This window comes from Dendropsophus ebraccatus, unplaced genomic scaffold (genome assembly GCF_027789765.1).
Source record: "Dendropsophus ebraccatus isolate aDenEbr1 unplaced genomic scaffold, aDenEbr1.pat pat_scaffold_934_ctg1, whole genome shotgun sequence".
In the NCBI taxonomy this organism is placed as follows: Eukaryota; Metazoa; Chordata; class Amphibia; order Anura; family Hylidae; genus Dendropsophus; species Dendropsophus ebraccatus.
Window position 1 is genome coordinate 1 of NW_027210534.1, and position 65,908 is coordinate 65,908.

Consider the following 65,908-nt stretch of genomic DNA (forward strand, 5'->3'; position numbering starts at 1 on the left):
TAATTCCATTACTTTCCTATAGTCCTATCCAGCCATCTAGTACTGGTAGATGTGTGAGATAGGAGGGCTGGGCAGCTGTACAGCAGCAGTGGTTCCTGGTACATAGGTGTGTATGAGAAGTCTCGTTCCACCCATTATGACTGCAGGAGCTGCTGTTGTGTAGTCAGATGGTATTCATTGCCATTATGACTATGTACATTGCTGTAAATGTCAGGACGTGTATACAGAGCTGACGTATCTTACCACGTCAGAGGAGTTGGTCATTGTGTCTGGCTGTTGGGAAGGTGAATTGTACCTACAGGGTGTGACACTGTACAAGGGTAGAATGTTACTCTTTTGTGTCAGATCTCAGCCCAGTTAGATACAAGAATTGTATGTCTATTGCTGTTGCACTATACAAGAGGCAGGCTCACTCTACTATTAGTGCACATTGTGCACTGTGCCACTTGGCTGGCAGAGCATAGCGACAAGCACAGCCGAGTCAGCTTTTTATACTGTACTTTAGACTTTTGGTGTAACATCTCCCCAGTGTTTTTCTGCAACATGCTGTTTTTCAGAGAAGCCTTTATTCTGCTGCTTCCCCCACCCATCACGGACATTTACATGTAGAGATGTGGGCAGTGGTCACAGGGATGCCTCTCTAGATGGTTTGTATAAGACTGATATTTCTTTGGGCTTTCAATGCTGGCTCTTACTGCTAAAGTAATACAAAAAAACCAGTACACTAAGAAGTACAAACTTAGTAGAACTCTATATACATAAGGTATATATAATGTTAACAATTTAGGTTACACTTTACTGGGGTGCTCCAGAGGAAAAAAAAAAGGTTTTTAAATAAACTGGATTTGGAACATTTATACAGATTTGTAAATGATTTCTACGTAAAAAAATAAATCTTCACATACGTATCAGCTTCTGTATGCCCTGCAGGAAGTGGTATATTCTTTCCAGTCTCTGCTCAAAGAATGAACTTGTTTGTTCTTTGAGCGGAGCGCAGACGCTCAAGAGAAATTCCATTGAAGTTATGGGGCAGGCAGAATGACAAGCGGAATCCGCTGACTGCAACAATGCAGTGTGAACCCAGCCTAACTGTTTCTGGACCAGCTCAGCGGGCAATCAATCAACAGGGTCGCAACGTTGCAGCTGGAGGAGCATGACATACCCAGATGACAGCTGGTGGCTGTCAGTAAAACGGGGGCACAGGGACAGGTAAGTATACTTTGTTTATTATGTTCCTACAACCCCTGCCCTGCCCTTTTTTTTTTTTTAAGTTTCACAGGACTCCTATTTTAATGCTGCCAATATCTTGGAACCCAGGGCTCACTATACAAATGTGCCCCTTATTTATCCCCTCTGTACCCTCTTACATCCCCATCCTTTGTTTGACAGCCACTAGATAAAGATTACATAGGCTGGATATGCACCTGGGCTCTTGCCACTACAGGGAACACCTGGGCTTTTGAGCCTCATTAACATATGAATAAAAGGCTTATACCTCGGCTTTTCAGGACTTAAGAAGATAAGAAATAACTGTATTCCCACTATCGGGTCTATCTTTCTTATTTACTCCCCTGTTTTCGCAAAAGTATTTATACACACAGTATATAGTATGTATACACATACAAGTATCTTACAGTCTTTATTGCACTGGTTTGTCCCCTATACCCCAGGGACTAAAATGTCTGTAATATGGCCACATTTAACATCCACATTATGACAACAAATTCTGGCCCTAGTGTGCCTCTTATGACCTAAATTAACAACATCATTGGGGCCCATGGTGCTGTTAGTTCAGGTCCTTATACTTGCACTGTAGCTAGGACATAAGGTGCCTGTACACCTTCAATAACTGTGGGCCAAATAATCACGATCTCTCCTGTCGTGCCTATACATATGAATGGTCTGCATGGTCAAATATTAATGCGGTAGAGGTAAGAGGTCCATCTGGTCTGGCACAGGCCTTTACATTTGTCAAACAACAGTTGTCGCCCTAGGTCTTCATGACTGGTGCTACTTCAAAAACAATGAGATTCCAATAGTCTATGAAGACTAAGCAATACAGTGATTACAAAAATTGATTAAAACTAGGCACCTTCAGTCATTTAGTAGACATACCTTACACACTCAACCAAAGTCAGGTCCTATGTAGAGCGCTGCGGGTGCTGGCTATACCCAGAGGGCTGTTACCAGTACTTAGCTGACTATTGACCCGTTCCTCTTTCAACTTGTAGTAAATCTTATTATATTGTAATTGTACACAATCACGTATGGTCCCTGCCCTAAAACTGACCACCACTATATTGTGGTTTTATCAAGGGGAAACAGCAAAGAGTGAGCATGCATGCTGTATCTTTATACACTTTGTTGATGACGTTTTGTAAAGACATCTCCGGCAGTGAACTGGGTTTCCAATCAGAATAGACTTATAAAAAAGTTTATTGACATATTGAGTACCCTGTCAGGGTATGAGAGGGAGAGGGGACATTTATGGTCCAATCATGTGTGCTGATTCATGTGTTACATCACAATATATAGCACATGTTTCAGTGATCCCGCGCAGATGCATTAACTGTATGGGTGGAGAAACCTGACGTGTGCATGATCCGGGGTGGACTTAGTTCTAGGATCTTTATGATCACATGCTTAGTCTCATATTAGGATACAACAGTGGCTACAATACGCATGTCTGTGGACTTAGTCTCTAGAGCATTTTCTCAAACTTTTTGGCCTTAACAACCCTCAAAACAGCCTTAATATGTCCTGTGCATACTACTGCTATTAATCTTTATTATTTTTTAAGAATTACATATATTATAATAATTTTTTTATTATTTTAATTACTCTTCTTGAAATTTTCTTCTATCTATTAATGGTTTTTTGTTTGAAAACCAGGGTTGATGCCTATGGATTTGAAAGACCAGAGGGATTTGATTATGTTTTTTATGAGGACTTTTATTCCCGCTACTTGACAATTCTTACAAGGAGAGCTATGAAATGGTCTAAAATGATGCAAAAGTCCACAGCAGTAGAGAAGAACATGAAAGGTAAAGATGTAAATTGCTGAGCACACCAAATAATGGATAACTTGTTTGTATGGAATAGTTACAATTAAAACCTATACAGTACTGAGGGAGCAGCTTTGCTGTAATAGTAAACTGTACTGTAACAATTCACTAGAGTACTGTTATTAAAAACACAGTGGTGGGTGATCAATTTCTCCAAAGCCTGTCTGCAGGTCGCACCATCAGAATCCAAGCAGTTTTCAGCATGTATTTAATATTCTTGTAAGAATGCAAAATTCAGAATACAGGCTTGATAAATAGTACCTAAACTGTGCTGACTATGCCTGCAATCTAATTTTAGAACTACTGTTATACACTTGTGCCCAGATTTATCAAATGGTGTTAAATAGACTGGCGTTAACTGCCCACAGCAACCAATCACAGCTCCGCTTTCAACTTTCTGGTAAAATGAAAGCTGAGCTGTGATTGGTTGTTGTGGGCAGTTTGAACCGGTCTAAATTTTACACCCTTTGATAAAGTCCCCCCCCCCCCCCTGGTGTTATGTTTACCATAGAGGATATTTTTGTTAAATTGGTTATTGTGCAAATGTTTATGTCGAAGGGATAAGAAAGTACACATGGAGGTATAAGAAGGAACTTTTTTTGCAATCAGGCTTTACAGCAAAAACATTTTTCCTGGTCAATTTATCGCCTTCTATACTGCAAACGTTTCAGTGGTCATACACTTTTATTAAAGGGAAAAAGTCAGCACGATTCTGCTGATATGGTTCCAGCTGCACAGTATAGGTTTTTTTATTTATTTATTTAGTGGACAGATGGAGGTGACACAGCAACATGCCTACCAGTCCTCCTAATTTAAACAGTAGCAAAATGTATTCAAATGAAAAGGCAAAAAAAGACGCGGCAACGTCAGCAAATCGAATCTCCTAGTACAAAACATGGGCGAATCAGGGGTTATGCCAAGCCCTCCCCCGCCATCCAGCAAGATTTTTTTTTTTTTTTAAGAATAAGAGCACCCATAACAAAAGATGGAGGAGAGAAAAAAAAAACACCCACACACGTATGAAGTGTGCACAGTATAGATCTACTGTGCAGCTCCCTGAGGCTACCAGCCGTGTCTAAAGCAGTAGCTTCACATCAGTGGGGGAAGGAGTATTTTTCTAGCGTGTGAGGCCGGGAAAGGGTGGCAACTAGTCATCTGGGTGGGGAGCTGCCCGTGACTAGTCACGCAGTGCAGGGATGATTGACAGGCAGAGGCGCCACTAATGGGTCTTACTGCCTGTCAATCATCCTTACATCTTCATTACTGTGCAGCTGGGATCTGTATCAGCTCAATTGTGCTGACTGGTTACCTTTAAAGTGACACTGTCACCCCCTATTTGCATTTTGACTGCTCTCCACAGGTGTAAAGGGTAAATGTTACAGCTTTCATTACTTATTTTATATCATACCTCATGGTGCTTGTTCTGGTAAAAAGTCGTTTTTAATCACCTGTGGATCGGTATATGTGGGCGGGGCCTCACAGCCTTTGTGCCACATCGCTCCGCCCCTATGTGTGACGTCATTGCTGTATATGCCCCGCCTCCTCGGCGCCCATTGGTGTGGGACAATCTAGGGGGTGGGGCCTAGAGCTTTAGACTGGCCCTTCCAATGGCTGTTGAGGGGCGGGGCCTATACAGTGATGTCGTCGTGGATGGGGGCAGGGCTAAGTGGTGCTAGGGGCGGAGCAAAGTGGCACAAAGGCCGCAAGCCCCGTCTACATATACCAATCCACAGGTGATAAAACAACTTTTTACCAGAACAAGCACCATGAGGTGTGATATAAAATAAGTAATGAAAGCTGTAACATTTACCTTTTTTACACCTGTGAAGAGCAGTCAAAATGCAAAAAGGGGTGACACTGAGCTTCTCACAGGATTGAATTGAGAAACTGGCTTCCTATGCTGTAAAATTCAGTTAGATGATCACATGGTAATGCCAGGGACCTGAACAGAGTTCGTAGCTCGGCCATAAAGGCCCAGTAAACTTTTTTTTTTTTTTTTTTAAACAGCACTTGTATTTATTAATGTTAATAATTGGCAAGAGAATTTAACTTTGGGAGTGCATTTTTAAAGTTTTTAACATTACCTGTCAGTAGTTGTGTAAAAAGTAAAAAGTTGTGTTACTTATATATTTGATACATATGGAGAAGTCCCTTATTGCTCTGTTATTGTTTTAGTGAAGAGATATATTAGGAAGGGCATTCCTAATGAACATCGCTCAACAGTGTGGATGATAGTGAGTGGAGCACAGGGCCAGATGGAGTTGAATCCTGGATATTATCACAGTGTATTATTGGAAGGAAAGAAAAATGCAAAGCTTGTGGATGCGGTTGTCACAGGTAATTCTCTGATATGCTATCAAAGGGAACCAATCAGCACGATTGCGCTGATATGCTTCCCAGCAGCAAAGTATAGCTCTACTGTGCAGCTCGCAGAGCATACCAGCCATGGCTTTACAAAGGGTATAAAGATGTTTTGTTATGTTGTGCAAGGCTGGGAGAGGGGAGGCAACTAGTCATCTGGGCAGGGAGCCGTCTCGCTAATGGTTCTCTTTGCCTGTCAATCAGCCCTGTGCTGACAGACAGAGAAATGTGACTAGTCATGGGCGGCTCCCCTTGTGTGGCATAATAAACTTCTTCTTTTTTACCTTTATAAAGCTACTGCTGCAGCTCCGCAAGCTGCTCATTAGAGCTATACTCTGCTGCTGGGAGCAATATCCACTCAGTCGCGCTGACTGGTTTCCTTTAAAACAACATGTAAATGTCATTGCAAAACTATTTTTTAAAAAGGGGGGGGCTAACTGGAGGACTTTTCACCTAAACCTGGTATCAATACATAGCCAGGTTCAAAGCCATTTGGCTGCTGATGCCTTTGTTTTGTAAGAAAAAAAAAAAAAAAAAAAATATATATATATATATTCCAAAGGATCGCCCACAGCACTTCAGTTTGTGTATCAAATAACGTGGTTTATTGTAACATAATTGTGCAGCACTGCATAACAAGTCAAGTGCGCACTTGTCACTTGACTTGTTATGCTGTGCTGCACAATTGTTACAATAAACACATGGAGTGCTGTGGGCGATCTTTAGAATATTGTGAGAGTCCTGGTCAAGACTACCTGTGGGCACCCTGTATTTCATTATTAACGGTAGTGCTGCTCAGAGATTATATATTATAATGTAATATATAATTATAATCTTCCTGTCTATCTCAATCACAATCATGCCCCCCTCTTGTCACTTCTTCCCCGTATACAGAAATCTGCTTGGTATCAATATTCATCAACTCAGACTCCCTTCAATCCTCACTATCCCCTATCTCATCCCTCACCTGCCCACAACACTCCCACAACACCCTGAAAATGACCCTAGACTCTGTAGCTCTCCCTTCTATCTGCACACCAGCCACAGATGCCAGCAGTCGTGGCATATGCCGAGAACTAACTTTCTTCAGCGATGCTCTAGGACTGCTGAATGTCTGTGGAGGAAATCTAGAACCTTAGCAGCAGCCAGACTCGTCTTCCTCTCCAGCCAATACACTAACACCACCCATGGATGCTTTTTTTTTTTTTTTACAAAAACAAAGACATTGCCAGCCAAACCTAGCAATGGGGCTTGCATTGAGCCTGGCTATGTAATGGTACCAGCGGTTTGGGGCGGGATGGGGTGGGGGGGTGTCATGGAAGGATACAGATTTGCTTTAACCATTTTCACATGCTGGGCGCACAGTATTTTAGACCTTATTTTGGTCCGGATTTTTCTTTTTTACTAGAAGTAAGTCTAAACCACAGGGAAAGGTTCAAATCCTCCCAGTTTTTCATTTGTGTCATGGTTTTGGCTAAAAGAGTGAACCGAAAAGCCTTAGTGAATTTAGTGGTGTTTTTTAATATAGAGACCCCTCAGTATGTAAAACAATTCTGAACTACAACTGTTTGGTTGTTTTTCAGATCTGAACAGAACCTTTCCAGATAATGTGAAGTTCCGTAAAAGTGCAAGTCCGTGTTTACAGCAGACTTTACACAATGTTTTAGTGGCGTATGGTCAACATAATAAAACTGTGGGCTATTGCCAGGTAGGTTCTGCCAGGTTGATATCTTTTGTTCCTGGGGTTCTTTTGCATGAAGTTTTATGGTCACTGCCCTTTTGAACAACTCTCCTCTATTTTAGAGCCTGTAGGATTCTTAACATTTTTGTAAATTTGTTATTTCACAAAAATTATTCATTGCCCCAAAAAAACACCTCTGAAGCCTCAGCTACTAAGTTTCTTCTGCCACTGCCATATACTTTCCACTGTCTGTTAGGGCTGATCCATCTCTTAGTAACAGCCTCTGCAAGATGGCTTATGGGAGGTAAGGATGACGCATACAATGTAGTCTGTGCAGGGGGTGGGAATTGGGGGCTGAGGAACACTTGGCTGTGCACCATAGAGGGGACTCTCAGGGGCTCAGTAACAGCAGACAAAGCCCTAAAATCACATTGTGACCACTCAGAAGACTTAATCTGATAAAATCATGCAGCTTCAAAAAAAAATATTTTTTTTTTGAAAATATGTATGTTTAAATTAAATAGCAGGAATATATGAAATTATTGCTGTATAAACTCCCTCTGCATCTGTTGTCACAAAACCTGATGTGACTACTATTAATAGACGAGAAAAGATTGGGCAGCTCTGTGGTTACTATTGTGGTCCGTTGTTTTAAAATCCTCTTCCTCATCCTGCCCAACTAAAAGTTATATAAATGTAATATACACCCTTCAGATGTATGCATTGCTGACACCCGTTTTTAGCAGCTGTACTCGCTACCAGAAGTAGTTAATTTGCCTCATTGTAAAATGTGCCACTCCTCCATTTTCTGACAGTGTCATCACAGTGGGGTGTGCTGTGTGTTCCGACTGCTCTGGATGCTGTCACGTCTGGCGTCAGGAAATTAGTGTTACATGCCTCCGTTCTGTGTACAGGGGCGTATCACAGTGATGCTAATTATATGGGGGGTATAAGGTAAAAACTGGACTGGCAAGGTGGGACGTCTTTTCTAGTACAGGGCGCCACTACTCACACATCTGGCGTGTAAAGAATGATGGGTAATGACGTTGGCATAAGCGGAAAAAGACCGTTTTGAGCAAGGAATGAAAGCAGTAACATAGGGAGAAAACAGGGTACAGGTGGCCAGAAAAAATAAGCTGCAATGGTATGTGACCATACAAACACGCATTTATTTATTGGTTTGAATTCAGGAATGCCGGATAACATCTTTAAATTTGATGAAGGGCAACATCTACATGGAGTTTTGATTTTCTCCCTTTCCTTAGATGGGTATCCATCCAAACTACACAAACATACTGGTAGGATAATTTGTTTGTAAGGATCGACATGTAGAACATGTTGGTGCTTTAGAAATAATGTATGGTAGTTGGAAAAAGGTTAACTGTGTTACAAATGGAGTCGTCTCAGCATAACTTGCCTGTTCAGCCAATCACTGGCCGCAGCCACGATTGGCTGAGTGGTCAGGTTCTGCTAACACGCTGTCATTGACCAGTGGGGTACTGTAAGATGCTGGAATGGGGGCTGTGGGGCACTGGGGTAGGTAAATCTTTCTTTTATTTATTTTTATACCAACCCCATCATAATCTAAAAATTATGAAATTATAAATACAGTAGTTTCTACAACCTTTTTGCTATCTGTTAAATAGTGTTTTTACTATGACTGTCCTTGAAACACTAATCATAAACTGAGAACGACGAATGAGGGGTGAACGACATTGAGGGGTTGAAAGGGGCCACAAGTTTTCTGTCTGGACCCCAAAACCACTCACTAATTTTACTTTTTGAACCTGCCAAGTAGGAAAAGCCTATTAAACTTCTTCCTTCTCATGTGGTGCCACCTTGTGCTCTCCCCTGGACTCGGGACTCTTTTCCACTTATCTTGCATCCTGAGGTAACACTACAGTGGTGAGCCATTTCTGGACCTCACCCAAACGCCTCCGTCAAAAGAACACCTGCCTGGATGCTTCCCCTTGGCGCTCTCTGTGCCATTCTGTTGTGGTCACCAATCAAGTGATTGACACCATCTTCAGTAACAACCATAACTACCAACATTGACAAGAGGTTTTGGCTCCCTTGTGTTGCATCTGGTTCTCAGTCAATTCATCAACACTGATTAAAGGGAACCAGCTCATTTGTGCTGCTTGGGCTTCCAGAAAGGCTTCACAGACATTGCAGCCTAGGATCCTATGGTGGTGTGAGCCCACTAGGGGGCTCTGGGCCTTCTTGCCTGTCAGTTACCCCACAAAGCGTGCTGACAGGACAGAGCCGTGACTAATCTCAGCTCAGATGACTAGTTCACAGCTGTCCCCCTGTGCGTGGGATTAAAAAGCATTTTACATGAAGCCTACATATCCCAGAACCCCTGACGCCATAGGAGACCCGGCTGCAAGGTCTTTGCAGCTGTTCTGAGAGCCCAGTCAGCACAAATGTGCTGATTGGTCCCCCTTAAAGTGTAGCTGTTGCTTCAAACAACTTTACAAAAATCAATGGTACACGTGTATAAGAAACCCTGCAATAGGTTTTATTAAGCAAAAAAGCACCCTTCTATACTCACAAGCATGTTTTCCCTCCTCCTCCTCCTCACCACTTACCTGTCTGTTATCATGGGAGAGCATTCTATAGCATAGGGAAGACAGGTTTGTACTGCCCATTATAGCCTATGGAGTCGGGAGGGCAAAGAGGGATGAGTCAGCAGGAAGAAGAAAGAAGCAGATTTTGTGGACACAGAAAGCGCTGGATTCACATGTTGGACTGCTCAGTTCTGGTCTGTGAACATTTGAAGGTTTGCTACAGTGAGGTAGGATTGCTGGATGTTTTGTGTGTATAGGAGCCAGCACAAAGGCTAGTCTGGATAAAGTTTGCCGGGAGGTAATAGGGGAAAATTCCATATATTTGTGATAATATTGGCAGATATAGTCCTGATCATCATATACATTCACAGGACAGCTTATCCTAAAAAGTCACCAGAAATAACAGTTACACTTAAAACTTACGAGAACTGAGGGCAGTATTGGAATCTCTTTGGGAGCAGAACATCTTAGGGAACATGCACATCGGAGTTTACTTTGACAACTTAATCTTTGCCATTAAGTACTAAACCGAACAATCTTCACATCTGCTGAAATATTCTCTTTGGAACAGACCCTTGTACTATTTCATCAGCAATTTATCTGTTGCCCCCCCCCTTCTTTGAGCAGACTGTGGAGACAGAAGGACCTACAGCAAATCCAAGGAAGTGGCGGTTGAGCAACAAGATGTTTAAAAAAAATTATAGAGAATTTGCACTATCCAGAAGTGGACCTGTTTGTAGCTCAAAACCATTCTAAAGTACCTCTGAATCCAAAGAACTCTTGCATAAGGCTAGATGTTGTAGTCCATAGTTGTCAGTTTAAAGTTGCTTATGTGTTTCTTCTGGGAACTCTTGAAAAGTAAGAGTCAAGGACACCAAAGTAATTTGAGTGGCCCCTCTGGCCAAAAAAGTGGTTCAAGCTACTGAAGAATTCAAAGCTGAGAGAACAGCACCTCCTGATTGTTTCAGTGACTCAGGACTTGCTGCATCATTGTCTCCTTGGTAACCTGGATCCCCCAAAACTGCATCTTACAGCCTGAATTTGGCATAGTCTTATAAACAGGAGAGACATGGTAACCAACTATTTCACTATTTAAATCAGGAATCAATATCATTTTTTTTAGAAAACATATGACATCACACCTATTCCCTCTCTATCTAGAAATGGAAATATCTAGTAAGAAGTAATTGTTTTCCATCTCTGGATAGATCAGTTTCATATTTTTTTTTTTTAATTGTTTACTTAAATAAAGGTAACCTGCTTTGTGATATGGATACAGCCTCACTGCCAAAAACAGCCGATATGTGCTCCCCATCATAGGTTACACAGTCTTGGGTGACAAACTGAAGCACCAATGTGGTGTTTTTTATAACTTTTATTTGTGTACCAGTGATGGGCAACGACCGCATTAGGGGCCTTTATGGAATCCAGGAGATGAATTGCGGTATAGACAAAAGGGAATAAACTTTCTCTAGGTGACTCATAAATACTAAATGTTATTACTTCTGATTTTATGATATCGCTCCATGGGGACTGTAGTTTGATGTAGCATTCCAGGAAGGGAAAAAATCTCTTGCCCAACTAGTTAAAACAGTCTGTAAGAACCCATTGCCAAGAAAAATGCCTGGCCAGACTAACAAACACTATTTTCTCTTACCACCCCAGCAGAAACATTATAGTATACTGGCAGGATGGGCGGTGAAAGTATCTCTTGATGAATATTCTGTTCTTTCTGTCTCCTGTTCAGCGGCATTCTGTTACTATGGATGCAGTTGCAAAGTTGGCAGGCATTGCTTGCTTGAATTCTTCCATGCTTTGGGAAGCAGACCGTGCAAAGTATCTCAATGAAGTCTTTTGGAAAACTACATGAGCCACTGAAAAAGTTAAACTTATTACTAAATGTAATTGTATTTCCATCCATTGTGAGCCCACACTGCAATTAATCAAGACTTGTTTGGATAGGGGACAACATAGTAGGAGTTCTTTATATTATTCATAAATAATATACAACCCTACTTCCAAAAAAGTTGGGAGACTGTAAAATGTTCATAAATGTAAATGAAAAAACAGAATTTATTGATTGTAATGATCAACATATTATTCACAATGGATCATAAAACACATCAGAAAGTGAGACATTTACCATATATGAAGAACTTTATCGCTATTTTATAACTTGATGGCAGCAAAGCATCGCTAAAATGTTGGGGTGAGGTGTCCTCCTAAGGCTGAAAAGTAAGGGGCACTACAAAAAAACTGGAGGGGCACTTTGCAAGTAAGTTACAAGACTGGATATAAAAAGCAAATGTTAGAAAGGCAAAGAGGCAGAAAAATATTCCTCACATTCCTTCATGTTCTCCAGGCAGTCCTCGGGCTGTATCCACCCTCTTCACGGAGCCACCAGCCTGCGGGATTTGAATGCTGATCAGTTTTGCTTCATACAAAGCTGCTTTACTCATCTCTATAAGTGACACATGCAGGCAATTGCAAACACTATACATTGTACTGTCTTTGGACCGGAATAAGTCTGTCAGTTTTTTTTTTTTGTTTGTTTCTTTTCCCCTCCTTTCCTGAGACTAAAATCTTTGGAATCTCCCAGGAAGGTGGATGTGCCTTTCCAGTATAGCCTTGTCTGTCCTTGGCACAAGATAGGAATGCAGAGAGTGCTTGTCGGCCAGTTAGCTGCCAGGCATCCTGAGTGATTGTTAACATTTTCACTGCTGATGACTCTACCTTTCATTTCTTTTATTTTAAATATTTTGCTGTACCTTTTTATAGAAAAACTAAAACTCCAAACAGAACTATATATAATTATGTTTTCACGGTGTAAATCTCCCAAAAGTTTGTTTTTAAAGAAACAATTTGTGTTTTTATTTTTACAAAGGCTGGATTCACATTAAGATTTATTCCATGTGCATATTGGCAACCAATAAAAATAGGATGGCGGCATACAAGTGCACATATTGGAGTGGGCATAATTGACTTCAATGGTTTGAATGTAGTTAGCTAATAACTAATGAGTGAGCATACTCGGTCGACCATAGTGTTCTATTGAGCATTGGGATGCTTGACAAAGAACCTTATGATGCTTGGATAAAGGGGGCCTTCACTAAGTGACAACCAAATGATAGTTCTGTCAGTTATGTTTGGCCTGCCATCTGGTTAAATGCTTGAGTCTTTCATTGGTTTTAATAAGGTTCTTTCCTTAAATCAAGCATTGATAATGTTCCAACTCGAGTAACAAGCACTCATGCATTTAAGTGCTTGCTCAACACTACAAATAATGTGTACATGGAACATTGCAGAATTATAATATGAACCCAACCTTATATAGTGCAGCAAGCTCTAGAGCATTCCTTGTGTATATGTATTTTAGAAGTTGTGGCATTTGTAGGTTTCTTGTAATCCTGATTCCTCTTTCCTCTATGATATGGCCTTCCCAAAGCAGCCTACTTTTCCCATGATGCCACTGGCTTTGCTAAGGTAGAGTGGAGTCTCATCACTGAATTTGAAGTTTTACATTAGTGCAACAAGTCATTTGAATAACAGTGGCTGAAGAAGTTGGGTGCAGGCCTATGGAGTCTGGGAAAACATGGATACAGCCATAGGCTATGGCTACACTCCCTAGGACTGCATCCAACTTCTTTAGCCACCAGTATCCAAATGCCAAACGATCGGATTCAAGCATGCTTGAGTTGCGCCGATCTCTACAAGTGATCAGATATTATGTTCCTAAGCTTATGCTATAGAGTATCATATGAGATGCAGTTTTAGTCTGAGTCATTGTGAGGAGCTTCTCCCAGTCAGATACTACAAGTAGGAAAGCAGTGTCAAGTTCTATCTCTTAGGATAAACTACAGCGTCTGCATACAAAAAAGACAAACATTATGGAAAGTGGATAAGTTTACAGGAAGTCGTCTACACATGGCAGGCTGCCTACACAGTGTAAATTACCAGTTACCATAGAGAATTACAGGGGTGAACTTAGCTGGGGTGAAACAGATGCAGGTATACTGGGAACAAGTTAGCATTATATGGACAAAAAGGGGAAAAAACACTGCTGTTAACTACTAATTGAAAACATGGCACAGTGTTAATTGGTGTTCTTTATAAATTTTCAATTTATTTGTTTCATAGTGTTCATTTGTTTCATAGTAATAGTACTGGATAAATGTATTCTCCAGTTTGCTGGTTTATTTTTGTGTATAATAAATTAGTATTCCAGTACTAACTCTGTAATGTGATATTTTCCAATGCAGAAGGAATTTGAATTTGCTTTGGCTACCTTGCTTATAAATGTGTGTTTTTTGTATTTTTTTTTTTCCCATTGTATAGTCTTTTAAGGATTTTGCCATATTAAACGTTTGCACACAGTGTAGTGTTGGTCTACTTGTACCCTAAATAGGGGAGAGGTGTACATGCCCTTATTTTCTTCCTCTTTTAGCACCTGCTCTTTGTCAAATTTTTTTTTTTATTTTTTTAAGAAACTTTGTAATTGGGTTTATTAGGCAAATATGCCATTATCGGGCCCTGCCTGTTCTGGGGAGGGGGAAGGCGGGAGATAAGTCACCAGCAGAGAACACTCCAATTAGCCATAGCACGCAATGTAAAGAATGGCCGAGGGCAGCACTTTACATTGTCTACACAGTCTATTTTAAGCGGCCGCTGTTCACTGAATAGTAGCCGCACAAAATTGACATGTCAGTTTTCTGTGCGGACGCATTGGAACTCTGGCTGTAGTCTATACTGTGTGTATACGCTACAGCTGTGGTTCTATAGGCTGTTATGTATCGGCTGCTGTAATAAAACAGGTATATTGAAAACCTGCAACAATGGCCATTGTTTAACGCTATAAAAACAGAGCCAATTTCCATTTTTGCTCTTATGTTTTTTTCCTCCTTGTCCTTTTAAAAGGCCACAGCACTTGCATTTTTTTTTACCTAGAGACCCACATGAGGCCTCACTTTTTGCATCACTAATTGTACTTTGCAATGACAGTCTTAATTTTTGCATAAAGTATTCAGTAAAACCAGAAATTTTTTTAGAAATGTGTGGTGAAATTGGAAAAAAAAAAAGCATTTTTTTTAATCTGGGGAGGAGGGGGGGGGGGGGTTGTGTTTACGCTGTTTGCCCTAGGGTAAAACTGTCTTGTTATGCATGTGCATGTTCCTCAAGTCAGTATGATTACAACGATATGTAACTTGTGTAACCTTTTTATTTTATTTGATGGCTTTTAAAAAATTTAAAACCTTTTTTAAAAAAAAAAATGTTCCTTAAAACCGCTCTATTACCATTCTTATAGCGCTTTTCTTCCTTGGTCTATGGGTCTGTGTAAGGTGTAATTTGCGCCATGATGTGTACTTTCTATCGGTACCTTGATTGTGCATATGCGACTTTTTGATCACTTTTTGTTAAAATTTTTCGGGATTTGATGTGACCAAAAATGCGCAATTCTGCACTTTGGATTTTTTTTTCCGCTTACACGATTTTTTTTTTATTAATAAAGCCTTTTTTTTACACACATACTAGAAGTCCCCCTGGGGGATTTCTAGTATCACTACACTGATCTCTCATAGATTGATGAGATCAGTGTTCTATTGCTTTGGGCTGCTGCAGCCCACTAGACCACCGGGGACCGGAAAAAGAGCTTTTTAAATGCAGCTGTCAACTTTGATAGCTGCATTTAAAAAGCTAATTAACGTGCGTGGCGATCGGACCATGCCCACTAACAGCCGCGGTCCCGGGCTGCAGATAGCACCCAGGATCGTGGCGACTCAGAGCGGGGATGCTGTGCAGCCCTTAACGACGCCAGGGCGTACATTTATGCCCTGTGTCCTTAAGGGGTTATTGATTACAAACAGTGTGTGAATATGGCCTGAAGCTGCGAAAATCCTTACTTTCTGGTCCAGATGCTTAGAACAAACTTCCAGCAGATGTGGTTGGTAAATCTACAATAAGAATCTGAACCTGCCTCGAAAAAAAAAGTATCTATCCTAAGATAATAAGAAGGGAAATACTAAAAGGGCAGACTAGATGCACCCTGTGGTCTTTTACTGGCTGGCATCTTCCTTAATATAGATCAGTTTTTAGAAAAACTTGTAACTCAGGAACCGCAACTTGGGGAGGAGTAAAGTGTGGGGCATTTTCATTTTTTAGCTCTTGTGGAAAATTAGAACAAAGTCGCCAAGACTTATTGTTTAAATGTTTTTATGTTTAACATATTTTTAAAGAAGTCACACAATCTAACAACATATACTATGTACAGGTCACTTTAGTTTTCAATAACCTGTATCTTTGCAGCTGTTGAGAAACTAAAAGTCCCAGTATGCCATGCCGGTCCCACAGGCTGCAAGAGCGTGCTGAGAAGTGTGAGCCCTCACCAGCTGGGGAGTCACAGGTTACACTGTTAATATGATTTACAGGGATTGTACAGTTAATTACATTGTATTCTTAACCCAAGCTCCACCAAGAATCTTCCAGACATTCTTACTCATCTACCTCATACACAGACTCTGAGGACACCATATTACAACAGATATGCATAATCTTTAGTCGTGAATTATGATACCAGTAGTGTTAGTTTTGTATGTACCTTATAAGTCACAGTACAAGGTATGAGAACTGTATATGAATTGTGTCTATACTATATACACTCACCGGCCACTTTATTAGGTACACCATGCTAGTAACTGGTTGGACCCCCTTTTGCCTTCAGAACTGCCTCAATTCTTCGTGGCATAGATTCAACAAGGTGCTGGAAGCATTCCTCAGAGATTTTGGTCCATATTGACATGATGGCATCACACAGTTGCCGCAGATTTGTCGGCTGCACATCCATGATGCGAATCTCCCGTTCCACCACATCCCAAAGATGCTCTATTGGATTGAAATCTGGTGACTGTGGAGTCCATTTGAGTACAGTGAACTCATTGTCATGTTCAAGAAACCAGTCTGAGATGATTCTAGCTTTGACATGGCGCATTATCCTGATGAAAGTAGCCATCAGATGTTGGGTACATTGTGGTCATAAAGGGATGGACATGGTCAGCAACAATACTCAGGTAGGCTGGGGCGTTGCAACGATGCTCTATTGGTACCAAGGGGCCCAAAGAGTGCCAAGAAAATATTCCCCACACCATGACACCACCACCACCAGCCTGAACAGTTGATACAAGGCAGGATGGATCCATGCTTTCATGTTGTTGACGCCAAATTCTGACCCTACCATCCGAATGTCGCAGCAGAAATCGAGACTCATCAGACCAGGCAACGTTTTTCCAATCTTCTACTGTCCAATTTCGATGAGCTTGTGCAAATTGTAGCCTCAGTTTCCTGTTCTTAGCTGAAAGGAGTGGCACCCGGTGTGGTCTTCTGCTGCTGTAGCCCATCTGCCTCAAAGTTGGACGTACTGTGCGTTCAGAGATGCTCTTCTGCCTACCTTGGTTGTAACGGTTGGCTATTTGAGTCACTGTTGCCTTTCTATCAGCTTGAACCAGTCTGCCCATTCTCCTCTGACCTCTGGCATCAACAAGGCATTTCCGCCCACAGAACTGCCGCTCACTGGATGTTTTTTCTTTTTCGGACCATTCTCTGTAAACCCTAGAGATGGTGGTGCGTGAAAATTCCAGTAGATCAGCAGTTTCTGAAATACTCAGACCAGCCCTTCTGGCACCAACAACCATGCCGCGTTCAAAGGCACTCAAATCACCTTTCTTCCCCATACTGATGCTCTGTTTGAACTGCAGGAGATTGTCTTGACCATGTCTACATGCCTAAATGCATTGAGTTGCCGCCATGTGATTGGCTGATTAGAAATTAAGTGGTAACGTGCAGTTGGACAGGTGTACCTAATAAAGTGGCCGGCGAGTGTATATATACATATATATTTATTTTTTTATAATTTAATATGGAAATACTTATACTTTGAGATATTTATGCAGTGCATTCTGTCACCTTACCTGTGATACAAATATACATGTCTACAGGATATGGCTTTAGTAAGGCTATTTTAGTAAATTGCTTGTGCCTGCCTCTTCACTTCACTGGTTTTTAACATTACAGTGGTACAGTACCTTGGTTCAAGAGTAACTTGGATTAAGAGCGTTTTGCAAGAAGAGCTCAAAGTTTTCCAGAATTGTGACTTTAAGAGCATTGCTTTGGTTTAGGAGCTCCCTGTACCAGGTGGGAGGGTGAGCAGGGGGGCAGCATGGCCTGCACTGTACTCCCTTACCCAGAAAGTCTCCCTCACATTCCAAATCATAGCGAATCCACAGGGGCTTGTATCATGGGACAGAACCGTGGAGGTAATCTTATAGCTTTAACCCCTCTCTCCCCGGACAGAGTGTTGCATTTATGTGCCCAAATCTGTCCTGCTCATTCCTTCACACTCAGCCATTCACACTGCTGTATAGAGAAGTTTCTGTCACTGTCCTCCTGCACAGCTCTGTGATTCTCACTTCCTGATTGGTCCATGCTGAACACACACCCCTTCCCCGTTGCTGTCATGTGACCCAGACAGCTCTGACTGCAGCCCTGCTTCTCTATTCTAGCCTGTTGTACTACACTACTGCATTATGGGGATCTGCATCTCCATTCTGTATCTATACATTATTCTCCATATGACAATTGTTAATCTGTACAGTAACTTATATGACATATTCAGCTTTTCTAAATGTTTGTTTCATCTGTTCTACATGTTGTTCAGAATTTTTTTAAAAATCATTATTTTGGGGACATGGAACCAATTCTCTGCATTTTAATGATTTCTTATGTGAAATTTTGCTTTGGCTAAGAGTGGGTTTGGATTACAAGCACGGCCCCAGAACTAATTATGCTCGTAATCCAAGGCACCACTGTATTTTAATCCCTGGTTTGATTCATGCCATCCGACCTATCACTGTTATTGGAAACTCATTTTTTCTGAATATGGCCAATGTAACCCATAAACAGACCCTGTACTTGGAACATTAACAGATACAGTATCGGATACAGAGCACTGTGTGCAGGATATGTAAATGTTTTCTCACTGGTAAAGCCACGTGTAAACGTAATCTACTTCTTGCTGTTTGTGTTTGAAAGAAGTTGGGTTGTCTGGCCCTTACAAGCTCTTGTCTCATTGCAGGGTATGAATTTTATCACCGGAATACTCATTCTTGTTACTAAAGATGAGGAGAAGGCCTTCTGGCTACTAGATGCTCTTATTGGACGCATTTTACCTGGTATGTGGTTATCTTTATCTGGTTAAATCTGCAGCAAAGCTTTAGTAACTTTATAAATGTTTTTCTAAAAATAAAAAATAGAAGCTGTACTGGTTCAGTATATGGTATACATGTACTCCACAGATATATCAGGCTTCCCAGAAGAAGCCATCATTTTTCTTTTATGGTCCTCCACTCTGCCCTGTTGCAGCCAGTTCGTGTAATTCTTATTTCCGTGCATCAGCCCTCCACCTAGGGTTGCCCCTGATATCTATTGAGGTGTTACTATCATATTTTTCCTTTCTCTTGTTAGTTATGTGGACCCAGTCAATGTATACTGGCACACATTCTATAACACTGGGATATTTATTTCCTTGTCTAGAAAGTTTACATTTGGGCCAATACACTGATTTTTGCATGTACAGCATGTGTGTGTAACTAACAGTTTTTATATTGATATTAAATGTGTGTCAGCAGAATGATACTTTATTATTCCCAATGGGGGAGATTTATCAAACATGGTGTAAAGTCAAACTGGCTCAGTTGCCCCTAGCAACCAATCAGATTCCACCTTTCATTCCTCAGAGACTCTTTAAAAAATGAAATGTGGAATCTGGTTGCTAGGGGCAACTAAGACAATTTTACAAACTTTACACCAGTTTGATAAATCTCCCCCTATATGTTTAGTTGTTTTTTTTGGCCCAATGTATTTGTAACATGAGGCTTTATTGAATAAGGGCTTGGTAAGTTTTATTACAAGCTGAAGGATGAGGAAGAGGAGGAGCTGAGGTGAAGCTCTCCTGCCTACCTAGCACGCGGGAGTAATGTATGCTGAGGCTGTCCGCTGGGTCCCCTTTGGTTGTTAGTCTGCCCTGCTGTATATGGATTCAGTCCGGGAGGTGCTGTGGAGAGGCCAAGTTGCTTGGACGGATGCAGGAGGGAAGCTCGAGTGAGAGACGGGAGCCCTTACTGCAAGCCGGGAGCTGATCAGGAAGCAGTACCCCGCTGGTGACGTCAGAGCCGAGTGGAGCTGAACGCTGAGAGCCGGAGCAGCCGCTCGGGTGAGAGCCGAGCCGGCCGGGCAGAAGCGGAAGCCGAGTTGCAGGAGGCACGGGAGTCTGGGTGAGAGGCAGACCCCGTGCAAGGAAATACAAGGCTACGGGAGCCTGTGCGGGCCTGCCATAGCCACACTGGTCCGATTAAAGGGGCTATCCCCTACAGCTGGATTGCTGGTCAGAGGAAAAGGGGTTCGCCTAGCCATAAGAGACCAGAGTGGTGTGAATTCGTGGCCACAGAAGACAGCAGATGGTGAGATCAGCCCTTTTTGTTTTCCTTGACCTATACTGTGTGTAAAGCAGTGGGGGTCTAGTAGAAGGGTCTCACTTGGTATAACCAGTGGAGCAGAATTGACTTCTTTAAACCATTGTGGAACTGCTAACAGAGGGGTGTATGAAGTAACTGCACAAAGATAATTACTGAGTAAAAGTATATGGTGTACTGGAATAGCTTGTGCAAGGTGCAGAGAGACACTGCAACATTGAACATTATTAAAGAGACATTCTATTGACGCATAGAGTTTGGGCACATATGAACTGGGCCAGGCTTTACTGAGTGGAAACAACGGAGAGGACTGCCGAATTAACAAAATAGAAGTTAAATAACTAAAAAAAAAAGAAAAAAAAAAAAAAAAAAGGGGGTTAGCTGTTTAAGTAGGAGTTGGAAAAACCCCATTTGTGTGTTCTTAAGCTTGTAATTTATTTTGGGGTTAGGAGGTGCAAGGTCATGTAATCATATGTACGTTGTAATCTTCCCACCTTGTATGTGAGCTTGGTTACACTTTTGTTGGGAGTGAGGGGAATAACCTGTGGAGAACTGTTGGAGGAGGGGTGAAAAATCTGTGTGTTAAAAGGTACAATGATGAGAACAAAAAAAAATCAGGGGGGGGGAGGGGGGTGGAGGGTGGTGAGGGGGGGGGGGAGGGGGAGGAGGGGGGGATGGGGGGGGGGAGTGGGGGGGAGGGGTGGTTGGGGGGAGGGGGGGAAGGGGGAGAGGGGGGGGGGGTTCCCGGGTGGAATAAGGTGTAACAAGCAGAAGTGTTTCAAATTTTTTAGGAGTTTTTATTACTTTACTCTTTCCTCTATATGGGTCCTAGGCCAAAGGGGAGGGAAAGACGCCTGATAAGTGAGGGATGAGTACGAAAATAGTGGTTTGGAATGTAAGGGGTTTAAAAGATCGGTTAAAAAGACACGCAGTATTTGGGGTGATTAAAAATTATTTGCCGGGGATTATATGTTTGATAGAAACGCACTTCACGAAGTCCACGACTACTTTGTTAAATAGGCCCTGGTGGTCTTCTCAATACCACGCAACATTTTCTGAATATTCTAGAGGGTTATCAGTTTTAGTGCACAGATCAATTGTTTGGGAATTAGAGGGAAAAGTTTTAGATAAAGAGGGTAAATATATAATATTGAAATGTAGAATAGGATTTTTGAGGTGTATTTTGGTTTTTGTATATATACCACCACCGTACTAATCCGTCACTTTGAATAAGGTGTATGAAATAATTAGTGGGTGGGAGGAGTTACCAGTTATGATTTTGGGGGATATGAATTGTGTGATGAATGAGGAGAAAGATAGATTGAGAAGAAAAAAGGTGAAAAATATAGCTAAAATAACCCCATTAAGTAAAGCGAGCGTGGAAATGGGTCTGAGGGACATATGGAGAGAGAGGAACCCTGAGGCATCGGTTTATTCCTGTTTTAATAAGACCTGCCAGACAAGTTCACGAATTGACCTAGCCTTAGTAAATGACCTATTTGTACGTTATATAAAAGAAATAAAGTATAAAACACGCGCAGTGTCAGACCATGCCCCCTTATGTGTAGATATAGTGTCAGGGGAAAAACAGAGATTGATTAGATGGAGAATAAATGCACACTGGTTTAAGCTTATGAATAAGGATAATCAGATAAAGAGTGAATTAGAGGAGATGTTAAGTAAGAACTGGGGGACAGCGCCGGATGAGATGGTATGGGAAGCCATGAAGGCCTTCCTTCGGGGCATACTCAAAAAAAGTATAGAAAGTAAAAAGGAGGAGTTCAGAAGGGAAGGAATAGAGTTAGAGAAAAGGGTAGCAAGAATGGAGGAAAAATATCATGAGGACCCATGTGAGGAAAAGGAGAGGGAGTGGTTACAGGCGCAGGAAGAATACAATGAAATGTTGGAAGAAAAAGCGAAGAATAAAATCTTTTTTATGGGAAAAGAGAGATATTTAAGTGGAGGGAAGCCTAGTAAAAGAACAATGGCGATAATAGAGAGTCAAGAGCCCAGGAAGGGAATATCAGTAATAAAAGATGGGAGTGGGAGGTTAACTAGTGTGCAGAGTGAGATCAGGGAGGAATTTGTAAGATACTACGAGGGGTTGTATAGGTCAGAGAACAAGAAAACATCAGAGGAGATTGAGAAGTACCTGAAGGGGGTGGAAATGCCAGTTATTTCTGAGGTGCAAAAAGAAGAGTTGGGGGCCCCATTGCAGATTTGGGAATTTGAGAATGCCCTGAAGGAAGTGAAAGGGAATACCTCTCCAGGTGGAGATGGGTTACCTTTCGAGGTGTATAGGAGGTACGGAGAGGTAATGATACCGGCACTATGTAGAGTAATGAGAGGGGCGGTGGAAAAGGGTAAATTACCTGAATCTATGAGAGAGGCAAGTATAACACTTATACCCAAAGAAGGTAAGGATCTACAGCAGGCAGGAGCATATAGGCCGATATCACTGTTAAATGTTGATGTTAAGTTATATGCTAGAGTATTGGCAAACCGTTTAAAAAAAGTAATATCTGATTTGGTGCATGAAGACCAGGCAGGCTTTGTGCCAGGGAGAACGATTATGAGTAATATTGGACGGGTGTTTCATAATATGCAGATGGCTGATGAGGGAATTCCCCACTCCATTCTGTCATTGGATGCGGAGAAAGCCTTTGACAGAGTGGAGTGGGAGTTTTTATGGAAGGTCATGGAGCGGTTTGGGTTGGGGGACAACTTTATAGGGAAGGTAAAACTCCTATATAGAGATGTAAAATCATGTGTAATGGTAAATGGGGTCCAATCAGGGTACTTTGAGTTAGGAAGAGGCACGAGACAGGGGTGTCCTCTCTCTCCAATGTTGTTCATTTTGGCACTTGAGCCGCTAGCAATAATGATCAGAAGGGATGAGAAGATCCAGGGGTTTGGGGTTAAAGGAGCGAATGACAAAATCAGCCTGTTTGCGGATGACACTTTGCTTTTCCTTAGTAGACCAGAGACGACTGTTGAGTATGTAGTGAGTGTGATTGAGGGATATGGGAATTTTTCAGGGTTAAAAATAAATTGGGATAAATCTATTCTTTTGCCTATATTAGAGGACCAGGGAGGGGAGGGGGGAGAGAGATATGGGAAGATGAAAGTGTTGAAACAGGGAGAAAGTTTTAGGTATTTGGGAATAGAGATGTCAGGAAAGATCAGCGAATTTCATGGAAACAACACATATAAGGTATTAAGAACTATAAATGATAAAGTAGATATATGGATAAACCTTATACACTCCAAAGCGGATAGAGTCATGCTTGCCCAAACAATAATCCTGCCCAAGCTACTGTATATATTCTGTGCTACTCCAGTATGGATAGAGGAGAATATCTTTAAAAAAATAGAAGCAATGTTAAATAAACTTATTTGGGGGAGGAAGAGAGTAAGATTGCGACAAAAATTTCTTTGCCTGCCGAAAGGAGAGGGGGGAGTAGGGTTGCCGGACATGAGGCTGTACTTCCTAGCTGCGCAATTAAATTATTTAGGGAATAGGAGGGGAGTGGAATTGTATAAATATTTAGAGGGAAGGTTAGGTAGGGTTCACGACGGTATGATGGGGATGTTAGAAGTGGGAGTTTTAGAAGAGTTAGAATGGAGTAAGTATCCCGCGGTATCTATGCTAGTTAAGGTATGGAGGAATCTTAAAAAGCTATTGGGGGTCAAAAATGCGATAGATATTACACCCTTATGGAATAACAACAGATTGAGGGAAATATGTAAATTAGGAATACTTAAAAATCTTAAAAGAGCAGGGATTAGTAAAGTTAAAGACGCCTTCCGAGATGGGAAATTGAAAACTTGGCAGCATTTGAGGGATGAGTTTGGTCTGGAGGGGAAAGAATGGTACGAATACGAACAGCTGAAGCATGCCGTTGGGGATACTGAGAATGGAGAGTTGCTTATAGTGGGAACTACTCCGGAAATAATATCACTCCTAAGTAGAGGTATGGGTATTAAAAAGGGAGTATCACGAATATATGGGAAATTAATGGATGAAAATCAGGGGAAGATGGAAATGGGATGTAGGGGGAAATGGGAGAAGGAATTAGGTAAAATGTCGGAGGGGCAATGGGAGAGTATATTAAAAAATGTTAAGAAAGTGTCTGTAAACCAAAATCACCAGATGGTGCAGCTTCATGTTCTGCACCGTTTGTACTACACTCCCTCTTTTCTGGTAAAAATAGGCAAAAGATCCACGGCCGACTGTGCAAGATGTGGGGAAGAGGTAGAAGATTGGCTGCACATCTTTTGGACATGTACGGCCCTGGGAAAATTCTGGCGGGAAATAATAAAGGCAGTAGAAGAAGAACTGGAATATAGAATAGTACCGTATCCAGCATTGATAATATTGGGAGATGATTCACAAATGGCGGGAATGGATAGGAAAAAAAAGGAAGTGTTGGGTAGGAGATTGTTTGTGGCAAGACTTATGATTGTACGGAGTTGGAATACAAATGAAATATTACGAGCAGAGACTTGGAATAATTTGGTAAAACAGTATGTTAAGTATGAAAAGGTATGGGAAAGAGGAAGAGAGTAGTGAAGAAGAAAGTAGGAGTGAAAATAGAAACACTGGTCTGGTCGGGTTTGAGTATTGGAGGTCCACCTGGGGAAGGGGGGGGGGGGGAGGGGAAGGGATAAGGGAGGAGGGGGGTATTGGAAAAAGGGGAAAACTGGATAACTTGTTTGTGTGTAAAACTTTTTTGTATTTATGGATGTGACAATAAAAAAAGTTGTTTTTTTTTTTTTTTTTTTCAAAAAAAAAGTTTTATTACAAGCTGCAATTTTTCCAATTTCATTCAGGCGCATACATCATATTTTTTTGTTCTGTCATGTTCCATATGAAAAACCTCTAAACTATTTTATACTATGAAGACACTCATTCATTCAAAAGATTTTTACACAGAACTTTTTGTTAAATTTACTCTGAAAACCATGTGAACGCTATGGAGGGCAGAATACAAGATTGTAACAGCGGCAGGGGACATCAAGAGACTGCAGAGCTAGGGGACATCAGCTTATGGGATCTTTATGTAAGACTGAAAATAACACTATTTTCTGCCAGACATAAAGCAGCTGATAAGTATAGGAAGACTTGAGATTTTTAAATTAGAATAAGTTACAAATCTATACAATTTTATGAAACCAGTTGATTTGGAAAAAAAAAAAAAAGGTTTTTGCTGGACAACCCCTTTTTAATGCTTAAAGGGGTTGGCCACTTTTTAGTAAAATAGGTCAGTACAAAGTATTAGTAAGTGTAATCAATGTATATACTGACAGCAGCTGCCTGTGTACCTCATAGAGCTAAAATCAGACTCCCCTTTACCAGGCTGTACTGCCCTGCTCTGTTTTGTTTCAGTCCATAAAATGGCCGACATGGAGGAGCATGTGACCAGGCCCTGTGTCCTCCATAGACATAGACATATACAGGCTCAGTGGTGGACACTGGGGGGGCGAGGCCTGGTCACATGCTCCTCCATGTAAGCAATCTTATGGACCAAAACACCACAGAGCAGGGCACAGCAGGGGGCTCTGATTTTAGCTCTATGAGGTACACAGGAAGCTGCTGTCAGTATATACAGTGAGTACACTTACTAATACAGTACACTGAGCAATTTTACTATAAAGTGGCCAACCCCTTTAATGCTTGTTGTCAATAGTCTATAAACATCTGTAAAAATGGGACATTTGTCAAACGTCAATGATAATAAACTACTGATGGTTGTAGAGGCGATTGTGAACATCATAATTTTACAACATTACACAATAACAGTGGAAGCTGCTGCTGCTGGTCTCCATTCTTTTGGTTCAATTGTGTACATTAGTCAGCACTGTAAAAGCCATCCATTGTTATGATCATCTCGCACAAGCTCATGTTTCACTGACTAAGGCATGGGAAGAAAAAGGTGTAATGGCAATAATGCCGTAATGTTATATAGGCAATGGGGTTAAGTATCAGGTTCTGCATTCTGTACAGTGCTGTACAGGTTTTTTTTTTGTTTTTGTTTTTTTTGGTGATGTTAGGAGATCCTATTGATCCTATAGTATTTCAAAGCTGCATTTCCTTTGAGATGATATAGATATATATAGAAAATATTTTAATGGTGCAGAATAATAAAAAAATAACACAACAAATCCATCTGCTCATCTCCTCTGACCTGGCACTTTACAGGAAAATTATGTTCTACATCCTATTCACATCATGTTTTGAGTGCTTCATCACCAGAATATGTCTGTATACCTTCAAAAAAGTCATATCACATATACCGCAGTGCAGTCATAGACCAAGTTAGACCAATCATACTCCATGATCTATCACCCCCCCCCCACACACACACACACACACACACCCTAAAGGGCTTTTTAGAAGGGCTGATTATAGGCCAGGAGCGTTGCTAGAAAAGCTTCTTCAGATGATAATTGGTCCACGCAAAAGTGACAGTGGTCAGCTGAGGAGTGTAGAAAGACCTGATCCTCGGCTGATCATATATTTTGTGCAGGCTTTAAAATCTTTTACTGTCGCAGCCCTGTGTAAACAGGGGTTGTGCAGTTGAAAGCAATAAATTGAAATGGTTGCACGGACAGTACAGTGATTGTTTGTGTGGCACGGCTGCATCATTCATCGTGCCTTCTAAAGGCATTGTGATTGTCTTCTGATGCGGACACCAGAAGATAATCTTCTAATGTAAAAGAACCCAGAGTTATCACATGAGCTTTAGAGCTTTGTTTGCTGATTCAGCGGGGGCTGTCCCTTGATACTCTGTACGACATGCAGGTTTGACTATTCAAAGTCTGCAGAACTACTAAGTGACTACAGAGCCGTTACATCCAGTGATTCTTAGGGGGCATTAATTAAATTTTTTAAATAAAATTAACTAATTGAATTAAATTATAAATAAATTAACTATTGCAGACACTTCTCCAGTATTATGAATCTCCAGTCCCTGTTGTGTGGCGTTAGAGCGTTCAGGGATGTGACATCACATGCCCAGTCAGTGGTTGTGGCAGGATACTGCTGCATCCGCTGAATGGCTGAGTGGGCCTGGACACACTATTTCTGGACAGCGGGGACAGAAGCTGCATAATACTGGAGTTGACGTGGGAGACAGGAAGTCTTTATTTATTTATTTATTTATTTATTTATTTATTTACACCCTGTCCAGGTATATATCTAAAAAGTATCATGCTCGAACAACTCGAACAACTTTTTTTTTTTTTTTTTTTTTTTATATAAAGACCTCTTTAAAATGGTTCAGTGCTGTCAGCATCACGCTATAGAGCATAATGATCTGACCAGATTCATATACAGTTTTTGTTTATAGAGATCCTGTATAATTTGTAACCTATTAAGGGTGCCTTCACACCGGTTCTGCAGCAGATTTGATGGTGCAGATTTGATGCTGTGTTCAGCTATTTAAATCTAATCTGCTGCAATACGGTGTGTGTGTTAAACTACCCAAAAACTTCTGTTAATTGTGGGTTTTGGAGTCCAATAAGAAGTTCTACACATAACCATGCTTCAGTGAGTGGTATTACTCACTCATTACTACAGTCACTAAGTAGAACCGACCCCTGGACTCCTAAAGCCGCAATAAGCAGAGACAGATATGAATAAAGTGGTAGAACCCTTTTTCTACAACGCTATATATCTGTATGCTAAGCTACTTCTGCTTTACAGCATCTTGCTGTTAGATCGCACTGTTCAATGTTCCCTGTAATGTTTTGTTCATTCAAATTGCATACAATCAAGTAAAAAATTCATAATTAGAGATAAGCGAACCGGGTTCGGGTTTGAGTCCACCCGAACGTTCGGTATTTGATTAGCTGGGGCTGCTGAACTTGGATAAAGCTCTAAAGTTGTCTGGAAAACATTGATACAGCCAATGACTATATCCATGATTTCCACATAGCCTTAGGGCTTTATCCAACTTCAGCAGCCACCGCTAATCAAATGCCGAAAGTTCGGGTTCGGATCGACTCGAGCATGCTCGAGGTTCGCTCATCTCTATTCATAATATATAAGATGGTAAAATATAGTAAACGCTAGATTTTATACTAGATGGCTGTAATAAAAAAAAAAAAAAAAAACACTAACCCTCAATTCTGTCCTTATTCATGCGGGTGACAGATAGGGCTGAATGCATAGTGCAGTATAATGTGTGATGCTGCATTCATACATCTCCTTGGCTTTGGCAGGTCTGTAGTGCCAGTGAGGAGAAGTCTGTTTTCTCTCATTGTCTGTGGGGGAAGAGAGGTGACAAGTGGTTGATGTCTCTTCCCATCTAATGCCGCAGTGTATATCCAGAAACAGGACAGGACAGAACTCATTAAACAGTTCAGGCTGTGGGACATGAAATCAATTCATCATGAGGAGGATCTTGTTATCTTGTGCTGGGATTTGTTTTGTAGAGCCTTCTAGTAAATGGGTCGGCTTATCAATGTCTTCTGTGCAGGATATGGTACTTATCATATCCTGTCCTTCAAGTTTCTTTTATAAGCCTTTTAGAACAATATTCAGGGGAAAAAAAATGTTCCCACAGTTTATCTGGAAAAGGTTGTAGATATCTCAATAAATAGATTTCTGTTTAGCTTGTAATGACGTACTTTAGTTTTTGAGACCTTGAAAGAGTCAACCTCTCTTACTGCTTTACTTTTTATGGTAATGGTTTGTTTTGTGCTCAACTAAGCCCTGTTCACACTGCATTTCTGTCACGTGTTTTATAAAACCTATAGACCTGTATCCTATTATTTTTACCAGTAACATATACATTACAGTTTTTTGTTTTTTTTTTCATGGGGGCAACACAGTGTGGATTAAAATAAATTACTTTATTTGTAACTCTGGTTCATTTGACTCAATTTGTGAGATCAGGTACTGAAGCCAGATGAGAGGCTAAATCTGAATCCGTGTTCCAATCCTCTCCCAGCTGTGCCTTTTTATGGACCTTTCTTTATGCACATTATTATGAGGCATGTGCATATCAGTGGCTGCTTCTGCATCTAACTGAAATCTATGTTCGCTGGGAGCTAGCTGCTGAATTCCCCCTATGTGCTTTTACCCAAGGATGCTGGTCAGACTAAACTATACCCTTTCCCAAACTGTTATGGCAAAGCTGAAAATGACCTTTGTCTGAGAAACCGCATAACACCCTTATCCCTTCTCTTCTAAATTTGATGGCCGTCATGTGCCAAACCTAGATTGGCCTATTATATTGGTAATAGTAACATATGTTTTAGCCTCTTTATTTATTTTATATTTGGCTGGTGTAAAACAGCACAAAGTGGAGTTAAAGTGAATGTACCAGCATTACATTCGCTTCAAAAATTTTACATGGATAGAACTGCGCAGGTGCCGCGGTTCTTTTTATTGAACCGCAACCCAGTTCCCGCATACGTTGCTGTTCTATTCTCTGGGACCAGCCGGAGATGAAGCACTGGAGTAGGGCCGGCCCGCACCTAGTTGGAGGCAACCCCTACCCCTCTGACGTTGCTTTATTAGAATCAACGGTGCTGCGTCATGAAGGAGTGGGGGTTTCCCCTCACTGGCTGCGGGCCAGCCCTCCTCCAGTGCTTCATTCCCGGCCGGTGCCCGGGAATAGAACCTCACCGTACGCTGGAATTAAGCCGTGGTTCATAAAAAGGATCACAGCACTGGCTTCCTGCCTGCACAGTTCTACCCGTGTGAAAATCTTGGTGCTGCTTTAATGCAAAACTGCAGGCGTAGGGGTTAATAAACTTCCTGCACAGTTCCTATGCTGGGGTCACTGACCACTCATAACTCTAAAGTGAGCAATGCAATAGAGGATAAGTTATTTTTGCATCCTACATGTTTTGGCACTCAGCGGCCTTCATTTCTGTGAGTGCTTTGTGGCTAAACTGCTATGTGTAGACCCTTCCCATTAATGGCACTTACAGCTCACACTGGCAATTTTTGCAGGCCAGATATTTAAAAAAATATATATTAATTATTGTTGTCGTCGCCATTGTCTCCATCTCCATCATCATCGCCTCCATCATCATCATCATAATCGCCTCCATCATCTATACAAGCAATAGGGGTAACAAACCAGAACACTACAAGATCAAAACCTATTACATGAAGGCAAATGGCAGACTGGTACATGGGGGAAGAGGACCCTGCCCGCGAGGGCTTACAATGTATAAGGTACAGGGAAAGAGACAGGAGGTAAAGTGCAGCCAGTAAAGTGTGATGCAGAATTGTTATAGGTTGTAGCCTAGTTAGAAGAGATGGGTTTTCAGGTTACTTTTGAAGGACTTGATGGTGGATGAGAGCCGGATGTGTCGGGGTAGTGAGTTCCAGAGTATGGGGGCGGCTCGGGCAAAGTCTTGGAGGCGGTTGTGTGAGCTATAATCAAGGGGGAAGCCCAAAGGAGGTCACTGGAGGATCGAAGGTTGCGTGAGGGAAGGTAACGGGATATTAGGTCAGAGATATACAGAGGGGACAGGTTGTGGATAGCCTTGTACGTCATGGTCAACAATTTAAAGTGAATACTTTGGGCAGTGGGTAGCCAGTGAAGGGATTGGCAGAGGGGAGAGGCAGATGCGAGGGGAAAGGTTGATTAGTCGGGCAGCGGAGTTAAGGATAGACTGGAGGGAAGGCCAGAGAGGAGGATGTTACAACAGCCCAAGCAGGAGATAAGATTAGATGGGGGGGGTGGAGTGAGATGGGGGAAAGATAAGTTCTGTTTTGTCCATGTTGAGTTTTAGAAAGCGGGAGGAGAAGGAGGATATAGCCAATAGACACTCTGGAATCCTGGAAAGCTAGGGGTGACATCCGGACTGGAGAAGTAGATCTGAGTGTCATCGGCGTAGAGGTGGTACCTGAAGTTGTGGGATTCTATATGTCCAAGGCCAGAGGTAAGATTAAGAAGAGAAGAGGCTCGAGTACAGAGCCTTGGGGAACACAAACCGTGAGGAGAGGAGGTGGTGTGGGAGTGGGAGACACTAAAAGTGCGGTTGGGCTGGGCTGAGCAAGTGACGCCAAGGGATGAAAGAATTTGTAAAAGGAGAGAATGGTCAACTGTGTCGAAGGCAGAAGATAGGTCAAGGAGACGGAGCACAGCGTATTGGCGTGAGGTTTTGGCAGTTAGCAGGTCATTGGCCACTTTGGTTGAGGCAGTTTCTGTGGAGTGGTGGGGGCGGAAGGCAGATTGCAGGGAGTCAAAAAGCGTGCTGGATGAAAAGTGGGATGATAGTTGATGGTAGACATGATGATGCTGGGTTTCAAGTAGCTGAGCTCCTCAGTATGACCTGTTCTTACACCGGTGTTTATCTGTGCAGGTTGCATGGCTGTGTGCTTTGATGCTTTATTCTAGGGCTACATGACGACTTTTGTTGTGTGACATACAGATCATGCAAGATCGCACTTAATGATACTCAATGGTGTCACATTGCGATGCAATTTTGGTCTCAGGTTGCAAGTGACTTTGCTACCATTGACTTTATTGCACGTCACATGCAACTTTCTTGTGACTTCTCTGCTATTTAGCAATTTTAGCAAGTAGCAACTGTAATAGTTATGTAACACAAAGTTGCACAAAATATATTGGTTGTGCGACTTGTAAGACATGACACTGTGCAGCCCTAGCTTTATGCAGCAGGTATGGCTGAAACACTTAAATAACGAGTGTTTAGATGCATTTTCTATAGAGTGGTTTAACCTTTGTGACCTATCCATGCTGTGCGTCAGTCTGTGACGACACTTTTGTTGTGTTATACTGTGTATAGTTTTAAAGCTTGTCACATCAGTATTATGATAGATTTACATTATTCTATGCTGTACACAGATATGTAATTGTTATCTGTCACTTTGGAGGCTGAGGACAGAGGAGGGCTATATAGCCAGCCATGGGTACATTCAGTTACTACCCATTTATGGACACCCTGTTTGGTTTGATGGATGATAACTAATAGGATGTGAGAAGCTACAGTAAATGTTCTACTCTTGACCCCTAAGGAGCATGTTATCTGCAAGCAAGGAGTAAGCTCAAGGAAATGAGGAATTTAGAGATTAGTACTTTATTTCTGGATACTACTGAGCTGAAGCTTGCAGTAAGTAGATTACAAGTATTAACACTGGAAGTGAACATCTTTTTTTGGCTCCGTGTTGTGACACTACTAGTAACTAAGAAGGTTGTGGGCTGAATATTGTAGTAAGGATGTAATAGTAAATGCCACTTTCCTTGTAGAGGACAGAAACTTTTAGAAGATCTCATTACTTTTTTTTTGTAAACGATGTTCCATGAATCCAAGGCTTGTAAAAAGTGTATTATCCGCTGGTCACTAACTATATATATATATATATATATATATATATATATATATATATATATATATATATATATATATATAATATATATAATATTGGTCTAAAGGATATCTTTTAAAGATGCTACATATTGATTGTAATGTGTTTTACCAGCACATACAATGCATTTGGAAAGTCCTCTCACACTCATCTTTTTCGCCATTGATTTGCACTAGACATGAGTGAAACTCAAGCACGCTCTGATTCGGACAAACCATCAACATTTGATTACTGGTCGCTAAAGAAGATTGATGCAGCCCTAAGGGCCCTTTAACACATAGATATGTGACAGATCTTTTAAGCCAAAACCAGGAAAAGACTTTAAACACAGAACAGGTCATGAAGGAAAGACTGAGATTTCTCCTCTCTTCAAATCATACCTGGCTTTGGTATCAAAATCTGTCAGATATCTGTGTGTATAAAAGGACCCTAAGGCTGCCCGGAACACCTAGATAAAGTCATAAGCTGTATCCATGTTTACCAGGACTTCCTAGGACTGCACCCCCCAACCCCCGACCCCCCCCCCCCCCCCAAAGCACTTGTACCTTTTGGATAGCTGATTTTAATCCAAGATCTGTCCTGGGGTCCGTTCGGCAGGTGATGCAGTTATTGTCCTAAAAAAAAAAACACTTGCAGCCCTGTCCTAGAGTATCTGTGCCCTAACTTTGCACCACCCCTCCATCCCCCCTCCCTCCACACCCTCTTCATCATTAGTAATGCCACTGGCAGAATTTTTTTCTGTTCCTCTGCAGTGAACATTGCACAGGTGCCTTAATGATCCAGCCCATGTGCCGTGTTCTCACAGCTGATGAGTAGGAGACTATTTGCCTGGGACATTCCTTATGATGAGGAGGGACAGAGAGGTGGTGCCAGCCTAATGCACAGACACTCTAGACCACGGCCATTTGACACAGGGCTGCAAGTTTAAAAGTTGTTTTTTAGGACAATAACTGCATCACCTGCCAAACGAACCCCAGGACAGATCTTTAAAGCAGCTATCTGAAGTTACAAGCGGTTTGAGGTGGGCAGATTGTGGGTATAGAGTCGCTTTAAGGTTCTCTTATCTCTAATTTGCACTCAATACCCTATAATGAGAATGTGAAAACAGAATTCTATAAAAAAATTGCTAATTTATTAACCCTTTCACGACCTGGAGCCATTGATTCCTCCATGCCCAGGTTGTTTTAGGATATCAGCTTATGGGATCATATTGATCCCATAAGCTGATGTCCCTGTGTCTGCCGCCTCTCCTCTGTCCCGTGCCGCTGTTAGTCTTGTGACAGCAGCAGGGAAGAGAGTGGAGGGGGTAGAGCTCACGGCCACACGCCAGGCACGGTTCTGGGGCTGAGAGTTGCGGCGGGTCGCCGGCTATCACTGATAGCCGGGACCCGCTGCGGATGACACAGCCACAGCTGCTGGAGTCGGAGCTAGTTTTGGCTGGAGCAAAAATGTACCGACTCAGTCTCCAGCTTTAAAAAAATCTTTAATAAATGTAGAATTGAATTTTGATATGAACTTTACAAGTTTTGCTCATGAATATATTACATAAGGGTGGTCATGGAAAAGTTGTCGGTCACTATTTTTGGCAGTTTGTTTCTGAGCTGGAAGAGTCCATTGTGTGGGGGGAGATCTGTGCTGGTCTCTTTCTGGATGCTGGATGACTGTATATAAGCAGCAGTGTAATATGAAGATATCCAGTGTAATATAGAGGAGGAGGAGAAGACATAAGTAGTGTAGCAGTAACCTCTGTCCTCCAGTGTGGTGTTTTCTCTCTGGGAGAATATTGTGTGTTTTTCTTCAGTGTTCTATGGCTGCAGTAGGCTGTGTGTGCTATGGCTTGCAGTAGGCTGTGTGTGTGCTATAACTGCAGCAGGCTGTGTGTGTATGCTATAGCTGAAGCAGGCTGTGTGTGTATGCTATAGCTGAAGCAGGCTGTGTGTGTATGCTATAGCTGAAGCAGGCTGTGTGTGTATGCTATAGCTGAAGCAGGCTGTGTGTGTATGCTATAGCTGAAGCAGGCTGTGTGTGTATGCTATAGCTGAAGCAGGCTGTGTGTGTATGCTATAGCTGAAGCAGGCTGTGTGTGTATGCTATAGCTGAAGCAGGCTGTGTGTGTATGCTATAGCTGAAGCAGGCTGTGTGTGTATGCTATAGCTGAAGCAGGCTGTGTGTGTATGCTATAGCTGAAGCAGGCTGTGTGTGTATGCTATAGCTGAAGCAGGCTGTGTGTGTGTGTGTTATAGCTGAAGCAGGCTGTGTGTGTGTGTGCTATGGCTGCAGCAGGCTGTGTGTGTGCACTATGACTGCAGCAGGCTGTTTGTGTATGCTATAGCTGAAGCCGGCTGTGTGTGTGCTATTGTGTGCCCCCACATTCTATATCACTGTGTGACACCTCTCTATCACTATGTGTGACCCCCTGTATATCACTATGGCTGACCTCTATATTACAGGTATCTGGCATTGTTAGCAGTGTTTCTTTAAGTATGGTGAATATTTAGTTAGAAACATAGAAGACTGTCAGCAGGAAAAGACCACCTACTCCATCTAGTCTAGTTGTGAGTAGTTCAGGACATGGAGGCTGGAGATAAATCTGCTTTATATACAGTATTTCTTTATTGCCTCAAAAGTTGCCCCAGGATCATGTAGGACATTAGGGAGAAGCTGCTAAACCAGTGTGATAAATAACTTCCCTGGTATATGACCGGCCATTTATGAAGGAGCCGGAGTCGGGAGTCGGAGTTGGTCCTGATCAACTCCGACTCCTGAATTTTGAGTCGGAGCTGCGGCTTACCAACTCCACAGCCCTCGTGGAGCGGCGGGAGGAGGTTAAAGCGTAATACATAAGTATTCCGTCCCTCTTGCTGGGACTTGAAATTTTAAGACTGTGCTGTCTGTATAGACCAGACCACCATGGCCAATGAACAGGACATGGCATGCCTCGAAAAGCTTTTTCAACATGTTTTCACCATTTTCATTATGGGGTATTGAGTGCAGAATAATGGGGAGAACTTTTTCTTTTTTATTTAGTTCACACACGACTGCGTCTTTGTAATAATTTCCAGGCTGTGTCCTCTGTGTGTAAAGGTCAGTGCTATTATTTCTTACAGGATAAAGGACAGGCTTTGTGCTAGCTGCATTATATTTTTATCTAGACTGTGGTGCAATAAGACACTAGTGACGGGATAAATGCTTCCTTTGGACATTTAATCTTTTTAGCTTACTAAAAGATGATAAATTTAAACTGGTTGAGGTTCTGTAAAGGAAACCTGTCAGAGATATTTTATGTTACTCGAACCTTGGGCGTAAAACAGGGATGAAAAATTAAACATTCAATGGATTACTTTGAAACACTGGAGTGTTTCGGAAAAAATGTATAGTTTAAAGGTGAGCCAGGCCTGGGACAAATGGTGAAACTGTACAACTGTCCACCAGCTTACCCTGCTCTTCAGGTCGCTCCTTATACATTGGGTGGGAAGTAGAGTGTGGAGTGCCAGTCTCCTTGACTTATCACACCTGGCTGGTCTTTAAACTCTAATCTCTCTGATATGCTGCAACATTTCAGATTAAATAGCTCATTGTAAGCAAAACCCCTCGATGGTCACAGGTGAGGTATTGCAGAGCCACTCTCCCTGTATTAAAATTTTATTGTTTTAAATGTAACTTTCTAAAATTAGTATTTGATTTTATTAGACTATTACAGCCCTGCAATGATGGGTCTTAAAATTGACCAGGAGGTGCTTGGGGATCTGGTGAAGATAAAGATCCCAGCTGTAGCGGCATTAATAGACCAGCACGAGGTGATGTGGACCCTTCTGGTTTCCCGGTGGTTTATCTGTTTGTTCATTGATATACTTCCAATAGAGGTAAGTGCACCTTATGGTTCTGCTAGGTTTATTGTTGGATATCCTTTTTTATTGTTTTGAATAAAGGATATAAAGCGTATAAACTGTGATGGTAGTGTTATATTGTTACACAAGCATTACATTGTATCATGGCAAAACAATTACTGAAATAACTAATGCAATGTGACCATCAAGGTACAATCATACCAGGACAAAATGGAGAACAGCATTAAAAAGGCCCAGTAGTTGACAATAATCTAGGTAACCAGCACCCTAATGTCAGAGGTCAACCTTATTGTATAGGTTAGGCCTGTCTAAGTTACAATTTAAACATATTTAAGAAGAACAGAGAAAACATTAAAAACTTATAAACAATAAAAAGGAGGAAAACAAAGGGAAACAAATAAGCAGGGATGGGTACTTTGGGCAAGCAAATAAATGGAATCGGTAAGCTGTATTTACTGCGGCAGACATTGCTGGATACCTGTTAAAGTGACCCTGTCATCCCCTTTTTGCATTATGACTTCTCTTTACAGGTGTAAAAGGTAAATGTTGCAGTTTTCATACCTTATTTTATAGTGCTTGTTCCAGTAAAAAGTGATCTTTTATCATCTGTTTTATCACACTGTTGGGGCTTCACGGCCCGCAGCACCACTTATCACATCCCCACCGTAGGCCATGTCAAATGGGATTCTCCCTAAGGGTACAAACCCACACACCGTATTCACAGCAGATACGCAGCAAAAACGCAGCAAATTTGGTGGTGCAGATTTGATGCTGTGTCCAGTTATTTAGATCTAATCTGCTGCGTATTTGTTGCGTGTTTGTTGCGTATTTGCTGCGTATCACAGCAGTAAATAAGCTGCGTATACGGTGTGTGGGTTTGTACTCTTAGGGTACAAACCCACTTGACGTATTTGCTGCGTGAATCAGTCTTAAAAATAAGCAGGCAAAACGCAGGTTGGCTTTATACGATTGTTCTGCGTTAAAATACGCAATTGCGTATTTTTGAAGCATGAAGCTTGTTGTTAGCAAAGCATCAGTTGTTAACAACCTGTGTGAAAAACGCATGTAGCTTCATGCTTCAAAAATACGCAATTGTATAGAACAATTGTATAGAACAAACAGAACAATTGTATAAAGCCAACCTGCGTTTTGCCTGCTTATTTTTAAGACTGATTCACGCAGCAAATACGTCAAGTGGGTTTGTACCCTTAGGGATACCCTGCAAAACACACACACACACACTCTACTGTGAACAATAAGTGCTTAAACTGAGAGGCTTGAGAACAATTTACAATGATTTTGAGGTCGGCTCAAAAGGTGCGATCGACATGCAAACAAATTTTCGTTACTCATTTGATCATTGCCGCGTTTACACCAGAAGATTATTGCTTTAATTCCAACAATGTAACAGTTCTTTGCACAATAATTGGCTGTGAAAAAGGCCCTTACAGATCGTCCAGCAGCCCCTTTTCAGCTCCCCGTGGCATATCCTACTTGCTGTCTGTACGTGTAATAACACAGGTAGCAAGCAGGGAACGAGGAGGAAGCGATATTGTGGTCTGTAATACGGCCTTTATGCACCAGGGTTTCTAGAGCCATCCCCACAGACCATTTTTATTGGTCCTGCAGCATTAACTTGTTGGTCTACTAGTTCAAGAAAATTTTTTAGTCTATGATCTAATAGTAATTTTCCTAGTTATAAGTTGACCATTTTTGTCAATGGAAGTCCAGATGTTATCAAAATTAAAATCATGTGTTTTTTCTTGGCTGAAATGAATAATGGCCTATTTAGAGGGTATGCCATCAATGGCTGATTGGAACTGAATTAGTTGTTTGGGAGAGCAGCAGTGCTGAGGTTACACAGTGAATGGGGCTGGCCATAAATCATTCAGTTCACTCATTGTATCTGTACACCTCGATTCGACAATCTAAGGGTCCTTTACGCAGAAAGATTATTGGACAGATTATCTGCCAAATATTTGAAGCCAAAGCCAGAAACAGACTAGTAGCTGAGATCATGTCATAAAAGAAAGACTGAGATTTTTACTCTTTTTAAATCCATTCCTGGCTTTGGCTTCAAATCTTCAGATAATCTTTCTGTGTAAATGGACCCTTAATGTTCATGGTTTCCTAGGGCACAAAAATATATAAAAAAAAAATAAAATAAAAAATAAAAACCCTCTCAGGTTAAAATCACCACCCCCTTGTAGACATAAAAATAATAAATATATTTGGTATCGCCACGGTGTGGAATTGTCTGAATTATTCATATATAATATTGTTAATCCTACACTGTGGATTTCGTAAAATCACATCTTAGATTGAATTTAATTTATAATTGATCAAAAAGTCCCATCTATACCAAAATGCTGAGGATACAAACCATCTGTCTTTCAGAAGTAAGAATTTGCTCTGGTGCCACCAACTGGCAGTAGCTTCCTTGTAAATCAATATTTCATCACCTTTTGTGCTGCCTTACCAAGGAAACATTGGCGCAGTCCTCTGTGGCTTCTTACCATCCCAACAGCCTTGACATTATGACAGATGATTTTCAGAAAAAATGTAATTCCAAAAAGAAGATAAGCCATCTGTAAGTTGTGTTTGGGTTCAGAGGAAAAGGCTGGCTGGCAGAAAAGCCTTTGACTTGGGTGGTACCAGAGAGTAAGCTCTTTCCCTTTTTGAGAAGATCTTCCTTGCATACTTTTTCAGAGTTTTGTAAGTTCCATAAGACTCAACAAGCCATCTTGGCAGTCCCATCAAGGAGACACACAACCCACTCAGACCTTACTCCCCAGTGGAGGAGAAAGCAGGGAATCCAATTAAAAGTCTACTTCCGAGCTTAGCTGGAAGAGCATTATTGCAGCAGATCAGTGTCTTCATGTTTTTTCTATTCTAAAATGTATTTATATCCAGTGAATTGAGTAATGATAGATGTCTGGCAGCGGTTTATCTCCTGCAGTAACACACACTATCCTCTTACTGTTGGAGAAAGTCAGGACATCCCACATTAGTTTGTTAGCAGACTCCACTAAAATGTCTGGGTACCTTTTAAGATCATCAGTATCTTTTATCTCTATTGTTCATGTTACTAAATAAAGAATAGTATAAAAATCTTAAGCTAAACCTTCCGGCTTCAAATACCATAAAATACGGAATACATAATTTTGACAGCAAAGATTAGGTAACTTCCGAATGGATCTATAGAACGGTCTCATGCTCTGTTTTTATTTCTAAAGTCTATAAATGAAGGTGGTGAAACGAGTTCATGATATGCGAACAGCTATTCCCTATGTACAGTATATTCTGCTGTCTGGGACCAGAGGCCTGGACTTGGTATATGTGCAGAGGTTACATGCATGTATTGTACCTTTTTATTTAGAAGAATTGCGTGTTTTTGTTCTGTTGTGTACTATAAGCATATAATATTGCTGTTGTACTTCACAGACTGTACTACGTATTTGGGACTGTTTATTCTATGAAGGATCAAAAATCCTTTTTCGTGTGGCCTTAACACTAATAAAGCATCACCAAGCTTATATTTTGGAAGCAAAAAATTTCCCAGACGTGTGTGACAAGTTCAAAGACATAACAAAAGGGAAGCTGGTTACAGAATGTCACCTCTTCATGCAGGTATGGGAAGAAAGTGTGAGAACTGTATGTGCCAATATATACAAATTTCAACCGGTGTCAAGTACTACTGTATATACCATCTACTGCAATATGTTGAGGGTGTGTTGCTGGGTGGTGTAGTGCAACCTTAGGTTACAGAAGGTGAGCCCTGTCTGTCACGGTGGGGTCCGAGGGTGCCGGGGCCCTTCTCCTCTCAGCATACACACGAGGGAATATTTTTTATAAAAGTCTTAACACAGTAGCGGTGAAAGTATATGGAAACTTTACTTGAAGGATAACAATGTACAATCCAATACAGGGGCATCTGATGATGAATATCTGCTGGCTTGATCAAAGTCCTTAGCTTCAGGGGGGAGGGTTACCTTGGTTACTATAACTTGGACTTAGTGGATTGATATTAATAGGTAGACAGACCTGTTCCAGGGACTTTGCGGTTACCAGCCTTTATAAGGTATGTGTGAATAGGTACTTAAAGTTACTGAAGAGACTTGACGCTGTCAACGCTCGCTGGCAAGCAGGAGGAAGACGCATCAACACACTGACTTGAGAGCCAGGAAGATATGGATGGTGAATGGGTGACCCTCTAACACTTCACCAATCCGACAGCAGGCACTAGTAAATACAGAGGATGTCCTGCTGAGACTTTGAGGACACGTATTGATCCTTATGGCTGTCTGGAAACAGGTTAGGGGGTTGGGTATCAAGTCTGACAGGATTACTGAGGTAATGCAGGGAGGTTAGATGTGACTCTGGCAAAGCCAGACTACCAACTGTCAAGACCGCACAGCCCTCTGGGTAGAAGGTGGGCGGGGCCAGCTTTCCCCTGGCCAATCACTAGAGTCTGATAGGTTGCAGGGGAGGAGCACTGATCAAACTCAACACTTGTTTCATTAGACATTAATACATAACTACTAGAGATGAGCGAACCGGGTTCGGGTTAGAGTCCATCCGAACCCGAACAATCGGCATTTGATTAGTGGTGGCTGTCTGGAAAACATGGATACAGCCAATGACTATATCCATGTTTTCCACCTAGCCTTAGGGCTTTATCCAACTTCAGCAGCCACCGCTAATCAAATGCCGAAAGTTCGGGTTCGGATGGACTCGAGCAGGCTCAAGGCTCGCTTATCTCTAATAACTACATATTAAATAAATATATGGCAGAAAACAATGCTAATTTTAAATACCACCACAAAAGAGGCTAGGAAAAAGAAACAAATACATAGGCCCCAATACAGACAGTCTAGGGTTGCCAATGGCAACAATATACCTCCAGACGCCTGACAATAAATACTGTTCTGGGCCTTACATATACATTATCATGGTCACACAGAAACTCCAGGGTCCTCTATTCTTTCAGTTTGGTCCAACAAATATCAGTTTCCAAAGAGCACTGTTTCCTATAGGTCAGCGATGGCTAGCTTCCGACATTCTAGCTGTTGCAAAACTGCAATCCCTCTTAAACCTGGGCAGCCAAAGCCATATTTTAGGTTGTCTAGGCATGGTGGGAATTGTAGTTTTGCAACAGCTAGAGTACCAAGGTTAACCGTCACTGCTTTAGGTGCTCAAAGGGAATGTGTCATCTGTAATTCATGTTTTAAATTGCTGACATTGTTAGACAAGGAAACACATGGTACCTTTCATATATCTGTCTGTGCTTCCATATTGTAGAAAAATGCTTTAACACTCTGGAAAAGCCTCTAAAGCCGCTACGGACGATAATCGTCCCGTGGAATAGAGTGCAACGATCGTTGCAGTCGCTTGTTTTTTAACATGTTGAAAAACAAGCGACTGATATAGCAGCGATCTGCTGCCGTCGCTCCGTTGATCCTATGGGCTGCCCGGACGATCAGCGATCACCTGGGCAGCTCCCCGCCGCCCCTCCCGCACCCACCCGCTCGCTGCAGCCGCACTGCAGAGCGCTCGTTTGCTCCTCTAGACCAGCGTTTCCCAACCGGGGTGCCGCGGCACACTGGTTTGCCGGGAGAACCCGCCAGGGGTGCCGCGGGATCCCGGTGGGAAATGTGCGCTGTCTCTTTAAGCATCCCGAGAAGCTGCAGCCGTGCAGCTCCTCGGGATGCACGGATCACTTTCATGTTCCGAACATTAAAGTAAGCAGAATATAGGAGCAGGAAGTGTCAGCGTCCTGCTCCTATATTCGCTCCCATAGGCTGCCGGCACTTCATACCAGCAGCCTATGGGAGGCCGGGACGTGACCTCTCCGGCAGGCGTGATGATGTGACGTCATCACGCCTGCCGGAAGTCCTGTCCCCGCGGCTCGCAAGATGGAGCCAGAAGAGGAGGAGGAGAGCTTCTGCCTGCAGCCACAGCGCGGATTAGGTGAGTAGGATGTTTTTGTTTTTTTTTTTGTTTTTTTTTTTAGGGGCAGAGCAGGGGCATTATTAGTTCATGGGGGCACCTCTGGGGGCATTATTAGTGTATGGGGGCACCTCTGGGGGCATTATTAGTTCATGGGGGCACCTCTGGGGGCATTATTAGTGTATGGGGGCACCTCTGGGGGCATTATTAGTTCATGGCGGCACCTCTGGGGGCATTATTAGTTCATGGCGGCACCTCTGGGGGCATTATTAGTTCATGGCGGCACCTCTGGGGGCATTATTAGTTCATGGCGGCACCTCTGGGGGCATTAGCTCATGGGGGCACCTCTGGGGGCATTATTAGTATATGGGGGCACCTCTGGAGGCATTATTAGTTCATGGCGGCACCTCTGGGGGCATTATTAGTTCATGGCGGCACCTCTGGGGGCATTATTAGTTCATGGCGGCACCTCTGGGGGCATTATTAGTTCATGGGGGGCACCTCTGGGGGCATTATTAGTGTATGGGGGCACCTCTGGAGGCATTATTAGTTCATGGCGGCACCTCTGGGGGCATTATTAGTTCATGGCGGCACCTCTGGGGGCATTATTAGTTCATGGCGGCACCTCTGGGGCATTATTAGTTCATGGCGGCACCTCTGGGGGCATTATTAGTTCATGGCGGCACCTCTGGGGGCATTATTAGTTCATGGCGACACCTCTGGGGGCATTATTAGTTCATGGCGGCACCTCTGGGGGCATTATTAGTAAATGGGGGCACCTCTGGGGGCATTATTAGCTCATGGGGGAACCATTAGCTCATGGGGGCACCTCTGGGGGCATTATTAGTTCATGAGGGCACCTCTGGGGGCATTATTAGTTCATCACAGCAGGGGATCCTACATACAGGGGGCATCCCTCATTCCTACTCGCTTTACTGCACATAACACCAAACAGCGCAGTTACTTTGGGAGCCGACAGGAGGGAGAAAGGAAAGGAAGTTGCTAGAAATGTGCGGAGCCTAAATTGTGTGTCTCGCAGGTTCTGAAGAGATGAAAAGTAGCTGGAAGAAATCATCATGGAGGACTGGACTTGATGGAGAGGAAAAGGGAAAGTGATGCCTCAGATCAAAGAAGACGTCACCTGTGAGTCCCTGTATGGCGGTTTTCTTATTTTGTAGAACATTATTTAGTAGGGGTGCCCCGAGGAATTTTTTTTCCCCAAGGTGTGCCCCGAGGTGGAAAAGGTTGGGGAGCACTGCTCTAGACGACCCGTGAAATAGGGGCCATTAGACTTTCTAACCAAAATCCTAAATATCTACAAGCTGGAATGTCTCCTGTCTCCACCCCCATCCCCCCTTTCTGCTTGGTTGACACCTGGAATCTGAGTCCCATTTTTCTACATACTAGAATTAGACAGATATATGACCACCAGGTGTCTCCTTGACCTAACAGCTAACAGTGTCAGTGGGTTGGAATGTGAATTACAGCTGACAGATTCCCTTTAATATCACAGACACAACCAAATAACATGTTCATGCCAAAAATAGAGATCAGCGACCCTGGAGCATGCTCGAGTCGATTAGCTGGGGCTGCTGAAGTTGGATAAAGCCCTAAGGCTATGTGGAAAACATGGATATAGTCATTGGCTGTATCAATGTTTTCCACATAACCTTAGAGCTTTATCCAACTTCAGCAGCCACCGCTAATCAAATGCCGATCGTTCTGGTTCGGATGGACTCGAACCCGAACCTGGTTCGCTCATCTCTAGCCATAAAATTAAAAGCCTATGGCTGTATCCATGTTTTTCAGGATTCCCTAGGGCAGCATCCAACTTCTGCAGTCGCCAGGAATCAAACACTGAGCAACAATGCCACACTCAAACACTTTGATCCGCTCAACACTAATTACAAAAATTCAAATAATGAACTTGCTCAATATTTACCACCTGCTTTTGTAAAATACAACCGTTTTTTTATCTGTTTACACTTTTTTATTTTCACTAAAATTGCAGTTGTACTTAGCTTTTGTTTTACTATATGTACCTAGCCTAAAAATGAAAGGTGACCTCTTTCTACTTATGTCTAGATAGTCATACAAAACACAAACTACTGAATTTACATAGCTAAAAATATATCTTGTTAATTACATTGTATGTATATAAAAAAAAGAAAAAACATACATTAAAATGACAGTGGCAGTCCTGGAGGATATCAACTATAACAAAATCGCACACCTAAATTCCAACCAGAAAACCATATAGTAGGATTAAAAACAAATGTACACAATGGGGGACATGTATCATCCGGCGTTTTTTTTTTTTTTGCCGTTAAGAGCCGATTTGCGAATATTTTATTCGCAAAATGGACGATTGCGAATAAAATATTTGCAAATCGGCTCTTTACGCCGGGGGGGGGGGGGGGGGGGGGGGGGGGGGGGGGGGGGGGCCCGGGGGGGGTGGCGGAGTATGGAGGGGGCAGAACGGGGGCGTGGACTCATAGTCCGCGCGATTTATCTTCTTTTTTTATTTTACGCCAAAAACCTACTCCAGTCCTCAGTTGGCGTAGGTTTTCGGCCGTGCGCACCGGCTCGCATGGGATTTATGTAGAGGCAGTCCGCCTCTACATGAATCTCCGTAGCGCCGGAGATGCGGGGGAATTTTTAAGTCCGGCGCAGATAAACGCCGGACCTAATAAATGTCCCCCAGTGAGTTTAAATCTCTATCAGTAGGGACCAAAAATAACAAATATCAATATAAAGTGCAGTCTGGTCATACTGAATACTAATCACAAGTGAATCCCTATTTAGTCTAAACTAAGTAATTTACCTCACTCTGGTTTGGGAATAGGTTGTTGCTACTTACATTGTATATTTAAGTTAGATTCCACTGGGACGCCACCACCTCGACACGCCTTTCGTGACCTTCCTCCGGTGGTATCTACTTATATTTAGAACCTAAACTAGAACATCTGTACAGAAAAAAGCTATGTTCCCTATGCTATTTTTTTATTTTTTTTTTTGCTTATAACAAAAAGGGTGTTTATTCAATATATACAATTATGTACAAAAATTCGATTTCTCCGACACAATTATTAGTTCAGTAGGAAAAAATGCACCGTGTCGTGCTCTACTTTCCCTACATAAATCAGTTAGTCCTGTCCGGTCCAGTCCGTTCCCTGATCCGTCAGAGGGACCAATCACCAGAAACAAAAAAACTATTTGCAGTACACTGTACAAATGTTACAGTATCAATGTTCACCAGCGTCATAAAGTATATCAGGTGGAGCAATGTCCATACCAACAGACCCATCCATATATTAGTCAACGTGGTCCCTGTGTCGGCAACAATAGTTGTGTTTGCACTCCAGTCCTTAGACATCAACACCTCGATCCAACGCGTTTCAGCCACCTGTTATGGTGACCTCATCAGGGGTCGCCGATGCATACAATAACATTGATTACATTAATTTGCACAGTTAACCAGCCGTGCCATGCCACAAATCGGGACGGCCACAGCCACCCACCGCCCGGAGAACGGCCAGAGGGCAGGCCACATGCAGCAGCGGCCGACACGGACCAAACTCCCTCCAAGCTCCCACACAAGGGTGAGTGCCTGGAGGTCTGGGAGGCGCCCGCAAAGCCGCGCCCCCTCCACGCGCCCCGCGGCTCCGCAGCCACACACTCTGCCACTGCAGAGCCACGGGACGCACAGCAGAAGCACAGCTCCGCGGGGACCCCCCGGGCACCCACCCCTGCACAGGAGCCCGGTCCCTATGCTATTTATAAAGGGGTGACAGAGCTGACATATTCCCTTTAACATCCCATGTGCACCCTCCAGCCCATATAAATGCCTGTTTGAGCACTGAGGCATAATTGCATGGAAGCCATGGTGCAGCGGAAACAAATCGGGGTTTGCTACTAACCACTTCATCTAACTAAACCTATTTGTTGTATATTAGTAAAATACACAGTAATAAATAAATTATTCTTGTATTACAGAAAATCTTCACAGAACCCGGAAGCTTGTCAAGAAGTACAATCTCTAAGTTAAGAGAGCAATGTCACGCACAGTTACTTACTCAGGAATAATGGACAACTGACTGTAACCACTGGCACATTCCATCAATGTAATATTTGCACTGATACCCCCTTTCATGTCTGGCACAGCAGCTTGGTACAAAGTATGTTGTATTCTAGGCAGTGAATGGTTAAAGAAGATTTCCACCCAAAACCAAAAAATTCAGTTTTCTTTCCCTACAGAGATATAGTTTTTGTATACAGTTAGTTGGATGTTAGCTCTTCTCGCAGGCCATATTGCAGCCATATTGGTTGCCATTTAGTATAATACATTTAAACCAATACTGACAAAGGACATATTTAAAGGCACTCTGTCACCTTCAACCCACCCTCCTCAAAACCCTAAACTAAAGTCACCTGTAAGTAGGATAAAGGATGCTGATTCCAAATCTGAAATTTGTAGCTTTCTACTCCTTTTTATTTCCTAGCTGTAAGCCTGCAAACTGGGCATAGAGAAGACTGCCTAGCTCCAGAATATAGTGGAGAGGACTACTTAGACTGCTTCATTTGTGGCTTATAGCAAAGGAATGCAAGAACGTAGAAAGATACAAATTTCAGATATAGAAGCAGCGTTGTATACTCTACTCCTCTATAATCTACTGATGATAACTTAAGTTTAGGGGGTATTTTGGAGGTGACTGAGTCCCTTTAAATCTTTGTAAGTAGATAAGAATGATCAAACTGTGGCTCTTCCAACTTCTGTGTTGCTAATTTATGACAATTTTTTGCATTTTGAGTGGGAATCTTCTTTCTTTCCTCCTCCCCCCCCCCCCCCCTTCTCTTAACAGAGAATGCTGACTGTTAGCACAGGCCATTGGCTTGTCCTTAAGTGCTTAAACAACCCTATTGTACTGTAATTGGTAGAACTGACCAACTTTTTTCAGATTCTTTTAGAATAATACAGATGAAACCAAACTAAACCTGTATTGTGTACACTACCGGTTAAATCAACTGAATTTGTATTAAAATATTTATTACCATCTGTGTTGCAAAGTTTTTCACTTTTAGGGTGTGTTCACACTGAGTAAAACAGGCGGAATTCTGCGGTGGAGCCCCCTGCACTGAATCCTGCCTGCCTCAGTATGCCAGTGGGAAGCCTTGTGCGCCTCCGCTCAAAGAATTGACGTGTCAGTTCTTTGAGCGGAGTCACGCAAGGCTTCCCATTGACACACTGAGGCAGGTGGGATTCTGCACTGGGGCTCCACTATGGAATTCCACCTATAGTGAAATAAAAACCTGAAATAAAAATTAATTTAGAAAAAACATTAATAGAAAACTTAGGAAATAAAATTAAACTAATTGTTAGAGCAGATGTTATGCCTGCAACTAGTAATTTGGCTGGGGAATGGATATGTCCAGGAGTCCCACAGAGCGTGCAAATAGCAGTAACCCAGCAAGTCAAGTGCCATTTCATTTAGTAACACATGGAACAAGGGAGCCCCATTCTCATGATTGATGGAGGTCCCAGGCCTTGTTTGACATGTCTGCTCCCTTCCCCAGCAGCGTTTGGAGTACGGATTCCTCTGGGAACAGAGGTTGCTGGCCAGTATTGGTGGCTATTTCTTCAGCAGGGGTAGATGCCCTAGCTGGCAGAATGGTCATCAAACTTGGTGTATCTTTTTCCTTCCTTTTTCCTTAAACTTTCCCATTACCCTCAGAATTCAAAATAGGTTCCTGGTATGGGTCTTAGTTCTCAGCTGGGTTTCTACATGTACTAGAGCAGCTGAAGGAATAAGACCTAGGAGTCTTTTACAGCATACATGATTTTACTAAAATGTGCACAAAGCATGCCAGTGCTGTGTATTATACACTGTACTCCGTGTGTTAGTTTTTCACATAGATATTTTATAATATAGGATATGTAATAATTAGAGATGAGCGAACCGGGTTCGAGTCGATTTGAACCCGAACGATCGGCATTTGATTAGAGGTGGCTGCTGAACTTGGATAAAGCTCTAAGGTTGTCTGGAAATCATGGATATAGTCATTGGCTGTATCCATGTTTTCCAGATAGCCTTAGGGCTTTATCCAAGTTCAGCAGCCACCGCTAATCAAATGCTGAAAGTTCGGGTTTGGATCGACTCGAGCATGCTCCAGGTTCGCTCATCTCTAGTAATAATGCCTCATTTCAACCTCCTAGAGAGGAAAAAAAAACAAGCATCTTTTATAGGCAATCTGTATGAATTCAGTCTGCACAGCCAGGAATATGATGTCTGCACAGAAACTCCAGGGTCACTCACTTCATAAGAAACTAAAACTTTTGTTGTCAGAGATTGTGTGTCACAAGGGGCAGGGGGCGTGATGTCACAGGAGGCTTGGCTGGATCCCTCAATCCCCTGAGTGATTTATCATCTCTGACCAGCCAGAAGCAGCTGCTGCAACTTTAGTGATTGTGCAAAAGTCTGCAGTGAAATTAGGGCTGTATTAACACTAGAGATGAGCAAACCGGGTTCGAGTCCATCTAAACCTATTGATCGGCATTTGATTAGCGGTGGCTGCTAAAGTTGGATAAAGCTCTAAGGTTATCTGGAAAACATGGATACAGCCAATGACTATATCCATGTTTTCCACATAGCCTTAGGGCTTTATCCAACTTCAGCAGCCACCGCTAATCAAATGCCGAAAGTTCGGGTTTGGATGGATTCGAGCATGCTCGAGGTTTGCTCATCTCTAGTTAACACATATTGGTGCCATTGCAGTACTGCAGCGTATTCACAAAAATGATGCAGAAACACAAGTAAATGATGCTAAACGACACTGCCAACCCCACCTGGAGAAAAAAAGGCATAAACCGTATATCCCATGTAAGATAATATCAAATAAAGTCCTTATTGTGAGGCCTAATTTCAAAGATAAAAGATGGCTGATCATAATATGTGCGGAAATGAAAAGAAAAAATTAAATTAAAAAAAAAGTTCTTTACCTTATTCCAATATCGGTGTTATAGGTAGTAACAGTGTGCTGTTTGGGAACACAATCAAATAATAAAGTACTGCAAATAATTTGGTAACAATTAAACTGCAGTGTGTGAACACAGCCTAGATGTTCTGCAACAGCTTTGGGCAGGGTGGAGGATTGTGATGAACAGGTGAGGGAAAGCAATGCATTCTGGAACCTGTAGTACTGAGTACAACTGCTCAACCAGGAAGTACAGAAACACAATACAGAAAAAAAAAATGGATTTTTGGACATTTCAAAACTGGGACAGACTGTTTTTTTTTTTTTTTTTTTTTTTTTTACCTATACCTGGAGTTCCCCTTTAAGGCTGTGTGTTAAAAATGAAACAAAGTGGCGGGGCCTGCTGTTTTGCAATGCCACTTTTTTAGGCTGGATCCACACACAGCATAAAGAATGTGCTGTTGAACCAGTTTGCACACAGTAAAATAAAAGCAAAATACAGTGGTGCCTTGGATTATGAGCATAATTCGTTTCGGGACCGGTTTTGTAATCCAAATCACTCTTAAACCAAAGCAAATTTTACCCTTACGCCCATGACAGCACCCCTGGAGAGGAACTCCCACCGCCGGACAGGAAACCTGAGAACATATAAAAGAAAGACACACCTCTCCATGCCTTCAGTTCAGGTTTCCTGTCCTGCGACCGGGGCCTGGGAATGTGTCTCCCTCTTGGGAGAAGAGAAAAAAAATCAACCTCTCCGTGGCTGCAGGTCCCCCATTGGAAACATCATCCTTGTGGGGCTCCCTGATTGGGGTAAGTCTTCCTGTGGGGAAGCACCCATTAGTCTGCCGAGGGTCCCGGTACTGTCCCTAAAGGCCCCGTACCCCGCGGCTTTGCGGCGGGGTAGAGGTATACGGCCCTGACGTCACTGCCTGACTCCTGCCCGTTGCGCATGCGCGGCCGCAATGACGTCAACACGCTCGACGCGCGGGCCGTGGCAGCGTGGGGGCACGTCACTTCCGAGGTGTACTTAGGAGCCGGGGCCGGAGTCCGATAGTCCACGTGCGTCTGTGGACACCGAGGATCTCTGCAGCCAGCCAGCGATTATCCTGCAGGTATCCAGCCACGCTACCGCTAGCGAGCTCTGCAGTATACCCGGTCACGCTGCCGCCAGCGCACTCTGCAGTTCCAGCTACGCTTCCGCGAGTGCACTCTGCAAACCCGCCAGCATGTCTGACTCTGCGAGGGGAGAGAAAAGACGTGATGATAGAACCTCAAAAGCCAGGACTTCGACTTCGGTACCCGCTTGACCTGGGGTGGTGAGCATATTCCATGTTATATATTCTGTGTATATGCTAACAGGGGCCTTTGGTTTGTATCATAGGAATCCCAGGAAGGGTCTAAAACGGGTAGAAAATCTTCCTCAAAAAAGCATAATTTATAATGTGCGGACTGTAAGCGCCCCCTGGAGGATGGTTACAATAGATCCATATGCCCACAATGTGTAGACCTATTGGTGGCCCAGGAATCCTCAGCACTGGCAGAAACAATAAAACAAATCGTGAGAGATGAGGTCCAGCAATCCCTTAGGGGTCTTATGCCTCCTCAGCCTATCATGCCAGCACAGCCAGTTGCTCCTGCCCAGCCTATTATCCCAAGGTATCTCCTAGACCAGGCGCAAAGTGGGTCCCTACCAGGTCCAAGTCTAGAGGAAGGAGAAATTGATACCCTATATTCCTCAGGCGAGGAGTCAGAGGGAGGCCAGGGCAGGTCCCTATTTCCGGCTGACAAAGCTGATCAGCTGATCAAAGCAATAAGGGCCTCAATGAACATTGAAGAGGTAAAGGAGACATGTTCTGTGGAAGATTCCCTTTATGAAGGCTTAGCGGATAGGAAAGCTCGCACCTTCTCCTTTCATAAAAATATTAAAGACTTAATTAAAAAGGAGTGGGAAAATCCAGATAAAAGATTCTTTATTCCTAAGTCCTTTAAGAGGAAATACCCTTTTGAGGAAGCTGACACAAAAACATGGGATAGAGACCCGGCAATCGATGCTCCAGTGGCAAAAATGAAGACACATTTGAAGACATCAGTTACCTCCCTGACCCCATGGACAGGAAGGCGGAATACTATAATAAAAGGGTTTGGGAGTCGGCCACGGGGGCCCTAAGAACGAGTGTAGCATCCACATGTGTGGCAAGAGCACTCAGACTATGGTTGTCCAAAATACAGGACCAAATCCCAGATGACTCTCCAGTCTCTAAAATAAAAGAAGACCTCCCAGTACTTGTAAAAGCAGCAGACTTCCTAGCAGACGCATCAGTAGATGCAATCAAAATGTCCTCAAAGGCTGCAGCCTTATCAAACTCAGCAAAAAGAGCACTTTGGCTAAGATCTTGGAAAGGAGATGGTGCCTCCAAGAATAAATTGTGCTCAATCCCCTGTAATGGTGAGCATTTGTTTGGCCCAATATTAGACTCTAGAGACTCTAGTGCTAGAGAAGGCATCAGATAAGAAGAAAGGCTTTCCTGTAACTCAAAAGCCTCAGCAGTCATTTTGGAACAAAAAGCAATTTAGGAGTCCTTTTCCCCAAAATCAGAATAATAAAAAATTTAGAATCCCAGGGAAAGGAAGAGGCTTCCTCTTTAACTCCGATAACAAACAAAAATCCACCCAACAATGACTGGTGTCCGGTGGGGGGATGTCTGTCCTACTTCGCCCAGGCATGGAGGGACATTTCCTCCAGCCCTTGGGTGCAAAATACGATTTCCCGGGGTCTGCTCTTTCAAGAGTGAGTTTCAAGAGAGAATTCAAGAGTGTCCCGGGGGACAGATTTTTTTTCCCACCGGTCGCATGTCAGATGTTCAAAAGCAAATAGCATTAGAGAAAGAAGTCATTTCTCTAATGGCGAAAAAAGTCCTGGTACCAGTTCCTCCTTCGGAGAAAGGAAGGGGGTTTTATTCACCCCTCTTCCTGGTCAAAAAACCAGATGGTTCTTATCGGACCATAATAAATTTGAAGGGACTAAACAAATTTCTTTTATACAAAAAGTTGAAAATGGAGACGATAAAGTCTGCAATCTCCCTCCTTTATCCCAATTGTTTTATGGCATCAATAGATTTGGAGGATGCCTATTATCACATCCCAATCCATGCATCCCACCAAAAGTTCTTGAGGGTAGCCGTATTCATCCAAAATCACTGGGTTCATCTATAGTACAAAGCACTCCCGTTTGGGGTCTCCCAAGCCCCAAGGGCTTTTACAAAAGTAGTGGCAGATATGGCAGTATTCATAAGATCAAAAGATGTCCTGCTAATACCCTATCTGGACGACTTCCTGGTAGTGGCAGAATCTTATTCCATCCTACTGTACAACTTGGAGCAGGTGTCCCAAATAATAAGAACACTAGGATGGAATATAAATTTTAAAAAATCACACCTAACCCCTTCCCCCCAGTGTGTTTTTCTGGGTGTTCATCTGGACTCCACCCAACAAAAATCCTTCCTCCCAGCAGCAAAACAACAGTCAGTAATGGTAAGGGTCCAAGAGTTACTCTTAAACAACAGGCCCACCTTCAGACAAGCAATGTCTGTTCTGGGATTGTTAACATCCTGTATCCCGGCAGTGAAGTGGGCACAGTTCAGAAGCAGGGCCCTACAGACAGACATATTTGGGAAGTGGGACGGATCCCAGGGATCACTAGACACTCTATTCCTACTATCAGCAGTAGCCAGGAGGTCATTACTATGGTGGCTAGTACCCCAGAACCTAACCAGAGGAGTGCAGTGGTCTCCACAGGGGATGTTTCGAATCACTACAGACGCCAGCCCTTGGGGGTGGGGAGCACATTCCCAACAAAATTACTTACAGGGAGAGTGGCCGGACCATATAATAGATTTATCTTCCAACTACAAGGAGCTTTTGGCAATACATCTAGCTCTAACCGGCCTCAAGTCTCAAATCAAAGACAAGAACATACAAATATACTCAGACAATACCACAGCCATGGCATACGTAAACAAGCAGGGAGGCACAAGAGTCCCCTCACTGTCAAATCTGTCACATCAGATATTTCTTTTTGCAGAAGAAAACCTTTCCTCACTTGTAGCGGTCCATCTAAAAGGAAAAGAAAACCGTATGGCAGGCTTCCTGAGCAGAGTGGAGCTGAGCCAGACAGAATGGTCTCTAAACAAGTATGTGTTCAACCTAATAACAAAAAGATTCGGAGTTCCATCTATCGACCTATTTGCCTCCAGAGAAAACAGGAAACTAAAAAGATTCTTTTCTCTGAAGCCAAAAGACTTCCCCACAGCTATAGATGCTTTCGCACAAAATTGGAAGAAAGAAAGGGGGTACGCTTTCCCCCCGTTTCCACTAATTCCCAAAGTCATCAGGAAAGTGAAGGAAGACAGGGCGTTGATAATTCTAATCGCACCCTTTTGGCCCAGGAGACCATGGTTTACGCTCCTAAGAAAACTCTCGGTGGCTCAACCATGGATACTCCCAGACTGGGACTACTTGCTGACACAGGGACCAGTTCAGCATCCAGCATCAACCAAATTGCATCTGACTGCTTGGATGCTGAAAGGTTAATACTCAGGAGACGGGGCATCCAAGACAACGTAATCAATACTCTTCTGGCCAGTAGGAAGAAAGTCACTTCCGAAATTTACCTAAGAACGTGGAAAGCTTTCCTAAATTTCACTAAAGGAAGACAAGATCTTTTGGATAACCCAAATATTTCTTTGATTTTAAGTTTTCTTCAAGCAGGCTTAGAAAAAAAGCTGAGCCCAAATACTCTGAAAGTACAAATTTCAGCCCTTAGTTCTTTTCTTGACTTTAAGTTGGCAGATAATGCCCTTATAAGAAGGTTCATTACAGCAGCCTCAAGGTTGAACCCGCCCAAGAGGATCACGGTACCACCTTGGGACTTGAACTTAGTTTTGGAAGCTTTAACAGCACCACCTTTTTGAGCCCTTACAGGACATCACAATCAAGCTCCTAACCCTAAAAATGACTTTTCTTTTGGCCATAACAACGGCTAGGAGAGTGAGCGAGTTGCAGGCCCTCTCGGCATTTTCCCCCTACACTCAGATTAAAAAAGATAGAGTGGTGATAAAGACCTTGCCGTCCTTCCTCCCCAAAGTGGTATCCGAGTTCCATAAACATCAGGAAATTGTACTACCGTCCTTTTGCGACCAGCCAAGGAACCCAAGGGAAGAAAGGTTTCACAAAATTGATGTGAGAAGATGTCTTCTACAATACTTAGAGGCCACTAAAGATTTTCGGGCATCAGAGAATCTTCTGGTCCAGTTCACAGGGGTGAATAAGGGTAAGATGGCATCGAAACCTTCCATCAGTAGATGGATCAAACAAGCTATATCATTAGCCTATACTAGTAAGGGGGAAACACCCCCAACATACTTTTCAGCACACTCCACTAGATCTGTTTCCACATCTTGGGCAGAAAGGGCAGAAGCAACAATAGACCAAATTTGCAGAGCCGCTACATGGAGCTCAGTACATACATTTTTTAAACACTACAGGCTTCAGTTGAGTCCTCTTTCCGATATGTCTTTTGGCAGGAAAGTCCTCTCGGCTGTTGCCCCCCCCCCCCCCCCCCCCCCCAAAATTTATTTCTATTTTAATTCTCCAGGGGTGCTGTCATGGGCGTAAGGGTAAAAGCAGAATTACTTACGGGTAATTGTGTTTTCATGAGCCCATGACAGCACCCCTTACTTATTCCCATCCTGTATAATTTTGTTATTTAAAACACTTTAGTTAAGCTATGATTAGTTATAGAGGCTCCAGCGGAGTACTTTGATAGAACTGAAGGCATGGAGAGGTGTGTTTTTCTTTTATATGTTCTCAGCTTTCCTGGCCGGCGGTGGGAGTTCCTCTCCAGGGGTGCTGTCATGGGCTCATGAAAACACAATTACCCATAAGTAATTCGGCTTTTCTCATAAGAAATCATAGAAATGCAGACAATTGGTTCTACACCCCAAAAATAATGATTTTTTTTATTCTGAATAACATGTAAAACTAATGAAACAAACATTCAGAAACAGCAGAATATGTGATATTATAAGTTACTGTACAGTAATGGAAAGGATGAAAAACACAAGGGTGGGCACAGACTACAGGGAGTATGAAGGAATGAGCAGGGCAGATGTGGGCACATACATGTATCACTCTCTGTCCGGGGATACCAAACAAAAAAATATAAAAAAATAGAGCGAACTTTACCTCTGATAAAATCATAAATATGTATAGTTAAAAAGGGAGCACAGATGTTACTCACGCTGAGGAGGGGAGTTTTGGAACGCTCCCCTCCACCTCCAGGTTCTCCTTCAGAAAGATCTCAGCAGGCATCCAGATCAGTCTTTGTTTCTTGTAGCTACCTTTCAGCATCTGGAGAGAAACACTGGGATTCCTGTATCGATTTCTCAAGTAAATTAAGGGTTCTGTATACACTTTACTAGGTTTTATTCATAGCCCAATCTCTTTCTCAAGGACAATGTTCAACAAACACACATGCAAGCTTAAAAAGCCCTCCCTTTGCTCCTCCCCCTCATGACCTCATACTGGAACCATTTTACAAAAAAAAAAAAAGGCACAATGTTAAAAAAGGTATAAATACATAAAAACAATAAAGATCTCTATTCTTATCAATGTGGTTACACTCTTTCCAACATTTGGTGTTAGTGTGTTTAGCCTAAAAATCCAATAACTCTCTCGTTTGCATAACTTCGCAAATCTATGTAACTGGCTTTCTATTCTTTCTACTGGATACACTTTCAGCAGGCTGGCGTCGGCATTGTGGAACTGAGCAAAATGTCGTGATACACTATGGTTGGCAAATTTGTGTACTATGTTAAATCTGTTTGTATTTACTCACTTCCTCAGAGTCTGACACGTCCTACCTACGTACTGTAGGCCACAAGGGCACTCCAGTACGTATATAACAAAGTCACTGCTACATGATAAGAACTGTGAAATTGCTATTTCCTCTCCTGACATCTTACTTTTTAGCATTTTTGTTTTGTTAGCAATATTTGGACAGGTTTTACACACTATTTTTCCACATTTGTAGATTCCTGAATTTTTTTTAAAAACTCCCATTTTTAGATTTTTGGGGTTTTAAATTGGGATAAGATGGAGCTATCAGTTGTCCTAAAGTTTGAGATCTTCTAAAAATCATACGTGGGCCCTGGGTCACTGCTTCTGATAAAAAAGGATCTCTAAGTAGAATTTTCCAGTTTTTTTTTCAGAATTTTTTTTAATACTTCTATGGTTACTTGTGAACTTGTGATAAATGAGACTTCTTTTTTTCTCTCTTTCACCTTCTTTTTCCTTCCTGTATTCATTACCTGTAGCTTTCTATCTAAACCCTCTGCTCTTTTCTTTGCTCCTTCAATAATTTTTTGGGGATAGTTTTTTTTGTTTAAATTTTTCTTCCAGTACTTTGGTTTGTTCTTCAAATACTTCCTTTTCTGTGCAGTAGCGCTTTATCCTTAACATTTGACCGGACAGAATATTAGTTTCTCTGTCTGGGGAGAGAGGGATTACAGCTATGAAGAGATTACCTCCACAGTCCTGTCCCTGATGTAAGCCCCAGCCTGGATCTGCTATGATTTGGAAGGTAAGGGAGACTTCCTGGGTCAGAATACAGGGCTGTAGACCCCGCTCTGCAGGCCATGCCCCTCCTCCACTCACGCTCCCACCCAGTACAAGGAGCTCTTAAACCAAAACAATGCTCTTAAACCAAGTCACAATTTTGAAAAACTGTGAGCTCTTAAACTAAAACACTCTTAAACCAAGGTATCACTGTACAACAGTAAAAAATAGGTATAAAATGTGGTCGTATTTTGAATCTAATAATGTGCTACATTTAAATCTATGTTAGAGGCAGTAAGTTCATAGATAAGCACTGACTTTTCTGACACCTGAATTTAGCGTTTTAGGTGCCCAGAGTCTACAAACAGCTGACCTTCATGTCACCTCTTACTGCTCCCTCATCTCCTCCCCTCTTCATAGGCTTACAATGGAGAGAGCAGAGCCCGTCTTCACTGGCTTCTCTGTAATGAAGACATGTTTGCCTGATAATGCACAGATGAGAAGTCAGGGGGGGAGGCTGGGGAAATTGCTTCTTGAGTACAGGAGACTTTTTTGGCTGATAAAACCTATTACATAGTTTCTTAAAATCGCTTATACTACTGATTTCTGCAATAAAAAAAAAAAAAAAAAAACATGACAGTTACGCTTTAAGCATACTCATTTCCTCTGAAGTCTCAGCATTTGATTACCGGTGACTGAAATTAGATGCAGCACTAGGGAGTCCTAGGGCTGCATCCAAAATATTCAGCCACTGGTAATGAAATGCTGAGACTTCTAGGTTCGGACAGATTTGAGCAGGCTCATCTCTAATTAGCATCATATGATCACTAGAGGCTGCAGCGCAGAAGTAGAGGCAAGGCCTGTATGTATGTTGTGTGTTAGGCTGCGTGCCTACATTGTGTTGACCCAATCAAGAGCTCTTTTCACTGCAGCTAGCATATGTGTTTGCGAATAGAGATAATCGAACACCGCAAACATTAGGTTTATCGAACTCGAACCTTCCGCATTTGATTCCTGATGCCTTCCATTTCCGTGGGGAAGGAGGAGACAGCTCGAGTACGCCTGGAATTTCGGGATACAGTTTATTACCTAGGTTGCATCCCGGGAATTCCAGGCGGTACCTGGGCTGTCTCCTCCTTCCCCAGGGAATGGGACGGCATCAGGAATCAAATGTGGAAGGTTCAAGTTCGATAGAACCTAACTTTTTCTAGTGTTCGATTATCTCTATTTGCGAACTATTGACAGGACCTGAACTTGAAACAGCACCCTTTAATCACCAGTGTCCCCCCTGCCTTTCTTTTCCACAAGCACCCAATTTAAACCAAATAGCAGCAGCCTAGTAATACCAAGGTGGGAAGGGGCATTTAATCTGGCCATTCTCCATTTATCACTACTTAAAGCGTAACTGTCATTTCAGGGCCATTTTTCGGAAAACATTAAATATCAACAGTACAAGCGATTTTAAGAAACTCTGTAATAGGTTTTATAAACTAAAAGAGTTTCCTTCTGTAGTGAAAAAGCAATCTCCCGGCTTCCCCCTCACATCAAATGAAGCAGGATTTCTGTCTCCATTATGTGGCTATGGAGAGGGGAGGGGCTGTTAGGAGTGACTGAGCACAGAGGATTCCTGCACAGCACAACACCCTGCAATCTTCTCTCAGTAAGTTCATAGATAAGCACTGACCTTTTTGACACCTGAATCCTGCGGTTTAGGTGCCCAGACAGTCTACAGACAGCTGACCTTCATGTCACCTCTTCCTGCTCCCTCATCTCCCTCAGCCCCTCCCCCCTTCATAGGCTTACAATGGAGAGAGCAGAACCCGTCTTCACTGGCTTCTCTGTAATGAAGACGTGTTTGCCTGATAATGCACAGATAAGAAGTCAGGGGGAGGCTGGGAGATTGCTTCTTGAGTACAGAAGGAGGCTTTTTTGGCTGATAAAACCTATTACAGAGTTTCTTAAAATTGCTTATACTACTGATTTCTGCAATAAAAAAAAAAAAAAACATGACAGTTACGCTTTAACTCCTTTCCCTCTGTAGGCTGTACCCAACCTATACAGCATGGGTCTCCAAACTGCAGCCCTTCAGCTGTTGCAAAACCACAATTCCCATCATGCCCAGTCATCTAAAGCTTTGTCTGTCCTGGCATGATGGGAAATGTAGTATTGCAACAGCTGGAGGGCTGCAGTTTGGAGACCCATGCTATAGAGTGTAAAACTGAGTTTTGCTACCCATTAAAGTTAAAAGGTAGAAAAGCTCCTGCAAATTTCAGGCTGCATCCACTGCATGAAACGCTCTGCAATATGGTACATGGGAATGTCCCCCAAAACCATAGTTTTTGGTGTCTCTAGTTCTGATGATTTTCTGAAGATAGATGTCTAAAGTTGTATGTGCAGACTATGCACATATAGATTGCCCTGGCTACTAAAGGCACATAATCAGAAAAAAAGATTACAAATGTGTGCATGTATATTTATGGAGCTAAAAGTGCAAAGCTTATAGACATGATAGCTTCAGAGGAAAATCCTATACAACCCATTCAACTACTAACAAACTCATTACTATTTGCCAAGGTAAATCCTACTTTTGGATATGCAATGGGAATAAGAGAAAAGAAATACACACTTAAAGAAAAACTTTTATTAGCATTGTTAAGGCAATGCAGACATTTCGTAAGTGTACATCCCCAACCAGGCATCAAGCAAGGCATTCTGCATTTACATATCTATAATGTACACATGTGCAGAAAAATATCATCCAATCTAATGTTGAACTAAAGAAACAAAAACATCACATCCATTTTCCTTTATTTTTTAGAAAATTAATAGCTCTGAAAAAGCAGAGCCTCCAGAACAGCAAACAAGGTTTAAAAGAATGGAAATAGTGCATTGTTAATGCCCAGCATGGCATTTACGGTCGTCTCTAGTGGGCAGAGAGAGAATTATCACTGAAAACAAAACACTACAACTGTTACCTTAAGATAAATGTAAGTCATTCAGCTGTAAATCACAACCGCAGGATGATCTGCAATACTTAGTAAATGTAGTAAAGAACAATTTCCCTTTGTGTTTAAGTAAGAAGTACTGGATGCATAAGTAGGCGCTCTCACACTTAGTTTTTTTTTTCTTTGCGCTGTTTAAAAGAACTTTGTTTCTCCTATTCTGATGATCCTTTTCCCATGGACAAACAAGCTTGAGAATCATACTTTCTGGAAATAACTCAGTGCATAGTCAGTATATGCCTTTTTAAATGGTAGTTCACATTAAAAACAGCAGAATATCTTATAAAGCAATTCGCGTGAAATCTTTCCCACATAATGGAATTTCCCTAATCAGAACTGTTGGCTCACTGCAATTCTGTACTGAGCTAGTGGTAAATTTACAAAAAGGAAGATTTTGCACTTATATAGTTTGATATCCGGCATGACTTCTCTTTCTGCCGATAAGATAAGCAATCAGCACAATTAGAACCAGTCCAGCAAGCGCAGCTCCGACGACGATGGGTACCAGCATGCCATTCTGATCCTCTGTACAATCCACAGCTACAAGAGAAAACAATACATTACATAATACAAGTGTTGCTGCTATAATCAATGATCAGCCATAGTTGTTGCTGAAGACCGGCCAGTACCACATCAGACAACACCAAAATCCAATTACATTAAGTGGGTCATCTGCAGTTTGGGTATATGCGCACTACGTAATTCTTGTGGATAACATCCAGTGGATTTCGCTGCTCACCCCCACACACTCCCGCTTGACTCTCTGCCTATCCCATATAGACTCCATTCTATGCTCATTCGGAATGTGCCGTCAGCCCAAAAGAATTGACATGTGGCCTACTTATCATATAACCTATGATATGCCTTTCAACTTCTATCGGGAAAAAAAAAAATAGTGCACACTAATTCTCATGAAACCAAAAGGTAATACACAGTCTCTAAAAAGGTGCCAAGATATACAGTACAGACCAAAAGTTTAGAAACACCTTCTCATTCAAAGAGTTTTCTGTATTTTCATGTCTATGAAAATCGGAGATTGCAGCGGCATGCTATTCCATCCGGTCTGCATTTAGTTGGACCATTATTTATTTTTCAACAGGACAATGACCCCAAACACCCCTCCAGGCTGTGTAAGGGCTATTTGACCGAGAAGGAGAGTGATGGGGTGCTACGCCAGATGACCTGGCCTCCAGTCACCAGACCTGAACCCAATAAAGATGGTTTGGGGTGAGCTGGGCCGCAGAGTAAGGGCAAAAGGGCCAACAAGTGCTAAGCGTCTCTGGGAAATCCTTCAAGACTGTTGGAAGACCATTTCCGTTCACTACCTCTTGAAGCTCATCAAGAGAATGCTAGGAGTGTGCAAAGCAGGAATCAAAGCAAAATGGTGGCTACTTTAAAGAACCTAGAATATTGTTTCACACTTTTTTGTTAAGTATACTGTATAATTCCACATGTATTAATTCATAGTTTTGATGCCTTCACTGTGAATCTTCAATTTTCATAGTCATGAAAATACAGAAAACTCTTTGAATGAGAAGGTGTGTCCAAACGTTTGCTCTGTACTGTAAATAACGCATTAGAAACAAAGTTATATCCAATACACATTGGCTTCTTACCGGGTCCAAATTTGTTTCCGTCTATATCAAATGCCTGAATTTGAAGGTTGTAGGTGTTAATAGAAAAACTGTCTGTTATCTGGAAAGTCTGCTCGGAGTTGCATTTGTAGGACTTGTGTGTTGTGGTCTGGAGGTAAGAAAGGCTGCCACTATCTATGTTAAAGGTTTCTACAGAAACAGAGAAAACACATGTTTAGTAACACACACATGCAATAAAAAGCCAGACTGGTTTCCTTAAAGACACTTAAAAATGACAATTTGTGCCAGAAAGTCACCTGGGACAGTTGTGTTTAGATGGACGTGACCAAGGAAAAATTTGCTTTCTGTGGAATTCTGAAAAAGAAGAGTGATGAATTACATGGCAGTACTGGGTGGCATTTGTATAAAGTGCCTTGTTATATGCACAGGCTGTAAATATTTCTGCTGCAGAGAGCTGGTGTTACAAGTGGATTCTGCTGCGGATTTCATGGTTTGTGACTGAAAAGCTTACCAAAGTGAAGTTGAACAAGAGATCGACATCCTTAGAAGCAAGTCGCAGAGCTGCATAATTACCAGAGCAGTTTCCCTTTGCCTCAACTTGTTTTGGATCAATATTAAACACATAAGTTACGTTCTAGAGGAAAAAAAAAAAAAAGAAGAAAAAAAAAAACACTTATAAGATGGACAAACGGTTATCACAGAAAACACTATTTAGATAGGGTATGCATGGTCACCAGGGATGTGGAGTCGGTAAGCTGCAGCTCCGACTCAAACTCAGACTCCTGAATTTTATTAGGACCACCTTAGACTCCTAGCACACAGCCTGCTGCAGCCATAGCACACACACAGCCTGCTGCAGCCATAGAACACTGAAGAAAAACACACAATCTTCTCCCAGAGAGAAAACACCATACCGAGGACAGATGTTTCTGCTGCACTACTTATGTCCTCCTCTATATTACACAGGATATCTCCATATTACACTGCTGCTCATATACAGTCATCCAGCATCCAGGAAGAGACCAGCACAGATCTCCCCCCACACAATGGGCTCTTCCAGCTCAGAAACAAACTGCCAAATAGTGACTAACAACTTTTCCCCGACCACCCTTATCTAATAGGGCCAGTGTCCTATAAGAATGTTGCTCATAATATATACTCATGAGCAAAACTTGTAAAATTCAAATCAAAATTCAATTCTACATTTTTTTAAGATTTTAAAGCTGGAGTCGGTAAATTTTTTCCGACTCCAGCCAAAACTAGCTCCGACTCCACAGCCCTGATTGGTCACTACTATAAAATGCAAGCAAACACAAACCACCCATGTACAGCAACCTCTCTAATTCTAGACCCACCACAGGCCAAACAAGCCACAGCTTAAGCACAAACCTTGTCATCTTTTTTTGCAGTGATATTTAGCTGCAAACCCATCTTGGCCAATATACAAGGTGCTCCAGAGCTTCCATTGACTCTGTAATCCCCAGTGTCAGGTGTTTTGGGGACAACTGGTGCTGTAGTTGGCGGACGAGTAGGGACAGTAGTAGGAGCAGTAGTAGTAGGAGCAGTTGTAGGAGTAACATCTTCTTTACAAAGTGTTGCTATATTAAAACAAATAAATAAAAAATATTAGAAATAACACATCTTCTCAGTAACACATTAAAGGGGTATTCCCCCCCAAAATTATTTTTTTGCATTAATACGTTGCTCACCCGTAGCTTTCCATCTTTCCAATATAAATTTATTACGGATTCTGCACAGTTTTGCTGTTATCTAGGTGCCCCCAACCCCACGGATTGCATAGAATCATCAGCTCAGTCCACTCCGACACGCTCCCTGCTCCTGGCCCCGACCCTCAGAGACGGCATCACGTGTCCTCTGTCTCTTCAATGGGCTGGGTTAGCGCTTCTAACCCAGCACACTGAAGAGAGGGAGGACAGTGACACAGTGACAGCAGCAGCTGCTGCTGAGCACGGTCACCCTCTCTGACAGCAGAGTGTACCCCCCCCCCTTCGCCCTGGAGCTCATCTGCCCCACCCCCTGATCTCCCGGTGGCTGACCGCGAACCACCCGTCCCCCCCCCCTTCCCGTGATCTCCCGGTGGCCGACCGTGAGCACCCCCGACACCCCCCCCCCGTGATCGCCCGGTGGCCCGTCCGCACAGCTCTGCAGCTGATCCCATCGCTACCCGGCCGCAGCTCACCCAGTCAGTGCAGCCCCCCTCCCCCAGTGCGATCTTCTGGCGGAGGCCACCCGCCCCCCGCTCAGAGCTCACTCGGCCCCGCAGCCGCCACCACGCCCGGCGAGTGCAGTTCCCCCCTCCCCCAGCACGATCTCTTGGTGTCCGCTCGCGGTCCCCCCCCCCATCCCCCCCCTCATTAGAGCCCACGGCAGCCGGCATTCACTCCCCCCCCCCCCCCCCCTGCAGCTCACCCGGTGACTGCAGACCCCCCCCCCCTAGCCCTCTCAGCTCTGTTACATCGCCCTCTCAGCTCTGCTACATCGCCATCATCAGGCAGAAGCATTGCATGATGGGAAATGTAGTTTCCTAACTGAATATAGACCATCTTTTAGAAAAACTTGTAACTCAGGAATGGCAGCAGCTAGAAAGATGGGAGATGGCTCAAAATACTCAGGGGGACTTGAGTAAGGCAAGCTAGGTTTGGGAGCATCTCTTTTTTTTTTTAGCTCTTGGGGGGGGGGGGAGGAATACCCCTTTAATGTTTAAAGGGACGGTTATTTTTCTTTTAAAAATAAACTGACAATAGGGTGCTTACTATTGCATTTGTCAAAGGGGTGTGTGTCACAGAAAAAAAATATGATATAATTTATGTATTATATACACATACACACTTATTAATACACTTTAAAGAGTGTTTGCAATTTGAGGTACACCAATTCTTCTTTTACCATGGCCTGGAAAATAGCAGTAAAATAGAACAAGAGTCTCCCATACCATTTCCTGTGTAATCGGTGCCGGTAAAATAAGCTTCCAGTTTAACATTATGAAATGTTGCATTTGCATTTCCCATGATGATAAGGTGTGGGCTGGTACACTGGTAATAATTGCTGGTTTTGGCTGATATTTCTGCTTTGTTTGATGACACTTGCTTGGTACCTGGAATATAAAGAATATGCTATGAGCTTAAAAAAAAAAGAAGATATATCTAGATTATTATTTATTACCGACGACTAATTTTGCTTACCATTTTCACTTGAATCTGGGAAAGTATTCAAATCTGAAACATTGTAAGTAAACACTACTTGGTTAATATAGTATTCTGTTTCAGATTTATTAAAATTTATGCTAAGCGAGTAGCCAAGTCCAAATGTAAAGGCCAAAACTGGTGGGTCACAAGAACTCTTATTGTCCACTACTGCACCTGAAGGTAATGGAAAATTGGCAATAGCCTGCAGAGAAAATAGAGAGAGGACAACTATGTTACCAAATGCTGATGGATTGTAGACACAGATTATCAAGCTCGACAAATTTTGACTCTAATCACAAACTTTAGTTTCCTCCACCAATGAGTTGCAATAATATATATATATAGTAGAAGAGAAGAAGCAGCACTGCTTTAATGTAGTATTGGTGGTGCCAGCGGATCTTGATCCAGACCAAAGATCGTAGTGAGTATATATGCAGTGAATCCACAGCACTCCAGCGTAGTGAAAAAGCTCTATAGGCTGTGTTTATTCAGTCAATACATAGTGCAACACTCCGAACGCAACGTTTCAGTGACTGTCACGCTTGAAAATGGTGACAGAGAGTCACTGAAACGTTGCGTTTGGAGTGTTGCACTATGTATTGACTGAAGAAACACAGCCTATAGAGCTTTTTCACTACGCTGGAGTGCTGTGGATTCTCTCTCTCATATATATATATATATATATATATATATATATATATATATATATATATATATATATATATATATATATATATATATATATATATATATATATATATATATATATATATATCTAGATATAGATATAGATATATATAGATATATATATATATATATATACATACACACACACAGTGGTAAGAGTAACTTGGATTGAAAGCATTTTGCAAGAGCAGCTCACAGTTTTTCTACATTGTAACTTGGTTTAAGAGCATTGCTTTGGTTTAAGAGCTCCCTGTACTGAGTGGGAGGGGGAGTGGGGGAGGTGCATGGTCTGCATTAGCAGGGTCTACAGCACTGTACTCTGATCCAGAAAGTCTCCCTCACCTTCCAAATCATAGCAGATCCACTTCAGGCTGGGCCTTGCATAAGGGGCAGGACTGTGGAGGTAATCTCTTCAGTATTTCTATACTGTGCCCACATCTGCCCTGCTCATTTCCTCATGCTCCCTGCAGTCTGTCAGCC

General features: G+C 42.4%; 2 protein-coding genes across 2 annotated transcripts; one reads left to right on the top strand and one right to left on the bottom strand.

Annotated features, from left to right (window-relative positions):
* Nucleotides 1-2,894: 2,894 nt before the first annotated feature.
* LOC138781136 (growth hormone-regulated TBC protein 1-like) lies at nucleotides 2,895-47,405 on the top strand. The gene is made up of 8 exons (XM_069956765.1): nucleotides 2,895-3,044; nucleotides 5,241-5,402; nucleotides 7,010-7,134; nucleotides 18,799-18,895; nucleotides 36,243-36,415; nucleotides 39,845-40,030; nucleotides 45,823-45,951; nucleotides 46,346-47,405. The coding sequence occupies exons 1-8, from the start codon at nucleotides 2,990-2,992 to the stop codon at nucleotides 46,433-46,435; spliced, it is 1,017 nt and encodes a 338-aa protein (XP_069812866.1). The 5' UTR covers nucleotides 2,895-2,989; the 3' UTR covers nucleotides 46,436-47,405.
* A 12,159-nt stretch (nucleotides 47,406-59,564) lies between these two features.
* Nucleotides 59,565-65,030, bottom strand: LOC138781138 (lysosome-associated membrane glycoprotein 1-like; the record flags this gene model as incomplete). The annotated part of the gene is made up of 7 exons (XM_069956766.1): nucleotides 59,565-60,480; nucleotides 61,557-61,724; nucleotides 61,832-61,889; nucleotides 62,047-62,169; nucleotides 62,925-63,133; nucleotides 64,489-64,650; nucleotides 64,739-65,030. Coding segments are annotated over 7 exons (1,152 nt in total), but the record flags the coding sequence as incomplete, so codon positions are not given.
* Nucleotides 65,031-65,908: the final 878 nt, after the last annotated feature.

Coding starts and splice junctions, on each gene's coding strand:
- LOC138781136 (XM_069956765.1), top strand. CDS start 2,990: ATGAAATGGTCTAAAATGATGCAAAAGTCCACAGCAGTAGAGAAGAAC. Junction 7,135..18,798: donor AAACTGTGGGCTATTGCCAG/GTAGGTTCTGCC, acceptor GTCTCATTGCAG/GGTATGAATTTTATCACCGG. Junction 45,952..46,345: donor CTCCAAGCTCCCACACAAGG/GTGAGTGCCTGG, acceptor CTTGTATTACAG/AAAATCTTCACAGAACCCGG.